We start from the raw sequence: 72,089 nt of genomic DNA on the forward strand, positions 1-72,089 counted from the left end.
CTTCTCCATCACAGCCTCTGTCTCATGGAGCAATGAATAGTTATCTGAACAGGACAGGGTGAAATAGATCACAGTACTAGACTTCTGATCTCTGTTTCTAAAATTCCAAATGATCCTAGACGACTTCCTTCGGTTCATCTTAGCCTTCTCTGAGCTCATTATTCCGTTATTTAGGGAAGAAAAAAAAAACATTATGTCTTCTTTTTCTTCTTACAGAATAGTCTTGGGATCTTAAGGTTAAGAGTGTGGAAGACTCATTTTCCAGGGTCTTCCCAGGGACTCATTTTCATTCTAAATGAATTTCTATGAGTTGGAAGGAAGATGCCTACTGGCTCATTATGACGTGGCAAGGGGTGGGGGCATTGTACTAACATCCTTCACATGACCATTTCTTTCCAGTCTGGGCCACGCCTAAGTTTTACTTATGAAGCCTGGGAGGGCCATTACTGTCGGTGGCATTTCTAAACCAGTTGAAGCATGTGTGTCTGGAATGAATTAGGTGTCCTAGATGGATGGAGTGAAATGCTCTTTAGTGACAAGTGGAGGATTAATGAGATGATCTGTGCTAACACTTTTAGCTCAAGAATTCTGTGGCATTCTAAGGGTTTCCTCTTGGAGAGCTGAGTGCATGGAGGATCATTCCAAACCCTATCATTTTTTATCCCATTTCTCCATAGGTATGTCCCTACACTTGAGATTTTCCTTGGAGACCAAAGTAAAATAAATGGCAAATAAGTGAATTCACCAATGGGTAAATGAATTAGATACCTAGCTTAATTTTTTTTATTGCGGTGAAATATGCATAAGATTTAACATTTTAGCCATTTTGAAGTGTACAATATGGTGGCATTAAGTACATTCACAATGTTACATATCTATGACCAGTATCTTATTTCCAGAACTTTTTCATCATCCCCACACCTTGATTTTTTAGACATATCTTCTAACTATTCAAAGGTGACTTTTTTTTTTCTTATTTCTAGATTCTAAATGTTTGATGTGGCCAAGCAACTGACCTTGAGAAAAATGTCTTAGTTTCAAAATCCTCCACGGATGAAATCTTTCAGAAACATGTTCATCAGAGTAGTAACATGGAGACGGACTTAGTGTTGTGGTCACGTCAGTGGTTTTAAATCCTCTGAGAAGAGTTAACATCTAAAAGCCTAGTGGCTGCAGTTGGTGAATCATTCAGATCATTTTGGGTCTGGGGGTGAGGATTGCTCTCTGCTCAGTGCCATTCTTCTGCTTTCCTCCTGCTAATAGACTCTGCTCCCCTGGCCACAGGGGCGATCATGTTGATTGTGTGGTCCATCCAGGGATATTCTTGGTACCTCACTTCCAGACCACAGTGACTGATCCAAGGGATGGGCATAAGATCCAAACTATGTTCAGAATTTTTATCTGGGGATTTTCCCAATTTCAGTTGGAGAAGAGGGCCTGTATTTACACCTCTGGTTTTGGAGCACTGGGACACAAATATGGAGTAGTGGCAGCCATATATCCCACCCTGTTCAGTAAGATAGTTTGAGAGAAAAAAATTAGCATTTGGAGAGAAACAGAGATAGACTTTTTAGAACATTTGATCCTTGGTTTAGTTGTCCCTAAGGCCATGTCCAACTTTTGCCCCTTTTCCTGTTGAATTATTACTAATCTCCCTGTTTTGCTTAAATTATTTCAAGTTGTGTTTCTGTCCTTTGCAACCACAACTTCTGATCAAAATAGTAGGTTTAGAATTGTGGACAAACTACCTATCTTTATCAATAATATAGATGCCAGCCAGTGTTGGTACCCTGGGGGATAAACATATGGTTAATGTTTCCTATGTCCATCCATCCACATGTCCAACCATCTTTCCATCCAGCTCCAGTCTCATGGATATCACATATATGTGAATAAAAAGCAACACTTTAAATTTCTTTTTTTTAAAGATTTTATTTATTTATTCATGACACACACACACACACACACACACACAGGCAGAGATACATGCAGAAGGAGAAGCAGGCTCCATGAAGGGAGCCCGATGTGGGACTCGATCCCAGGACTCCAGGATCACGCCCTGGGCCGAAGGCAGGCACTAAACCACTGAGCCACCCAGAGATCCCCCAACACTTTAAATTTCTATAATGTATTTCATCTTGTGAAATCCTCCTCATTGGCCAAAATTAGTAGCATCAATTGCAGGGAACAGAAGGCACTACATCCATTTAATCAGTAGGGGATCTAATACAAGGAATTAGGTACTTCCAGAATTGTTGGGTATGCTGGAGGAGCTCAAGCTCTAGGGTGGGCCTCTCGGAACAATACCGTGGAATTGGTTGGCCCAGGGAACTTCTGCTTCTGCCATGATCAAAGAAGAATCAGGAGGTTACCACTGGAACTACTGACTTTAAAACTGAAATCAGGAAGCCACTTCAGATGTCTTCACAACTGTCTTTATCTCTCATAAATCTGGTGATAGGAAACTTCATTTTACTGCAGAAAAGTCCCGAAGTCTCCACAGCTGTACTTTCCAGTGGCAAGAGCAGAATGTAGGGAAATGGACTTTACCTCACCTCTACCTTAGATACAACCTTGTGGTTGTATCTAAATGCATATCATGTTAATTGGGTAAAAGAAACCGTGTTTAGGACAGAGGTGGGGGTAAGCCTGCTCTCCTTGCTGGTTAAAGTCCACCTTTGCATTAATTTGGGGTAGCCCAAATGATGTATTTGGGGATCATAGACAGGACAATGAAAAAAACAAAAACTATTATGTCAGGAGTAACTGAAGGATCTGGGGATATGTTGCTGGGAGAGAGAAAACTCAAGAAGGCGCTGTTTTCTTTTGCTAGACATTTGATAGGCTAACTTCTTTATGGTCCTTCAAGGTAGGATGAAAGCTATAGGAGATACAAATTAATGGACATTACAAAGAAGTTCCCACTTGTCAGAGCTATGGAATAATTGGGCTGTTCTAGAGTTTTCTGACTTTAGTAGTACCCAGTCATTATTTACGTGGTGGAAAATTTTATGTTTAGATCCTGACACTTGAATATGAATTCGTTATGTAGTTGGTTAATTTTGGCAAAGCCTTTTTCTTTCCTCAATTTTCCAGGGTAAGTGTGTCTATATTACTGCTGGGTTTAGAGAGAAATGGGGTTGAACACACCTTCTCTTTCAGGATCCAAACTAAGATCTTATGGAGGCGGGTGGCTATGGGGAACTCAGGAGATGGTCAGAACACTGTTGAAATAACACCATCAGGGGTTAGAGAGGAATAAGAAACAGCAGTATCTCCCTACAAAATATTTCAGGAATATATCTGATGGGCCATTTGGGCAGAACTGGGGTTTGACTGAGGAGTGTAATGGGGTTTGGTATAAATAGTAATAGTTACTGGATATTGAGCATATTGTGTGTGTGTGTGTGTGTGTGTGTATGTGTGATATTTATCACTGAATACTCACAACACCTTTTTTTGAGAGCTCCTTGATTTACATGTGAGGCAAATGAAGCCTAGAAAGGCTAAGAGACTTGTCCAAGGCAACAGTCACAAAGGGGCAGAGCCAGAATTTGGCCCCTGGAGCTCATGCTTATGCCCTCCATGACATCATGTTCTATGTCCAAATTGGGAAAGAATAAAAATCCAGTTGATAAGCCATGGCTGAGCCTAGGCTGTTAACAATCTGATCTACACAGCCAAGCCAAGAGGGTAAGGAAAGACAAATCCAAGTATTACATGGGCAAAGAGCCATCCATTTTTCCTTCCATAATTGGGATAACATAGTCAAAGCTAGGGAATGCTATTTTTGAGACATCTTTAATAACTGATTTCAGCTCCATTTATTCTAGTTACAGTTTTCCATCCATAAAATAGAAATAAAAGTAATTGCCTCAAAAGGTTCATCTGAGGATTCATTAATGTATATAAAAGTGCTTGCCTGGAGTGGAGTTGCTAAATCAAAGGGAGTTGACTGAGTTTCCAAACCAGCAGTTGTTTTGCCTTTAAGGAGATGGTTTCTGTCTTAGACCATCCAGTTGGTTAGAGAAACAATGGGAAAAGAGATATTTTTGAATTCTGGGCAGGCCTTTATTAAAAAAAGAAAAAAAGGGAATTTCACCTGTGAATACTATTTGAATCAAGTCATAGTTATATTCCAATAGGCAGGGGAAATATGGAGTTCAGCTTGTGTTCAGGGAGTCCAATTTATGTTTGGGTTAAAACATAAAACTTGGTATAATGCCAAGTGATATATTTTTCTGTACGGTCACTGTTTTCATAAAAGAGCAGACAGCTGCTTATGTGATATGATCTGAAAGATACCGAAAGGCCATCTGTCCTTAAATCTTTCCTCTTCTCCTCAGACGTAGAATCTGAAATTCCATTTTAAGAAATCTGCCCTTGGGTTAAAGCAGTGATTCTCAAACTTTGCTATGTATCAGAATCACCTGAAGATCTTATTTAGAATTCTGACCCTGGGACCCTCGGGTTGGGGCTCAGGCAACTGTACATTTGACTAGAGAGTCTAATGCCCAGCAAAGTTTGAGAAACACCAGATAAAGGCATTGAATCTACAGAAATCTCCTATTAAATTCCAGGTTTTCACTCAGGGAGGTTGCCATGGTTCTCAAATTATAAGCTCTACCTCATTATTCTACTGAAACTGGTCTTGCCAATATCATCAGTAAGCTCTTTGTTGTCAACTGTAATGGATTCTTTTTGGTCTTCATAAATTATGGTATGTCTCCTCAGCATTTGATGGTGTTGACTATTTCTCCTGTCTCCATCTCTGAGAGATACCAACCTCTCCTGGCTTTATGCCTTACCTCCTTGACTCTGCGGTCTACACTGCTGGCTTCTTCTCAGTTCAACTCCGAATATGGAAGTTCTTTAGGGCTTATAGCCAAGATCTCTGCTCTTCTCTGTATACTCTTTTCCTGGACTTAAATGCATAATGGTCAACAATTTCTAAATTTTTACCTCTTACCTAGTCCTCTCTCCCCAGCTTCAGTTTTGTCCCACTGACCATCTACTTAATAGGTCCACTTGAAACGCTCATCATAATCTCAAACTCAACATGCTGAAAGCAATTCCTAGACCCCCTCCACCTCATCTGTCTCCAATCTACATTTATCAAGAAATGGTACCACTGGTACCAGTGTCCACCCAGTTCCTCAAATTGGAACCGAGAAGTCATGCTAATAACTCCTGCTTCTCTCCCATCTCCCACATCTGCTCCATCAGCAAGTCATGTCAATGTCCTCTCAAATGGTTCCTGAATCTTCCCATCTCCCTGTCGACCCTGATCACTATCCAGCAAGTCCTTTTCCCCCAGGATCCTGTCTGGATCTCTGCTTCGTCTCTTTTGCCCTTTACATCATTCTCAAGGAAGCAGAACATTCTTTTAGATAACTCCAAACATAAACCTGATACTTTTTCCCCTTAAACTATTCAGTGGTGTCCCACTGCATTAGAATAAAATGGATTCCTTACCTGGGTCTACAAGGCACCCATTGGTTTCTTCCTCATCTTGGTCTATAAGGCTGTTTATCTTCTGATTCACTACATTGCTGACAGTATTAAAGTCATACAGGCTTTCTTTAAGTTCCTCAAATTTTCCTCCTCAGGACCTTGGCATATACTGATCCTTTTGCCTGGAATGGTCTTCACCTCCATGACTGGCTACCTCTCACTTTTCAGAGCTCAGTGTAAATTTCACCTTCTGTAATTATTCTCTCTGTTATTCTCCATTTATTTGTCACAGTGCTTTGAATTTTGTAATTGCTTATTCATTCATTCGTTTGTTTGTCGTCAATCTCCCTCTCTAGAATATAATTCCATGAATTTAGGAACCGTGTGCACATATCTGGCCTCTAAAAGAATATCTGGCATATATTACTTGCTCAGTGAAATGAGGGGGTCTTTGGGTGGCCCAGTTGGTTGGGCATCTGACTCTTGGTTTCAGCTCAGGTCGTGATATCAGGTTTGTGGGACTGAACCCCATGTTGGGCTCTGCACTCAGCATGGAATCTGCTTGGGATTCTCTCTCTCTCTCCCTCTGCTCCTCTTTCTTGTGCTCTCTCCCCAAAATAAATAAATAAATCTTTCTAAAAAATCTGCTAAATAAAATAAGGAAACAATCACAAAAATGTTAAGAGGAAATATAGCAGAATAGTTTAATTTTCTGGAGGTTTGAAAAGTTTTTCTAAGCATGGCATGAAACCTATAAACCATAAAGATAAAGATTGACCAGTTTGACTACATTAAGCATTTCACATTTCTGTATACATAATCGAAAGATAGAAAATGAGCTGGGAAAAATCTTTGCAAAGTAGTCAAAGGAATTCTTCAAATAAGTAAGAAAAAAGAAGTAAATCAATAAACAAGCAGAAGGTACAACTTCTAGAAGAAAAATGGCAAGCTTTGCACAAGTGGCAGTATCATAGCCAACAAGGTTTATCTGAGGCGCGATTATTGCTAATTGAAAAATAGCAATTAGCTAGTAAAAATATTATTAGAAATATTCTCAAATTCACTTTTTAAAACATCATATTTTTATATTGTTGAATAAACAAGAATTAAAAAGATTTACAAATGCTCTCAGGTCAGGTATGAGTCGAAGGCAGTTGGGTTTCATACAGTAATGTCATGCACTAATGGTTAGCTTTCTTACGTGCATTGTAATTTGGTGTAACATTTTTATCGAACGATTTGGCCTTGTTTATTAAAACTTAAAATGTGCCTTATGGGACTCCTGGGTGGCTCAGTGGTTGAGCATCTGCCTTTGGTTCAGGTCATGATCCTGGGGTCCTGGGATCTAGTGCCTCATTGGGTTCACCTCAGGGAGCCAGCTTCTCCCTCTGCCTATGTCTCTGCCTCTCTCTCTCTGTGTCTCATGAATAAATAAATAAAATCTTTAAAATGTGTCTTACCTTTAATGCAATGCTGTTTAGAATTAGAAAATTTAGGTACTCATCTAAAATAATATTTTCACAATATACAGTGTATATTTGTGGATATTTATGGATATATGCTAATATATATTGATAGTCATATATGATGCAGATTCATATATGTCATATACGTTTAGTTTGGCTTTTTTAAGATAAAAACTGACAGTCATTTGACTACACAATCAAATAATAATACATTCGTACAAAGAAATACTATGCAGCTGTTAAAAAGAACAATGGTCTAGATTTATATATTCTATTTGGGAAAGATATATTCTTTGATGCGTTAAACTGAACAGATTTAACTGAATGGCATGTGTAGTAAGATCCCCCCTCTTTTTTTTTTTTTTAAGACACAAGTATTTATAAACTGCATAAATACGTTCAGGCACGCATGGAAAAATAAGAAAATGACTGTACATCTTAACCATGACTATATTTGGGAAATTGGATATGGAAAACTTTCCCTTTTTACATTGTACATTTATGTTTCATACGTTTCTGAATTGTTTGAATTTTTTTAACCACAAATGTGTATTGTTCTGTAATTAGAGAGAGAGAGAGAGAGAGAGAGAGAAGGAGGGGGGAGGAAGGGAGAGGGTAGGAGAAGGAGGGAGAGGAAGGAGACAAATGATCACTGTCTGCTGCGTTTTGCCATCATAGCTGGAGCGGCCGCACTGGCCGCCTGGAGGGTCAGAGCCCTGGGTCCAGGGTTCAGGGGCTCCGGCCTTTCCCCTCCCGCTCTCTACCCCAAGGAGGAGAGGCACTTTGGCATCCCGTCTCTTTGTAAGGATTCAGTGAGCCCGAGGTAGTGGGAGGCCTCTATCGGCCATAAAGCTCTTTGAAACACACGAGATGATGAGAATCCAAGCCCACTTCCAGCGCGGGCAGGGCGGGCGCTCCCACCCACCGCGCGCGCTCCGCGGGGACCCGCAGCCGCCTGCACCCCGCGCGGCCCTGCGCCCCCCCCCCCCGCCGGGGCCTGCCCCTCCCGCTCCATCCCTTCCCCCGGCCCCGGCCCAGCCGCTTCCCAGCAGAGCTTGGCTGTTCCTTGAACTTTGAGCGCTGGTTCGATTTCCTCCAGTGGTACCACATGGGGCTGTGCAAACAGAGCACGTGGTCGGACCAGACAAAGGAACGTGTGTGCTGCGAACCATCCCCCTATCACGGGAGCGCAGGCCCGGCCAGGAGCGGCCCGGCGGGCGCGCGGGGGCTCTTCCCTGCGGCCGCAGCGGCCGGGGCGGGGAGGGGCAGGGGGAGGGAGGGGGGAGCGGGGATGGGGGAGGCCCCCGCGCTCCCGCCCGCCCCGCCCCGCGCCCCGCAGCCAGCGCCGCCGGCCGCGCTCCCCTCCAGCTGCTCCGGTTGCATTTCACCTCCGAGGACGGGCTGCTGGGGGCGCGGGGGCGCGGGGGGTGGGTTCAAAGCTCGCTCTCCCGGGACGCGGGCGGGGGAGGGGGCCGGCCCTGCGTACAGCTGTCAAAACGTCTAGGGCGGGAGGCGCAGGCACATCTGCAGCGGCGCGTCTCCGGCTGGGGGGCACGCGGGGAGCGCCTCCAACCTATCAGGGTAATGGCGAGCGGTAATTGCATTAGGATTAGTTATCTCGTGCGCTCCGCTCATTAGCCCGCAGGATGGCTCGCATCCAGCGCGAGGGTGGCACGCGGGGAGCGGGAGGATGTGCGCAGAGCAGGTCGCGATAATGAAGGCCCCGCTCTCCCGGAGTTCGCTTCCCCCCGCCGCCGCCCCGCCCGGGCCCCCTCCTCGCCGCCGCCGCCTCCTCCTCCTCCTCCTCCTCCGTCTTCCTCTAAACCTCATTTCCTGACTTTTTCCTGAAGGTCTTATGAAATGCGCAATTTAGGAAGATTGCCGTGAAAACAAATCTAGTCTGGCTGGAGGTGGGGGGGGGGGTGCGGAGGGCGCGGGGCTGGGTCGCGGAGCCCACGGGAGGGGAGGGAGCCGTGGCCTTTCTCTGACGCCGAGGCCGCGGCTCCGGGTGCCTCGGTGCTTTTTCCTGGCGGGGATGCCCCCCCGACCCCCCACCCCCACCCCGACAAGGCGTCACTGCCCTCCCCGCGCGACGCCTGAGACCGAGGTCAAAAGGAGAGGTGACCATTCCCAGGGATCTGGGTCCCGGGGAGCCGGGGGGTGGGGGGGGCGCCTTGGCCTGATGGACGCGGGACACAGGACTCCCTTGTTTGAGGTCTGCCCTGGGAACAGGGACCCAGTCCTTACCCGCCTCGCCGCACCGAGCACACTGGCATACCTCCCGAGGGTGCTCAAAACTGCGTGATGGCTAATAATAGCCATTTTCTAAAAAGTCAAGGGAATCATCCTCAACCTCCCTCAGTGATGACACCACACTTGACTGACAGGGAGGCCCACTTCCTAGCAATGTGACCAACCGCACAGGTGACCTCACTTTTCCAAATGCGTTCTTCTCATCTGCAAAACAGGATTCATAATTTACCCACAGGCTGATTCACACAAGCGCACATCACCCCAAACAGAACTTCGCGCGTAGTAGGTGCTCAAGAGATGTTAATGTTAGTTCCTCCTTATGTCTTGCTTTATTCACCCCTAAGATGGGGATTTAAAAAAAAAAAAAAACACAAACCCTCTTTGATGTCTCAGGAGGAGGTAATTAATGTTCTCTTAACCCATCTGAAAGGGCCAATAGAGTACAAAGTTGTTTTATAATTAAGAAATGTATCAAACCCTGTGCAGGACTAATTGCTGTGCAAATTTGATTGAGGCCTGTGAGGACAAGATTGCCTTTAATGGGTTGTAGCGGAGGGGGACTATTTAATATTCTTCGGGGAAGTTCCAATGCGCAAGTCTGAGCACCGAGATTGCGTCACCAACCATTAGGAGCACTGCTCAATGGTTTAGAGTGAATACACCAGGGCTTTGCTTAAATAATTATTTTGAAACTGGAAGGTTTATTGAGAGTTCAGGGTTCAGATTTAGAAATGTCAGAAATAGAGTTTTATTTGTTTCCATTGCACATAATGAATTGCCCTTTAAATAATGAAGCAATGAAAATGCCAAGTACCACATACTCCAATGGATTGCCAAATGTTGAATTAGGCCCCTGTGAGACTAAGGCTTCAAAGCCACATACATTAGAGAATTGGGACATTTACAATTTCTACAGAAATCATTGATCCAGAGGGAACCCGGTGAGAGCACACCCCTCACCAAATCTGCGGTCTAAACTTTTCAACTTCTACTTTAGTATCGGGGGAATATGTGGCGATCTTTGTCGCTGGGCACCTGGAACAATATTTTGCAGAGGTGGCCAACCAAGAGAAGTTACTAGGACGGCCTGTGTGTGTGTTGCATTTATCTGCATGGAGCAAAAATATTCTCCCCTTGACAGTAAGACCATGTGTATGTATTCACGTTGGGGCCAGTGGAAATGAGGGGTGTGATGGGCTCCCTTCCTTGTGGCCTGAGGTCACTGGTTCTGCTTCTTACAGAGAATCCAAAGGCTTGGAATGGCTTAGCCTTGCAGACACATTCTTCTCTGACGCCCACAGGGCCTCAGAATACATCTTTTTCCTTATACCCCAATTCTCTGTCTCTTCTTCATCCTCTCCGGATAAGAGATTTCTCTTTTGGTCTCTCAGGCTACTTCATCTACATTTCTCCTGGACTTCATTGCTTTCTGCCTCCATCTGGGGTTTGGTCCCTTAATTATCATTTCTCTCCTAAGTATATGTTGTATTTCTTTTTTCACTGGAACTTACTTGGTTTACTTCTGCTGTTAATCACAATCCAGTCTTCTAGATGTTGCAAATACATACTCATTTGAATTCTTTTTTTTTAAAGGATTTTATTTATTTCTTTATTCATGATGCAATCACACAGAGAAAGGCAGAGACATAGGCAGAGCCCCGTGGGGAACCTGATATGGGACTCGATCCTGGGACCCCAGGATCACAACCTGAGCCAAAGTCTCAACCACTAAGCCACCCAGGCACCCCAAATTTGTTCTTTTTCTAATATCTTTTCCAGGTCTCCCTTTCCTTTTACTGCTTGTCTTATTTGTCTACATTTACTGTCTCCACTGGTTCCTTGACCCCCTGACATCTGACTTTGCCTTCCTTTAGTCTGCGGATTGCAACTGCCAGAGGTCCATTCTCACCCCACCCTCCTATGTTTATCAATCTCTCCTAAAGACCCTCCAGGTGTATGTCAGGTAGCACTTTTCAAAGTCTTTGTAAATTTCTCTGATTTTTTCCCCCTCATCCGTGTCCTCTCTGCCACCCGTCCTCTCCTTTCTCCCAAACTATACACATGCCTTAAAAACAAGAGCTGATGTTTATTGAGCACTTACTGTGCATTTGGATGCTCCAATCGACCCTGTAAACAAGGCACATCGATTATTTCATTTTCAGAGGAAGAACCAGGTAGTTGGTAGGTGTCAAATCCTGGTCTGCTCTGTCTGATTGAGTCCAAGCTCTTAGTCCAGTGGCTCTAACGCTCCAGGTTTCAGGTCTCCGCTATCAACCCCTGCAAACTTTGCTAAGTCTGCATATCTCGCCGGATGGCAAACACAAAGGTACTGCACTGATTAGCTGACCACCCTCTCCTCCTTCCAGACGGTGACAGAACCATTTTTCCCAGAACCAAGGCTTGACCCCTCCAACCCTTTTCTCCTTCCCTGGCTCACCTTGCTCAGCTCTTTATGCTATTAGACTCTAGGTTTGAGCATACTTCTTCTATAATGACTCTTGAATATTTGAAAAATTCTGTCCTCCCTATTGTTCCCTTAACAGGGACATTTAAAGTGTCTCGTGTTAGAACTGACACCGTATCCTAATATTCTCTTACTTGCTATCCTGGCTGTTGGTTCGCACCTAACTTGTCCTGTTCATCATGGCCAGAATAGTCTTCTTAGAACCTTTCTTTCATGTTCACTAAGTTTTCCTTTAAGAATTCTAATGACTAGAGATGCCTGGGTGGCTCAGTGGTTGAGCATCTGCCTTTGGCTCAGGTCGTGATCCCGGGGCCCCGGGATTGAGTCCCACATCGGGCTCCCTGCAGGGAGCCTGCTTCTCCCTCTGCCTATGTCTCTGCCTCTCTGTGTGTCTCTTATGAATAAATAAAGTCTTAAAAAAAAGAATTCTAATGACTTCTCTTTACTTGTAATAAATTGATACCCCTTAACTTGTTACTCAAATTCTCTATGACCAGGTCCCCCAACTTTTCATTCTATTATCACTTCCATATTTCTAAATAGCCCCTTAGCTCTGTTTTGATTAGTTAATTACTTGATTAGTCAGCATAAGACCTTTTGCTGAAAAGGCCTTAAGACCCCCGTTGCAACCTCGTCCTCATGAGCCCAGGGCAATGGCATTACCGTGTAGTTTGCAAGTCCAGGAGCCATGGACATGGATTCCAAGTCCAGCTCTGCATCTGTTAGGTGGGAGAGCTCGAGCAAGGTCCCTCAGTTCCTCCCTGACTTCCTTCCCATATCCGTAAACTGAGATGTCCTGAAGGTTAACCAGGGAAATAGATGCTCTTATATCCATTGGTGACACAACGAAGCTATTCAACAAGTAGTAGCTCTAATTCGTCCTTTTAATTTCCCCCACATTCCTGGTGAATTTCTGATTCTGTGCCTTTGGTGATGACTCCTTCCTTGTAGAATTTCTCTCTTCCTTGTCCACACGGATTAAAATACTCCCAGTTCTTCCATGTACATTCACCCCACTGCTTCGGTGACGCTTCCCCTCCCTCATCCCCACCCTGGCTCCCCTGGAAGGGGTTTTTCCTCTAATTTTGGCACTTAGAACAGGTACCATGCAAGTCCTCCCTCGACTGTATACTGTCTTGGGGCATCCTTTGCTTGCTCCAGGTCTTCATCCACACTGAGCCAACCACCTTAGGGTGTCGGTGAGAGCTCCAAGTGCCCCACATGGAGGAAATGTTAAATGGATAGAACAAGGGAGTCGAGGGGGAGGGAAGAAAACTATATTCAACAGGAAAAGTCAGGGAGGGTGTCGGACATCCCCCTTTCTTCCTTCCTTTCCTTTCTTGGACAAAATACGTCATGTGTTTTCACTGTTACCTCCAACAAGCAGAATCAAAGGATGTGATCAAAACGTAACTCAATTTTGTTTCACACTGCCAGTTCAAACTTTATCCAGTTCGATCGTTTTTCTGCCTCTGGTATGGGTGGGTCTGACTATTAAAAAACTTTTTAGGGCAGCCCGGGTGGCTCAGCGGCTTAGCACTGCCTTCAGTCGAGGACGTGATCCTGGAGTCCCGGGATCAAGTCCCACGTCGGGCTCCCTGCTGGGAGCCTGCTTCTCTCTCTGCCTATGTCTTTGCCTCTCTCTCTGTTGTCTCTCATGAATAAATATACAAAATCTTAAAAAAAACTATTTATCAAGATATAATTTATATACAATGTTATGCACATCTTTTCAGTTTGATTAGTTCAATAATTCTGTACACCTGTGAAACCATCTCATCCACACAAGGTATAGGACATTTCCATTTCCCCAGAAAGTATCTTTATTCTTCTTCCCAGATGTTTGCTTCCCACCACCTCTAACCCCATCCTGCTTCCAGACACATCCCTGGCAGTAATTTATCTCCTAATAGGTTAATTTTCTCTGTTCCAAACTTCCTGTGAATGGAAATATGCAGCATGTACTCTTCTGTGTCTGGCTTCTTTAGCTCCACAAAATGATTTTGAGATCCATCCAGGTGGTTGCCTATATCAGCATTTTATGTATTCCTTTCTATTTCGTATTGCATTGTATTATTGCATAGCTCTGTTTTAGTTCACAGAAATATTCCATCGTGTGAATATACACCAATCTGTTTATCCATTCACCTGGTAATTGATGCTTGGGTTGTTTCTAGATTTTCACTATTATGAGTAAGACTGCTATTAATAGTTTTGTGCAAGGCTATTTGTGGACAGGTGTTTTATTTATTTTGGGTGAATACCAGGAGTAGAACGGCTGGCTCATAGAGTAGATTAATGTATGATGAAAAATATTCCGTTGGGAGGTGGGTCCATAGAGCAAGAGAACTCTACGGCCAAAATAGATTCACTTCATCAGGTGCTCCATGTGGGTTTTAGTTTTCTGTGAGGTTTGTTTTTTTTTTCTTTTTGAACTCTGTTGCAAGCTGAATCCTCATGTTGCCAGCCATTTATCTACTTTTATTAAATATTTACAGAGAATCTCCTCAGGATCTGGGTGATTTATGAACTTGGAAATATTTCTTATAGAGTGGCCTTTGACTTATTTATGCAGGGTTTTTTTTTAAGGGGTTGAAATGCAGTAGAGGCATCACTACACTTCTTAAGACCTCTGTGGGCCAAAGACAGATCAAAGATGCCCACTTTATGGTTAGAGAAGTTGAGGTACACAGTGGCAGCAGGGAGAGCCATAATTCTTCTGCAGAACAGACACATCTAAAGTGTCCTGATATGAGTCTGCACCACCAGACTGAGATGTTCACTACAGGACAAGTGAGCACCTGGCATGACAGGCCATAGGTCCCATTGTGTGTGTGTGTGTGTGTGTGTGTGCATGCACACACCATAGTTTTCTTGCTGAATCATATCACTCCTCTCCTATATCATAAAACTAACACTCCATTCCCTCTGGGGTACTTTTACCCTGGTACTATCACTTAGTAACTCCCTTGAGATATATTCCAGATGCAGGATATTTGGGGGGAAAATACTACAGCCAAGTTCCACAGCATCCCTGCTATGATCTCACTGGTTTTTGTAAACAAAGCAGAATTTGATCTCTGTATTTAGATGAGAAATCTTTCAGGAAATCAGCCAAAGTGTTGGGAGAGGTGGGTTGGCGATTCACTGGTGGGGCAGAGAATGACATCAGGCCATGTGATGGCTCATTTTGTGTGTCAACTTGACCTGGCTACAGGATGCCCACATAGTTGGTCAAACATTATTCTGAGTGTCCGTGAAGTTTCTGGATGAGTTTAACATTGGGATCAGTAGACTGAGTAAACCAGATTGCCTAATGTGGGTGGGCCTCAGGCAATCAGGTGAAGGCCTGGATAGAACAAAAAAGGACGACCCTCTCATGAGTTAGAGGAAACTCCTGCCTGACTGCCTCGAACTGAGTTATAGGTCTTTTCCTCCTCTGGACTTGAACTTGAATTAACACTGGCTCTTCTTGGGTCTTGAGCCTGCTGGCTTTTGGACTGACACTACATTAACTCTCCTGGATCTCCATCTTATAACTGTGTATCTTGGGACATCTCAGCCTCCATTATGTGAGCCAATTCCTTATTATATTTATGTATATTTTAATATATAGTATATGTAAAAAATAACTATACATATTAATAATATATATTACATATAAAATATAAACAGAACCAGTAGGAGATATATCTCCACCTTATATATAGGAAGCCATTGTAGGATTAGGAGTTTCTGAAGTTGAATAATTTTCATGCTGAAAATTTGGGACATAGGATCTCTTCCACTGAATAAGGGTTATCTTTCTTTGAAATTATTCATGCTCAGAAAGATTTTCAAAACTTCCATTAACCATACCTGGCTATTAAAAAGTGGTTGTCTCTGAGTGGTGATGATACACATGATTGTTATTTTCTGTATATATATTTTCCAGATTTCCTAAAATTACTCTAGATTATTTTTTTAAATTAAACTTTTAATCTTGAGATAGGTACAGATTCAAATGCAGTTGTAAGAGATAGCACAGAGCGACCATGTACCCTTGGTCCATTTTTCTCCAATGGTAACATCTTACAAAGCTATAGCACAATATCACAACCAGGGTATTGATATTGATTCCATCAAGAGTCCATCGTCCCAAGAATCTCTCATGCTATCCTTTTAGAGCCCTACTCAATTCCCTGGAGCTTCAACCACCCCTTATCCTCTGACATCCACCAACCTCTTCTCCCTATCTGTAATTTTGTCATATTAGGCATGGAATCATACAGCATGCAATGCTCTGGGGATTCACCTATGTTGTATATTGACAATTCATTCCTTTTTCATTGCAGGGTAGTTTTCCATACTGTGGATGTACCACAGGCTATTTAACCATTCACCTGTAGAAGGATATCTGGGTTGTTCCCAGTTTTTTCACTATTACGAATACATAAAACTGCAATAAACATTTGTGCCCAGGTTTTTGTGTGAATGTAAGTTTTAATTTCTCTGGGATAAATGCCCAGTATTGCATTTTTTGGGCCCTATGGTAGTTGTGTGTTTGGTTGTAAAAGAAACTACCAAGCTCTTTCCCAGAGTGGCTGTACCACTTTACACCCCCACTGGCAATGTATGAGCGATCCAGTTTCTCTGTACCCTCATCAGCATTTGATGAGGTGTATAATGTTATCTCATCATGCTTTTAACCTGCATTTCCCTAATGACTAATATATTTTCATGTGCTTATTTGCCACCTATATGTTCTCTTTAGTGAAATGTCTCTCCGTGGTGTTTGCACATTTTCTAGTTGGAGTGTTTGGTGGTTCTTGCTGTCAAGAGTTGAGACATCTTTATATAGTCTAGGTACTAGTTATTTGTCAGATATGAAGTTTTCAAATCTTTCTTCCCACTATGTAACTTGTCTTTTTATCCTCTCATCAGGATCTTTCATTAAGAGAAGGTCTGTAATTTTGATATAGGTCAAGTTATTGATTTTTCCTTTTATGGATTGTGCTTCTGGTGTCCAGAGTAGAATCTTTTGCCTAGCCTAGATCCAAAGACTGTCCTATTTTTTAAAAAAAAGTTTTAGAGTTTTAAAAAAATCCTTAAGTCTATGATCCATTTTGATTTAATATTTTTAAAAGACTTATTTAGTTATTTGAGAAGGAGTGGGGAGATGGTAAGAAGGAAAGGGAAAGGGAGAGAATCTCAAGCAGATTCCCTGCAGAACATGCAGGGCTCAATCTCACAACCCTTAGAGTAGGATTGAGCTAAAATCAAGTCAGACACTTAAGCTGCTGAGCCACCCAGGTGCTCTGCCTTAATTTTTATCTAAAGAGGGAGACTTACTTCTAGGTTCTCCTCCTCCTCCACTCTTTTTCCCTCTCCCTTCCCCTCCCTCTTCTTCCTCTCCTTCCTGCATATAGATGTCTAACTGCTCCAGCACCATTTGTTGAAAGGTCGTCTTTTCTCCACTGAATTGCTTTTGCATCTGTCAGAAATCAGCAGGCTATATTCATATCAGTTTATTTTTGTGTTCTTTATTTTCTTCTGTTGATCTGTGTGTCTACCCTTTTGCCAGTACCAGTGTTGATTATGGTAGTAATATAAAAAGTCTTGAAATCAGGTAGACTGAGCCTTCCTATTTTGTTCCCAATTTCCAAAATCATCTTAGTTATTTAGATTGCCTCTCCATATAAATTTTTAGAATAATCTTGCCTGTGGTTACAAAAAAACCTTTCTCTGATTTTGATAGGAATTATATTAAACCTGTATATAAATTTGAGGAAGAAATGACATCTTTTACTATGTTAAGGTTTCCAATCCATGAATACAATGTGTCACTCATTTATTTAGCTTTTCTTCAATTTCTTTCATCATCGTTTTGCAGTTGTCAACGTATAAGACCTGTACATGTTTTGTTAGATTTGCACATAAGTATTTGATTTTTTTGAGTGATTGTAAATGATATTATAATTTTAGTGTCATATGTTTATTGGTAATGTATATAAATAGAAGAACATTTATATTTTATATGTAATATATAAATGCATAAAAATATTTATTTATGAATATAAAATTTATGTTCATCTTGTACCCTACAATCTTGCTGAATTTATTTATTAGTTTTAGGCATCTTTAAAGTAGAGCCTTGGGATTTTCTATACAGACAAGCATTCTGTCTGCAGATACAATTTTATTTCTTCATTTCCAATTTGTATGTCTTTTATTTCCTTTTCTTGCCTTCTGCATTACTTTATTTAGAACATCCAGCACAATGTTGAATAAGACTGGGGAGCAGCTATCCTTATTTTATTCCTGAACTTAGGAGGAAAACATTTGGTCTTTTACTACTTAATGTTAGCCATTGGCTTCTTGTAGATGGTCTTTATCAAGTTTAGGAAGTTCTCCTATTTCCATTTTTTTTTCTGAGAGTTTTCTAAAGAATCATGAATGGGTATTAAATCTTATCAAATGCTTTTTCTGCATTGATTGATATGATCATGTGATTTTACTCCTCTACCCCATTAATATGATGATTCACATTGATTGATAGCTGAATATTGAACCAGCCTTGCATCTTTGGAATAAACTCCACTTGGTTGTGATGACTAATTCTTTTTATAATTGCTGAATTCTATTTGATGACATTTTGTTAAGAATTTTTATGTTCATATTCTTGAAGGATATTGGACTATAGTTTTCTTTTTTTGCATTGTCTTTGACTGATTTTGTACTATCTTTGACTGCTAGCAGAGTAACATTAGCTTTATAAAATAAATTGTTAGGTGTACTTTCCTCTTCTGTTTTCTGGAAAAGGTTGTATAAAACTGGTGTCAATCTTCCTTTAAATGTTTGATAAAATTCTCCTTTGAAACTAACTGGATCCAGAGATTTATTTGGGGGGAATTTCTTAATGAACTCAATTTCCTTAATAATTTTTTAAAAAGAGTTTATTTATTTATTCATGAGAGACACAGAGAGATAGGGAGAGAGAGAGGCAAAGATGCAGGCAGAAGGAGAAGCGGGCTCCATGCCGGAGCCCAATGTGGGACTCAATCCTGGGACTCCAGGATCATGCCCTGAGCCGAAGGTGGACACTTAACCACTGAGCTACCTAGGCGTCCTGATTTCCTTAATAATTATAGGAATATTCAAATTATCTCTTTCATATATGGTGAGTTGTGATAGTTTCTGTTTCTCAAAGAATTTATCTATTTCATCTAAAAGTTATCAAATTTATGTGTAAGTTCTAAAATCAGGAAATGTGAGTCCTCCAAATTTGTTCTTCTTTTTCAAGATTGATCAGGCTATTTGGGATCTCTTAAGATTCTATATAAATTTTAGGATGGATTTTTATATTTCTGAAAAAATATTGTTGAGATTTTGATAGATTGAATTTGTAGAACACTTTGGGTAATAGTGACATCTTAACCATATAGAGTCAGTCCATGAACATGGGACATCTTTCCATTTATTTATTTCTAATTTATTTCTGCAATATTTTGTAGTTTTCATTGTATAAGTCTTTTAATTTCTTCTTTAATTCCTAAATATTTTTATGCTATTGTAATAAAATTGTCTTATTAATTTCTTTTTCATAGAAATGTAAGTTACTTTTGTGTATTGATTTTGTATCCTGCTACTTAGCTGAATTCATTTATTAGTTTTCACAGTTTTATTCTGATATAGAATCTTTAGGATTTCCTACCTATAAAATTATATCATCTGTGAATAGATAAATTTCCTTTTTTCTTTCCAATTTGGATGCCTTTTATTTTGTTTTCTTGCCTAATTGCTATGGCTAGAACTTCCAATACTATGTCAAATAGACGTGAGAGAGTGGAAATCTTTGCCTTGTTTCTGATCATAGAAGAAAAGCTTTCAGTCATTCATCATTGAGTATGATATTTGTTGTGGGTTTTTCATATAGCTTTATCATGTTGAAGTAGTTTCCTTCTGTTCCTTGTGTATTGAGTGTTTTTTATCATGAAAGGGTAATTGAATTTATTGAACTTTATCAAATGCTTTTTCTGAAGCAATAGCATTCTATTCTATAACAATTCTTCATTCTATTAACATGGTATATTACATAATTGGTTTTTGTATGTTGAACCATCCTTGTATTCCAGAAATAAATCCAATTTGGTCATTGTGTACAATCCTTTTAATACGTTGGTGAATTCAGTTTGTTAGTACTTTGTTGAGGATTTTTGCACCAGTATTCATAAAGGATATTGTTATCTAATTTTGTATTGTCTTTGGCTCTGGCATCAGGGCAATTCTAGCTTCATATAATGAGTGGGGAATGTTCCCTCATTAAAAAAAATTTTTTTTTGAAAAAAGTTGTTGTTCTCTAAATGTTTGGTAGAATTCACTAGTGAAGCCATCAGATCTGAGCTTTTTGTTGTTGTTGTTGTTGGGAGATTTTTCATTACATATTCAATTTCCCTACTAGTTATGGGTCTATTGAGGATTTTTATTCCATGATGCAGTCTTGGTAGATTTTGTATTTATAGTAATTTGTCCATTTCATCTATGTTATCCAATTTGTTGGCATATAAGTATCTTAAAATCCTTTATATTTCTGTAGCTTCAGTAGTATTGTCTCCACTTCCACTTTTCATTTTAGTAATTTACATCTTGTCTCTTTTTTAGTCAGGTTAGCTTAAAGGTTTGTTAAATTTTGTTGGTCTTTTCAAAGAACAAATTTTTGGTTTTGTCAATTTTCTCTGTCATTTTCTATTCTCTATTTCAATTACATCTCTAATTTTTATTATTTCCTTCCTTCTACTAGCTTTGGGTTTACATTGATCTTTTTCTAATTCCTTAAGTTTTAAAGTTAGGTTTTTGATTTGAAGTCTTTCTTCCTTTTTAATGTAAGCCTTTTTAGCTATAAAATTTCCCACTAACACTGCTTTCACTGCATCCCATAGGTTTTGGTATGTTGTGTTTTCATTTTCATTTATCTCAAGATATGTTCTAATTTCCATTTTTTATTTCTTTTTGACCCATTGATTGTTCAAAGTTGTAGTGCTTAATCTCAACAAATTTGTGGGTTTTCCAGTTTTTCTTCTTTTATTGATTTCTAACTTCATCCCATTGTGGTCAGAGAAGATCCATCGTATGACATTTACCTGTAAAAATCTATTGGCAATTAATTTGGGGGTTAACATGGCTTATCCTGGAACTGTCCCTATGGCCTTGAGAAGAATGTATATTCTATTGTTGTTGGGTAGAGTGTTCTATTTATGTCTTTAGATCTTGTTAGTTTACTGTGTTGTTTGAGTCTTCTATTTCTTTATCTTCCCTCTCTTTGTTTTATCCATTATTGACAGTATACCATTAAAGTCTCCAATTATTACTGTAGAACTATTTCTCATTTTGATTCTGTCAATTATTGCTTTATTTCTTTTTCTGGTCTGTTATTAGTGCTTATATGTTTATAATTGTTATATCTTCTTGCTGTATTGAATCTATTATTAATATACAATGTCCTTTGTCCTTGTAACCTTTTTTGGATTTGAAATCTGTTGGATTTAACATTAGGATAGCACCCCCTGCTTTCTTTTGGTTACTATTTGCATGAAATATCTTTTCTCACCCTTTCACTTTCAATCTATTTGAATTTCTGGACCTAAAGTGCATCTCTTGTAGACAGCATGTAGTTGGGTCGTATTTTTATTCATTCTTCCAATCTCTGTCTCACTTGAAGTTTAATCCATTTATATTTCATGAGTTTTTATTTTAATTATTTTACTTTTGGTTCTGAAGTTTCTATTTAGTTCTTTTTTTAATCATCTGTTTATTTGGAGATTTCTGTTTCTTTGCTGAGGCTTTCTTTCTTTTTCATTCTTTTTAAGCATGTTCATAATTGTTCACCGAAACATTTTTATCCTCTTTAGAGTTCTAACATCGCTGTTATTTTGGTGTTGGTTTTGACACCTATTGATGTCCTTTTCTTAATTCACTTTGCAATCTGTCTGGTTGCTATGATGAGTAATTTTCTATCACAACCTGGCCACTTTCGTTTATGTTATGATATTCTGGATCTTATTTAAACATTCCATTTTAACTGACTTCTTCTGACATTACTTCAAGAGGGGAGAAGAGGGCCCTCTTTTGATACTGCCAAGTGGAGGCAAATGTGCATGTTCTCCACTGAGTCATCATTGACATCCATTGGAGGGATCTTTGTCATAGCTAGATGGGAATGGAAGTTCTGGCTCCCCTCTAGGCCTCTACTGATATCTCCCAGATGGCTGGGAGGGGTAGATGTGTCTTTTTACTGCTCCCCATCTGGCTACACTGACACCATGGGGAGGGTGTCCTCATTATGGCTGGGCAGTGGTGAACATTCTGACTCCCCACTAGTCATCCTCTGATACTACCCTAGTAGGGATGAGGAGGGTGTCTCAACATTCTGGGTGGGAGTAGAGGTCCAGGCCCCCCATGTGGTCTCCTTTGATACCCTGGGGAGGTGGGGTTACTGTCTGGCAGGGATGAAAGGTACAGCTTCTTACCTGGTCTTTTCTGACAACACCTGTTGAGGGTGGTGGGTGCCTCATTACAGCCTGATTAGGACAGAAATCTAGGCTCCTCACTGGCCTTTGCTGGCACGGGTGAGGGTAAGGCTACAGTGTTCTCTGTGTTTTTGGCAGGAGTAGAGCAATTATTGTCTAAAAGCCTTCTCTCCTGCTAGACTGCCTTTCTTCTGGTCCTTCAGCTAGGGTGCACAGGCTGTGGTGGAGGTTATTTTTAATCTATGCCTATTGCCATTTCTGAGTTTTTAGTTTCTTCAGCTCCAAGCCTGGCATCTATGAAGCAAAGAGAAAGCCCAGGATATGCAACACTGCCCTGGGTCCTGAGGCTCCTAGCCAGTCTTTTGCCTTCTTTACACATTTCAGAGTCCTGTGTTTGTGATATATATAATGTCCAGGCTTTTGAGTTGTACTTTGTCAGAGGAATAGAGAAATGGGTGTCTACTCCATCTTCCTGGAGGTGGAAATACACCCAGGTATTATTTTTATGATGAGGAAAAAAGTAACATATTTTTAACAAAACAAAAAGACTTAAGCTGCAGCTGGAGGTTTGTGAATGCATCAAGGAGTGCTTGTTTGATTTAATCCAGAAAGAATAAAGTTGGTGACCATAATAGTGGGTGATGATAAACGACAGTAGCCAGACTTCAATGAGCACATTAGCACACTTTTTCTCATTTTTATGAATCCTCACAGCAAACCTGCGAGGCCAGCATTATTCCTGTTTTACAGTGACATAAACTAGATACAGATAGTTTAAGAAACTTTTTCCCTCCATGTCACATATCTAATGAATGAGATGGGGGAGGGATTCAAACTTTAGCCTGTCTTGTTGGAAAACCTGAAATCTCTGTGTCTCATTGCCCCCATGGACTTCCTTTTTACAAGGGGAGTTGTGGAGAACAGGAAACTGCAACGCGACTGAGCAGCCTCCCTTATCTTTGTTCTGTAGAAAGCACTTAGGCCCCTGTGCAGGGAGCTGTTTTTGCCCAGACTACCGATGGCATTTCTGCAGAACTTGTATTTCAGATTACTTCCTTAAACAACTTGGAGATGTAGGTGTAAGCCAGACTCACTGCCGAACAGATGGGGAATCTGTAGCTCAGAGGGGTCGAGTGACTTGTCTAAGACCATATGGCATTTGAAGCTGGAAGCCGACCTGGAAAAAAAAGGTCTTAGGGAGTCAGGAGCCAGTCAGCAGGCACTCCACCAGCCCCCAGTGAAGCTTCCAGCTTGGTCTCTGTGCTGTCCCTGTGTCCATACCAAGGTGTGGGCACAGCCCCTCTGCAGTTACTGCAGGGCCTCTGTTCCAGCAGCCTCCTGGCCTGCCCCAGTGCACGACTGTATCTGATGGAAACCTTATGTGGAACAGAAAACAAACCTGAAAACCAGACCCATCTCAGTATCTCCATCCACTGGATAAACATCTCTAAGACAGACGCGCAGGGAGGCCAAACTCCCTTTGCCAAGTTTTTAACCTAAAGTTTGGAAGCAGTTTGCATTTTCCGTAGAGCAGTAAACTATCTTCATTCCTTTTACGGGGAACGGCTCCTTCTGGGGTGATAATTTACTTTTAATCTCTCTTTCAGGAACTGATGATTTTGCCTTATTGCCCGATAGAAGTTGTGGGTTAAAAGAGAAGGCTCATTTGGGGGGGTGGTGTAGAGAAGTCTTCTGCTCTCTCATCTTCCTTCCCCCCCCTTCTGAAAGCCCGTTTTGGGAGTCTTTGGAGCCTTGCCTCTTTATTCGGAGAGAACTTGGCTCCTTCGCGGTGCCCCCATTCCTCTGCCGAATCTAATCTGACTGTTCTATTTATAATTCTTGAGCAAGATGAATCTCGTCTTTGTGTTTCTTTCTGAGCAACAGCGTCCCCTCCCTAGGACTACAGCCATTTAACCTCTACAAGAATCTCTTTAATTTCTCTGCAAATTGCCAGAAAGCAGGCAGCTGAAACCCTATCAGGTCCTGGATCGTATCAGACCTGCTTTAAACTGGCACCCTCCTCCATCCAACCCCCACCCCCCCACCCCCGAGTTCATTTAGGAACAGGGCTGTTGCAGAGAAATTCCCAGCAGCCCTCTGGCGACGCCAGCAAGGTCTGGGAAGGCTGCAGGGAGGGGGCACACTCTGGAGGGTGGCTGGAAACTCTGCCCACTTCTAACCATGCTTCGGTTCCTCCCAGATCCCCCAAGGCTTAGACATACACGACATGCTATTTACCTTAAATCTTAGATCCATCAAATTGTTCTGCCTGGAAACCATCTGGCCCGAAGCCCTCATTTTGCGGAGAAGGCAAGGAGGCCCAAGAGAAGGGAAGTGATAGACCCAAAGTCACCCAATCTAGTCCATCCCAAAGAGCCCAGACTGTAGAGTCGGTATCCCACCTGGACTTCCTTGAATTTATGTAGGTGTTGTTTTGATGAAATGTGTCCACTCCAATGAAATGTGTTTTAAAAAAAAATCATGTCTATTTGTATGTATTTCTGATGTTGATGCATCCTCGAAATTCCTCTTGTCATTCGCTGCCTCCCATTCCTCATTTGTACAGGTCTTTCTCTTCTCAGGGGGTCTTAATAGACGCCCTGGAATATGACTTCTACAACCAGGGTTTGAGAAAGAGGTGATGAGCCGCACAACCCAGAACCAGAGCAGACAGGTCCCTGGGTCTTTGGAGACCTGAAAGCTGTGAGGGACCTTCTCGGATGGCTTAGCCAGTCAGTGACCATTCCGGGCTTGGAGCCTGACACTCCCCCTCCTCATCCAGTGCTTTTGGCCCTACTGGGTTCCTACTGACTCTGGGGCTCCCATTCCTGACCTGGGTCTGGCATGTTCCCATAGACATTTTCCGTTAGTTAGGGCTCACTCAGACCAACCAGACTTCTAGCCTGACATTCATTTGTAATAGGAGAATGCACCATCACACTTGTGAATCCGACCACATTTTAACCTCATTTGCTGTGAGCTTCCTTGTAAAATTAACTAAGAAAGGGCCAACATATTTACGTCCACCTCCTTAACATAATTGGTCTTCTTTTCTATCAGGCAAATTAAGACCGTCTTAAAAGTTTTTAAGGCTCAGGAATCAGTGGGTCCCACTGAACATATATAAGGGCAGTTACCCTTTAAAGCTACCGAGACCCATTTGAATGAAACACAAATGCTAACTTTAAGCCAAGCATAATTATATTTAATTCATACTGAGATCCCGGTGGAGCAGAGGCTGCAATCAATGGCTTCCTAAGTTTGTGACTGTCGGAGGCTCCCTGCCTCCCTCTTCCCATGAAATACCATTGGCTTTTTTTTTTAATTCTTTGGGAGACATGGGATGATGCCTTCCAAGAAGGCACCAGAAGAGAGAGGAAATGGAGTTTAAACATTTTGAAAGAGTCCACTTGCTTCACCGTAGGGCTCCAGCCTTGCTTACCATGGAGGCATGGCCTCCAGTCAGGAAAGGATATGAACATTCATTTAGGACCCAGACAGGAGGGAAATTATGTTCTTTGAAGGTATAGTAAGTATCAGACACGGTGCCACATTCTTCATAAACATGTTTCTCTTTTAAATCCACACGGTATCTCTGGTGGGCAGGTACGGTTATCCCCCTTTTAATAATGGACAAATTAAAGCTGAGTGAGATTTAAGAATATTTTTTGCCTTAGGCTACTCAGAAGAAATGATTTCCACAAGATTTAAACCAGGTCTTTGACACCCAAACCAGCTACTATTATGAGCGTTCTTGTATCTTGTGGAATATGTGTGAGAATTTCATGGTGTGTGTGTGTGTGTGTGCGTGCGTGCGTGTGTGTGTGTGTGTGTGTGGCAATGCAATAGCTCAGTCATGAGGAGTATGCAGCTTCAACATTGAGAGACATTGCCAAATTGCTCTCCATAGTGATTGGGCTTATTTATAGTCTCCCCAACAGTGTTTAAGAATTCTTATTGCTCCATATCCTTGCCAACATTTGGTGTGATCAAGATTTTTAATTTTTTTTCTGGCACCACTTGGTACTTCATTGTGGTTTTAATTTACATTTTACTTGATTACAATGAGATGGATTGTCTTTTAGATGCTATTATTGCCCGTTCAGGTTTGCTTTGTGAGATGCTTGTTCATCACTTTTGCTACCTCCTCTTTTTCAGGATTGTGGATTTTATTCCTAGTTGATTTATAAGAGTTCATACACACACACACACATACACACACAGATATATATGTATTCCTGATTCTAATCCTTCTGTGATTATTTAAATTTTAAATCTCTTTTCCCAATCTATACCTTGACTTCTTACATTTTAACGATGGCGTATTTTTTAAACCAAGCATTATAGATCTATAATTTGTAGATCACAAAATTTACTCATTGTAATGGACAGATTGATGTGTTTTAATGAATTCGTGGTTGGACAACCATTGCTACAATTCTAGGGCATTTTCATTGCCCTCCTAAGTTTCCTCTTGGCCCTTTTCAGTGAATCTCACCTCCCAAGCCCCAGCCCCAGCCAACTACTGATCTGCTTGGAGCCTCTGGTTTTGCTTTTTCTAAAAATATCATACAATTGGTAGTATATAATATACAGTCTTTTGTGTCTGGCTTCTTTCATCTCATATAATGTTTTAGAAGTTCATCCATGGTGTTGCATATAACAGCTACTGTTGTTTGTTCCCCACCCTTTTTTATTACTGACTAGTATTCCACAGTATGGCTCTACTGCTGTGTCTATCCACTTCAATATTTGTATTGTTTCCAGCTCTGAACTATTATGAATAATTTGCTATGCACATTTGTGTACACATTTCTGGATAAATATATATTTTGTTGTCTTTCAGGTGGATCTTCAGAGTTCAGCTGCTGAGTTGTATGTTAATTCTCTGTTTAACCCTCTTTAAAAAACTGTTGAAATATTTTACAAAATGGTTGTACCATTCTCATCCCCAGTGTATTTTTTTTAAGTGGGCAAATGATTTGAGTAGACATTTCACTGAAGAAGATATGTGAATGGCTAATAAGAATATGGAAAGATGCCCAGCATTATTAGTCAATAAGGAAATGTAAATTAAAAGCACAATGAGATAACACTAAGTACCCACTAGAATGGCTATAATTATGACGATTAGCAATACCGAGAGTTGGTGGGAGTGTGGAGAAATGGTTTCCCCTAGGTGTGTTGTTACTAAGATATCAGCGGAAATTTTTAATTCTTATTTTAATTTTTATCTTGGCTTCCTAAAGGTCACCCAGGTGTCTGCATACCTAGTGGTCAGCCAATGATTTGGACAGAGATTGTGCTTGATTCTGTAGTGCTTTTACCCTGTGCTAAATGATCTAATGGGTGAACAGGGAAATCATTTAGACTTGCAACCAATTCTCAAGTCTCCCTTGAATGTGTCTCCAGAGCTTCTCGGGTCTCCCTTGCACATGTGTGTAGTTTTGCAGTCACTAAGGTATGTGTGGGAAGTTTATTTCAGCTCTTCTACAGCTTTCTTATTTCCTGGATCTCTCCATTAAGTGGACTGGTCTACCACTCACCACAACTAAGGCTGCAATCTTGGACTAGCAAGCTGCTATGGGTTTCCCTCATTTATTTCCTACAGAATTCGTGACTTTTAGCTGGAAAAGCTCAGGGTGCTTGCTCCAACTACCATTATGAATTAAGCCAGCTCTCTCTGGCAGTGAAGCTCCTGGTTTTGCAGCTGGCCCAGCACTGGCAAAAATACAATGCTTACCTACCAAACTGGGGCAAGGTATAGGAAGGTACCATGAACTTGGTACATCTTTCCATTTGTTTAGGTCCTTTAAATATTTTTTTCAATAATATTATATCACTTTATCCCCAAAGATTATGTACATTTTCTGTGAGATTAACTATTTGGTTACTTTATATTGAGTGTTGTAAATGGTATTTGTAAAATTATGCTAAAAATTTTTTGTTTAATTTATAAGGGAAGGCAATTAGTTTTTGTATATTTATACTATATACAACAATATTAAATCTACTGTTTTTTTTCTACAGATTATTTTGTTTTATTGTTTCATGTAGGAAACCTTGTCAGCTGAAAGTAATAACAATCTTGTTTTTCTTTTCAGTCCATGTACCTGCTGTTTCTTTGACTTTTTTTCTTTTTGCTTAGGGCTTCTATTATAAAGACAGATGTGCCGATAGTGGAGATTTCTGCAACTTTTCTTTAAAACTTTTAACATTTGATCACTAAAAATGATGTATGAGAGAAGTTTTTGGTAGATGTAAAAAATCCTTTGTATTCTTAGTTTGCTAAGTTTTTTTCTTTTAAATTACAAATGGGTGTTGAATTTTACCAATTTTTAATATTTTTTGCCTGTGTCTATGGACCTATGGGTATTAACATATGGTTTTTCTCCTTTAGTCTGTTAATGTAATGAATTATATTAGTCAAATTTCTAATGTTAATCCCTTTATGAATTCCTGGCATATCCCCAACTTGATCATAATGTCTTTTTTATTCATTGCTTGATTTGGTTGGCTAATAATTTCTTTCATATTGCCTTATCTATGTTTGTAAGTGAGTTAGGCCTATACTTTTCTTCAGACTGTTGCTTATTTCAACTTTTAGAGTAGTAACATGAGAATTGATTATTGAATGCGTCCTACTCTTCAAGACCTCTGTTAGGGTAGGATCAGTGGAAATGGAGTAGATGCAGAAGACAATGAAAAGGAAAACAGGTAAGGATTTAGTGACTATTTAGAGTTGGGAAGCGAGAACTTGAGCATGAGTGCCACTACAAACTAAGTGAAGATTGGGAACTGTGTAAATATGAATGATAAAAAAGTTAAGTTTATGTAAAGATATGAATTTGAGATGTTGAGATAGCCAGTGAAACTGTCCAGTACGCAGTTAGGAATTTGATACAGAAATTGCAATGTCATGGCTAGAGATACAGTCACAGGAGTCATTTGCAAGAACTGAACTATGTAGGTGGATAAGATCATCATCTGGGATGAGTACACAGGGAGGAGTACAGAGGATGAAACCTTGAAAGGTGCCCACAATGAGAGGATGGGGGAGGAAGGGAGAGAGAAGATGTGGAGGAAAGAGCGAGAGGAAAATGAAGGTGGTAATTTTCTGAGCTAGGGCTCAAAATAAAATGCGAGAGCAGATGGGGTCTGATACCTCCTCATTTAGTTCACACAATTGAGAAAGGGAGACCATTATGTCTCTCAAAGATTTTTGGAGAAACCACTTTTTTTAAAAAAAGATTTTTATTTATTTAAGAGAGAGAGAGAGAGAACACATGAGCAAGGGGAAGGGTAGAAGGAGAGGGAGATGCAGGCTCCATGCTCAGCAGGGATCCCAATGTGGAGCTCCACCCCAGGACCCCGGGATCATGACCCAGGCCAAATGCAAGTGCTTAATGGACTGAGCCACCTAGGTACTGCTGGAGGGACTATTCTTAAAAACACTGCCTCTAATAGCCTAGAAAAACAGATCCCACCCCAAAGATCAAAGATAGTCATATATATTCTATCATCCATTGGTTTCTTCCAGCTTATTTGCCTTCCCAGTTATTAATCCGATGTTATGAAAAATCAGTTTAAGTAAGATCTTGAATTCAGAACATAGATTATCTACTTTTCGCCACAAGTATCCTGTAGGTTATGAGATCTTTTAGCCTTGTCCTTGATACAGTTGGCAGTATAATCTATAGTTCTTTGACATCACTGATGTACACCAGTCAGCAAATACAGGCATGTAGCCTTTCAATGTTACAAGGGATGATAGAAGGCATCTTTCTTATTTCACAGATGAGAACACTCAGGACCAGAGAGGTGCAGTGACTTGACCCAGGTCACTTGGGGAGTTAGAGGCAAAGCTTGGATGAGAGCCCAGATCTCGTGACTTGTAGCCCTCATGACCCAGAACCTTACAAGGATCAACACATAAATCGCTCTTGCCTATGATAACACCCTGCACTAATAATCTGTTCATTTTATTGATAGCTGCCTCCTAAATTATGAGCTGTTAGTTTATCCAAGTGGGATTTGCTGGTGCCTACAAACACACTGTATTGCATCCAATTTTCTTTTTCTATGCATAAGTGTATTCTTTGGATATATAGAGGTCCCATAATGGAGACAGTTAAATGAGTATGCCATTAGTTTGCAAACAGAAATGTTAACCGAGGCAGAATCCATTAGTTTGCTGGTAAGTGATTCACTGGATGAGTCCTTCAGCCTATTTATTAACAACCTTCAATTCATCCCTCCTGAAGCACAAATTTGGTTCTTAAAAACATACAACCTAACATTTGTACACCTCATTGTATTGACTAGACTATAAGCTCTTAACATCTCATATTCTTCTATTCAACAATATTTAAGGAGTGCCAACTCTGTGCTAGGTCCCAGAGATAGAGCAGTGGGCAAGACACACGAAGTCCCTGCCTTCAGGGAGCATATATTATAACAGCAGGGAGGTAGACAATACATGCGCAGATAAATGGTGTTTTTTTCCTACAGTGACAAGAGCAAAGGGATGGAGAGGAACCAGAGGAGGAGTGGTTCTACATCATCTGGAGTGGCCAGGTGGGGCCCCTGGAGCAGGTTGGTTCCTTGGGAAGACAACTCTGAGCTGGAGATTACCATCTAGGGAGCTTATTGTGGAGCTCTTTTGGGGTCAACACCTATGGAGGAGTATAGGCAACAGGATTTGGAAGAGGGAGAAGTTTGGCTGTTACACAGTTGCAGCAAAGCCTCAACCTCCCAAACCATGGGGAACTTTGGAGCTGGGGTCACTCTGCTGAGTAGCAGCGACAAGCTAGCCTTTAGACCCTCTTAGTGGCCAGTATTGTACATGAGCTGCCTCGAGGAGCGGAGTGGGTGAGTGCAATCAGTGAAAGACCCCAGCTGTGGGTTGTCAGCTGCCAATACTCCCAGCAGCTACGAGAATGGGAATGATGCCTTAGTCCTGAACAGAGGAGAGGGTTCAAAGTGACACATCACGGCACCCGCTATTGCCCCTCTGAGCGGGGGACATTTGAGCTGAGACCAGATGATGCAATTCGATTTAACCCTCAGCTTGATATTGTAACTTATTCCCATTTGGCCTCTTAGAAGCTCAGAGAGGTAAAGTGACTTGCTCCAAGTCACATAGCTAATAGGAAGCAATCCTTTGGGTCTCCTAGCCCAGGACTTCTATGACCTGGCTGTGTGTTCTATTTATGCCTGTCCTTGTAAAAGGGCCGTCAGCGTGGGTTTCTGTAAACACGTTCATAAAAGTTTTGGGTACACTGACAGGAGAATATAGGGTAGGGCTCTGTGCATTTCACTGGAAAGCATAATGATAGGGCAGGCCCATAAAGCCACATTTACAAATTTGTTCAGATACACGATTAGATATCCTTCTACAAAATAGATCTTCAGAATTTAAAAAAGTTTTCAAATAATATGCTGACAACTTAGTTAAAAGAAAAACAAGTGGGACATATATCACTAGATGTTACTTGCTCCAAAAGTCAAAAAGCTAACCACAGCCATGCCAAACATCTGCAAGTATTTTTAGCCTTCAACTCCATAATCTTTTCTGGTTCCAAGTATGAGCAGAGAGCACCGAGTTTATGGCTTTTATTGTCAATATTGTCAATTGCTCAAAGTTCGTTCCTTGCCTGGCTTTCAACCTGTGGCCCGTTCAGCCCATCTCCTGTCTAGGCTGGGCTGCAGTCAGACAATGTCTTAAATGTCACGTCCCTTTGCAGGTTTTAAGGTGCTTTTGTGTAAATTATTTCATCCAATCCTTGTCAAAACATGGGGAGATGTGGCTCTTTCTTCCCCTTTCACTGATCAAGAGACTGAGGCCCCGAGAAGTTAAGTGACACAGATACATAACATGAACACAAGTCTTTGGGTTATAAGGCCACACGCTCTTCCTACTACCTCTCTGGCCACAGAGCTCAGAGTTGGGTTTCTGGGGTGGGGGGTGGAGGTGAGCATGGGGCTCTAAGAGAAAAAAAGGAAGACACAGAAATGAGGAGACAACAGATTAGTGTTGTTAGCTACCTGGGCAAGTCATGTAACATCATTAGGCCTCTGCTTTCTCACTGGAGAAGTGATAGAATGGAACTCGATTCTTTCTAGGACTTCTCTTGACTCTAAGCTTCTCTGGTATTAAGGAAAAGAAAAGGAAAAAAAATCAAAACAGTAAGCCAGCAACAGCAAAGAACAACCATGCTACCCCAGGTCTGCGGTCATAGTGACTCTTCCTCATGGATTTTTCACATTGGTTGAGCGCCTTCATTTTGAACACGGCTCAGGTAGCTGCTGACTTCCTGGTACTAGTGTCACTGTTTTACACATAATGGTGAACAGACTGAAGAGATCAAATTAAATCCATTTCCACTTTAAGCTAGGAAATTTGTTTGGAACCATCAAGAGGGTTTGGAGCAGTAAGCATGGGTTTTCAATTGCCATCAAATGGTAAATTGCTTAATGTCAATTGGCATTAAGTGGACTGATTTGTACCCAATTAATATACTGTGGTTGGAAAGGAAGAAAATAGTTTCATTTAGCTAGATTGTTCTTCCCTGGGTTCTTCCTGCGTGGAGTTCCAAGCAGTTTGCAGACATTCCTTTTTATTCCATAGATTCCCCTACCCAGGGGTAGGGGAATCCTCCCTTGTTGGGGAGGATGGGCTTGGAGAAGCTCACTTTAACTTTTTTTCATGCTCCAGAGTCCCATTTAGGGAATGACCACTGTAGGGCCCCTCACACAGGATAACAGTAATGGGATAAGACAGTTAATGCAGCTTTCAGAATTATTTCATTTCCAACCAGAGCCCCAGTTTTGGCCCTAGAGGAAGCTGGCCTACTGGCCATTAGACTGAATTATTGGGCCAAGCCACTCCCAGCATTTGCTTGGAAGACTTCCACTGGAGAATCCAAGGGATCAAAGTAGTGCTAGTGGTGACAAGTCAGATGCACAAAGACTCAGTGTCTCTCCAAGATCTGAAACCCACCTCTGGCTTCGACAAACAACCACAGAGGAAACACAGGTCACCCGATCACTGCCCGCTGAAATGTTGGCACACAGAAGCTCAGCTAAATCCTTGCTCTGGAGACTCCCCAAATGAGAGAAAACCATGTGAGCCCACACTGGCCAATGGAGCTGGACGAAGAAAGATAGTAGTCTCATTTTTACATCCATAGATTTTTATGCTCCCTTTGGTCAGTAATTTACATTTATATAGACTCTTTCAAATTCTGGATTCTAAAATGACTTTGCTGGTTTATATGTATAGGGCACCACTTTGTACCAGCAGTTGGCTCTGTATGTCTAAACAAAACCTGGCCATCTGTATTTAAACAAAAGCATGTGGCTCAGTTTTAACTTGGTCATTTTAAGCCATACCATACTTGAATGAATTCCTCTGAGTCTGTGTGTGTGTTTAAGGGCACATAAATGTGCTTGCTGTATGGTGCTACTGGATGAACCCTTTAGTCTGCCTCTATTTTGATGCAAGGTAGTTCTATAGCTGTCCTCCCTCCATGATTTATGTATGAACATAAAAAGATGCAATATGATTGAAAAAAATACAGGCGATGACTCTCTCCTTTAACCTAAACCCAAAAAGCATTTCCCACTCTTTTCTACGAGTTTGTCCAAAGAAACATCTGAGGAGAAAAAGAATGTACATGAAAATCACTTAGTGAACTGCCAAGCTCCCTCCATAAGGGTGCTCGTGCCTGCTGTTACTATGGAGAGAGAGACAGCTTCTCATAGAAAGAAGGGTTCTGCATCTAGTGTCAGAAGGCCTAGGTTTGAGCCAAATCACTGCAAGCTAACAGCAGAGAGATCTTAGTTTCCAAATTTAAGTGGTGATATATTGATTCTGTTTGTTCAAGACAGTTGTTGAGGAGTGACGGACACCCGCCTGCGGCATCAGTCATCAATGCCCGTCAAGGTTGATTGGGCTGTTTGGTTGGTTAGATGGAGGTCCCTACCTCTTTCTCGCTCAGGGAGAATGGCTTTTCCAAATAGAAGAAGACTGCTCTTAAGTCACAGGTATGTGAATAGGTGGAAGACCTCTAGCTAGGATTGTTTCAAGGACTGAAGATGATAGTGTACACAGAAGAGACTTCTCACCTCTGGGAGCCAGATGCATACAAATCCTCACGCAGGAATTGGGGCTCTGTTTCTCCTGGAGTGTAATTCCCAAGACTGCTGGTGGGTCTAGCTACTGAACCTAAGATGTCATCTCTCTACAAAGTTTGAAGGAATCCTGGGAGCATCAACTGTTGCTCATCATGGCCTCTCTTGTATTAGACTTACTGACACATGTGCCATCGTGTCCCTTCAACAAAGTTTCTCAGTCTTGGCACTGTTGACATTTTAGATCAGATAATTCGTTGTGATTAATGACAGTCCCGTGCATTGTAGGGTGCTTAGCACATCCCTGACCTCTACCCATTAGAACACAGCTGCATCTTCCCCTTGTGGGACAATCAGAAATGTCTCCAGATGTTGCCAAATGTCCCTTGCAGAGGAAAATCACCAAGGGCTGAGAACCACTGAGTTAGACTGTGTGGCAAGTTTTATTCTTTATTCTTTTAAAGATAAGATTGTATTTATTTATGAGACAGAGTGATGGGGGACAGAGAGAGAGGGGCAAGCAGACTCTGCGGCGAGCACTCTGTGGATCGAGCCCCATGACCCTGAGATCATGATCCGAGCTAAAATCAAGAGTCAGACACTTAACTGACTGAGCCACCCAGGTGCTCCTATTCTTTGTTTTTTTGTTTGTTGTTTTAAGTTGTATCCTTGCACCAAGTAGCACAGTATCCAGGCCTAGTAGGTGCTCAATGAAAAGTAGTTGAGTGAAATTTCAAACTGAACAAAATAGCAAAGTTTCACATTGGTACAAGAGCCACCTCCTGCCAACTTTTCAGCCTCAATTAAAGAGGCCACACAGAAAAGCAGATAAAGCATATGGTGGTGTTGGGTCCAGGTTCAATGGGGAAACACTTGTCAGCAAAGAATGTATGTTCACAGCATCACTTGAGATGGATTTAGAAGTAACTGAAATGATCCCAGATTGCAGTAGAGTACCCAAGCACTCTGAAATTTAGGGAGCTGGGGATCTATTTATACCTGCCTGTTCATTGTTATTACCCACCCCATCCCCTTTCCCTCTACCTTCTTTACCCAGAGATGTGCTCACAGTATAATCCTCTGGTTGGCTTTGCATTCTTGACTTTTTCATATCTTAGAATTTTTTGCAGGTTCTCTAACTAACCTATAGGGAATTGTCATTGTGCTGGTGACCAGACCAAATTGTGCCTGCAGAGCCAGGAAGGAAGAGCTAGGGAGGTGTTAGGTGGTTTTAGATTCTAGCCAATACAGGACTGCTGACTTGGGGTGTTCCAGGGAGGCTGTACCTTACGCCATTTTGCTGGGTAGATGGAGGAGCAGTTTCCAGAGGTTCTAGACCATGGGCACATTCTCTGTGAGTGCCAACTGGCCTTTAGAGCACTCTTCCCCTAGAAGAACCACCCCTTTCTCCAGGTGGTTCTTCAGCTACAGCAGAATGTGTCTGCTCTTCTCTCCCTCACAATGAGATGCCTTGAAATAGTAACTGATATGAGGTGCTCCGAATCCCTCTTTCTCGCTTTCTCTTGAACACACCACAGTCAGGATTTCACTTGACAGAAAATTGTTCTTGCCAAGGTCACTGTGACCTGCCAGTTGCTAAATGCATGATCAATTTGCATCCCAATCCCCACTTGATCTATCAGCAACATTTGACCCAGGTGACCATCTGTCTTCTTTGAAAGGCTTTCTTCTCTTGGCTCTGAGGACACCACAGTCTCCTCCTGGCTCTCTTCCTCCCTTCCTCTCCCAAGGCTGCTCCTCTCAGTGATTGTTCCTGGCCCTGCTTCATCTCCTCAGTACCACTCACTCCAGGGCTCCTCTCCCTGCTCCTCCCCTCCTCCCCACCCCCTTCTTTGCTCTTTTATACACCAGTCTAGTGGCATTAGATATGGCTGTGAACTGGCTTGAGCACCCCCCACCCCAATTCATATGTTGAACTTCTAATCCCTGAGAAGATGGTATTTGGAGATGAGGCTTTTGGAAGGTGACGATGTTACGATGAGGTCATGAGGGTGAGATTCTCTTGATGGAATTAGTGCCTTTTTAAAAACAGGAAACCAGGGAGCTGGTTCCTTCTCTCCCCCTCTGCCACGTGAGGACATAGAAGTAAGGTGACTGTCTACAAGCTGAGAAGAGAGCCCTCACCAGGGAACTGAGTTGGCTGGCAGTCTGATTGTGGGTTTCCCAGCCTCCAGAACTGGTTTAAGCCACCAGTCTATGGTATTTTATCATGAAAGCCAAACAGACTTGTAGAAATACTATTTGCTGGCAACTCATGCATTTATGTATCCAGCCTGCAGAACTTTTTAGAACGCCAATCTCAGATGCCTAATTGCCCAGTCAACATCTCTGCTTGTATGACTAAGCAGTATTCCAAATTAATATACCCCAAAGGAAATTCCCTCACTCCCAAACCTACTACTACAATCTACTCCATCTCAGTAAATGGCAACTCCATTCTTTTGATCCATCAGGCTAAGAACCTTGGAGATCTTTCAGACTTCACATCCAATCCTTCAGCAACACTTCTAACTCTGCCCTCAAATATATATCCCAGACCCAATGACTTCTTCCCACCCTCACCACTCACCCCCATAGTTGAAGCCACCAGCGTCCTGGATTATTGTGGTGCCTCCTAATGGAGTCCAGCGCCTGCAGACTTGCCCACCACTCCTGCCTTCTCCTGTGTGTTTTCAGCGTAGCAGTGAGCTCACATTACACTTCAGTTGCACATCCTCCAAAAGCCTCCATCTTAGAATAACATCCAAATCTCACTACTGCCTAAGTTCCTTCATCTGACCCACTGCTGTTGCTCTGAGCTCATCTCTTACCCCTTGTCCCAACCTTATCCCTGTTCCATCCTATCCTGTTACACTGTGTTCCTTGTTATTCTCTTCCTCAAACACAAGTATTCTCCTGATTCAGAGCCTTTGCACATTATATTCCTTTTGCCTGGAATATGTTTCTCTCACATATTTGTGTGGACCACACAAATATGCTCTAGGTTGCCTACGTTCTTTAAGCCAAATAGAAAATTTCCTCCCAATGATCTTCCCTGACCACCCATCCTATAGAAAGTACTATCCCCCCACCACTCATTTGTTTCCTCTGTATCACTGAATCATATTTGTTGTCTGTTTACTTTCTTATCCTGCTCCCTTTCTAGAATATAAACTCCCTGAGTTTAAGAAGCCTTGTTCCACTGCTGCAACCCTAACACTTTAATAGCTTCTCTCCCAGAGTTGGTGCTCAGTAATATTTGTGGAGAGAATGAATGAATCTATCCCTACAACTACTAGGAGCCGACATGATAAAGCAGTCTGTCAAAAATCTCCGGAAAGATTTTAGGTTACTGATGCTTCTTTATTAAAGTAAGCCATTTGAGCTTCAAAAAGAGACTGTGCATACCACTGTTCCTTTCCAATATAAAATATAATTTTTTTTAAAGTTGAAAATGGGAGATTTAAGTTTTGTGAACATTTTGGTCTCTAGCATTCTGCTAATGGGTCAATGGGTCAAGGTGTCCTTTTATTATGTTCAGTTTAATGCAACAAACATTGATTGCTCCCCACCACATTCCAGGCTCTCTGGGAAATGGAAATGCAGATTGCTTAGATGGGACCATGCCCTCAAGATGCTCACAGACATCTAGATATAAGTAATACAGACTACCTACTTTTTCAAAATTTAAAAATTTTGATAAATGGCACCAGGTTTCTGGGGGTGTCTGGGGGGCTCAGTCGGTTAAGCATCTGACTTCAGCTCTGGTCATGATCTCATGGTCCTGGGGTCAAGCTCTGAGTTGGCCCCCTGCTCAGCAGGGAGTCTGCTTCTCCCTCTGGCTCTCCTCCGCTCATGCTTTCTCTCTCTCAAATAAATAAATGAAATCTTAAAAAAAAACTTAAATAATACTAGGTTTCTATTTGCATCAGGAGGTTGAGGTCCAGTAAGAACATTAATGACCACAGGCAGATTACATGTCAAACTTCCTCTAAAGGGAAGTTGCTGAGATGAGATAGATTCATATGGTCCAAAGAGCACAGCATCAATAAATGCCATAAGGGAGATGAAAACAAAGTGCTGTGGGTGTTCTGAAAAGGGAACAGTCACATCTCTTGGGGGATATTATGGACGGCTTCATGAGAGAGACCACAGCAGAGCTTGACAGGTAGGGAAGCAGGGCAGTGACAGCCAGGAGCCCCTCCACACAGAGGGAGGAGGCACCTATCACAGATGTGCAATGGGAGACTCTGGGACATTTTCTAGAAATGGTTATGGCCAAACGTGGCTAAAGCATGGAGCAGAAACAGGGCAGTAATTGGCAGTTGGGATGGAGGACAGCCCAAATCATGGTTAGTAACATTATCTTTTTCAAAAGCAATAGGATTGGGAAACAGGAGCCCTGCTTTTTTGACAATAGCAAAAATGAGACTTCAAATCTGATCATTCTCACTTGCAATGTAACATTTGTGCAAAGAGTTTTGGAATCCTCAAAGAGGATTAATTTATTTATAGCAACTTTTTGGTGTATTTCCATGTCTCTTTCAATCTTTGAAAATTGATAATCCATGTAGCAACTACAAAGACTCTCCATTCACCACCTACCAGAACAACCTATTACTCCCCCTTGATGGATAACAGAATTTACTGTAAGTGCCTTTTCATGACCATGATAGAATTTCCCTCATTCTTTCACTTTTCCCATAAAGCCCACGTCTGCTGACCTCCAGGGTTTGATAAAAGGTCTCTCTCATTAGCTCATGCAGCTCAAGCTCTGTCTGAACAGGATTCCAGTAAGGATGGCTACAGATTGAATAATGGTCTGTCTTTCCAAATACCATGGATTCAAATGCTTAGAGCAGACCACATTTTAGTAGCTGGACGCAGAATATATACCAAGAATAATTATAAACTATTATAGTCCCAAATGCAGGCCGTTATGACAAGAATTCAGGGATCTGGTCTCCCGAATAAACCACAGCTGACATTTACCTGTATCCACAGTCCCTTTTAATACAGGTTTACCATGATGTGGATCCCAAAGAAAATCTCAGGGAAGGAGTCACAGATTCAAAGTATTTCAGAGCTGGGAAACATATGTGGTTATTTGGTTGAATTGTACCGGTTTATAAACAAGGAAGTTGAGGTCAGAAGAGGTCACAGCTTTAACAAAGGTCAGTTAAGGCAGGGCTTGAACTTGTACCTGGGACTGCAATTCTTTCCACAGGGAAGGTGATCATCTCTCAGTGACCATCTGTGGGAGGGTCTCCTCATGGGCTGGTCTTTGGATCTCATGCTCTTTAAGAGCCCCTGTAACTCATACCCTCTTTTTCTGCTAGACCTTCACCTTTACTGCCTTAGTAGGTTGTGCATCAGGTAGGTGCTTTAGCACCAGGTCATGTCCCCAGGCTACAGGTGAGAATTATGAGTTCAGGGAGCTTATCTGTCTATATTCTGTGTTTTTGCACTATGCCTGGAGCCTCACAGCTCAATGCATCTTAGTTACCTTCCTTTCTACCGTGGAATATACTCGTTCAATTGAATTGATGTGGTTGGGGAAGAGGATGGGAATGTGACGGAGGGAGGTTGGAAATGACTTTGTAATCCACCAAGTATGAGGGGGTTGGAGAAAAAAACGTAAGGAGAGGATGGGAGAGTAAAGGAAAAGAAAGACAAAGGATGGAGAAAAGTCGGAAAAGGATCACATTTCAAAGCACAAAACTGGTTCCTGTTTAAATGCAGACATGAGTCCAGAGTATGTCACGTGTATTCAGCCTGTATAAGTGATTATGAAAATTAATTAAAAAGAGGGAAAGAAAGAAAGGGGAATGGGAGATGAGTCCATATTGAAATGCTCCCAAAGATCCCTTAGAACTGCTTCCTTCCTCACATCAGTGTTTGGAGGAGGTTATGATCCCGTTTGTGCTGCTGCTGTAGGAAAAAGGAGGCATTAGCTCTGAGCAGTCACAGGGAGGCAGTTCTCACTGCAGAACCAGATGGGGTCTTATCACCTACAGTGCGGGGTGGGTGGTTTTTTCTTTTTTAACACCCATCTCCCATGATATTAGCTCAACAAGCATTCCGGGGACTCCACTGGCTGCTGTTCGCTCACTTTCCCGCGGACACCCCTCAAAGGTACTAATTCCACCATCAACGACACCTGAGCCGTGGATCAGCCCAGATGCTCCACCTGCCACCTGTGGGTTCAGGCCGCTCCAGAAAGCGGGGGCAGTTGGCAGTGGGATTTCTCTTCCTTGGCTGGTGCTTCAGAGGGAGTCAGAGAGCAGGACATCTTGGATACAAGCAGGTGAGGGTGCAGTGGCAGCTTCTGCTGAGGTTTTTCCCCTGCTTTCCAAGTAAGCTCCATGGAACCTGGACAAGTTGGGAGTGGGGCCCAGACACCAGGGATGCTTGGGGAGTGAACCCTCCCGAGTCCCTGACGTCATACCAGGCTAGATCGGCCTGCTGCGTGCAGGAAATATTGAACATTCTGAGTCTTAAAGAGGGAACCTGGAACGGTTCCAAGATTACACTTAATCCATCTGCTGGGAGCTACAGAGAAGGGAGATTGTGAGAATCTGTGAAAATAACCCTTGCAGAGCCAGGCAAGCACACAGCATCAGCATGGCACAGGTAATAAGTACAAATAAAAAGCATCCCTTACCTCAGGTAGCAGGTACAGTTTCCAAAGCTCATCCATACACGCAATCTCTTTGTTCCTCCTTATGGTTCTGGGAGGTAGGCAGAGAATGTGATTTTAGGTAAACTACTAGATTATGTATCTGTGTATTTCCCCGCAGCACTTAACTGAGCAGGTTGTCCAGTAAATGGCAAGTCAATAAATAGGTGGAGGAGTGTGGACAGACTTGCATTTTGCAGGTGAGAAACTCATTCCGAATAGTTAAGTTCATTGCAAAGCATTCAACATGCCAGGCCCCTGTGCTAGACCCTGGGAAGACGTGGACCTCTTGCTCAAGGAGCTTGCCGTCCAGAGTGAGGTGGCCAGAAGTGATTATGCCGTCTGATATGCATTCTATTTGAGGCAATCATAGAAGGATCTGGAAGACACAAACGAGAGACAGACTGACTCCAAGCCAAAGAATCCCAGGTGATTCGCCCGATGTCGTAACAAGTAGCAATGAAACTACTATCGAGGTGTTCAGACTCATCCTTCCTTTGTTTTACCTCTCCCCTGATCAGGGAAGTTTCTGTCCTGTTTCTCTTGTCCCCACATCCAGCCTTGACTTGTTCTATCATCTTCAGGACTTTATCTTTCTGCTTTCGGCTCTATTACTGTTTCAGTTAAAGGATTCCACGGGTAAGACAGTTATGGGGAGAAGGGATCAGAGACTAAGCTCATATGCAGGTGATGGGGAACACGGAGGGAGGGGTTGGAGGACTTCAAGCTGTCTAGGGGTTTGTGTGGGACAAGAAGGTGCTGCGGGAGAGGGAAATGAGAAGGGACTGGGATTATTTAAGGGAAGCACTGCCTTCGCGATTTTTCTTTCCTTCTGCTAGCACATCCCTGCATTAACATAAGCACACCATGCATATACATGCATATATATGTGTGTGTAAGCCTATGTATGCACACACACATGCACCAGCATCGTCTTTAAACCTGTCACCAAAATGGCATGCAAAGTTTCTCCCAGCCCTTCCTACATTAAACAATTCTGTGGTGACGTATGCCTGATATTTGCGAGCATGAGGCTTCTTGTTGCTTGACAGCTGTGGGTTTCGAATTTTATTAAACTTCTGCCTTGTTCAGTCTGATTTCTTTAAGGCTTTATCTAATTGCCTTGGGCCACAGGGCCTACCACCTTGGCCATGTGCAAAGATATAAATTTTACCATGTAATTGAGGGCAAGTAATAAACTCATGTATAATAAATAGCAAAGAATTTTGATGATCTGTGTCCTCATGGAAGAATGGCTCATAAAAATAATTATTACATGATACATGCTTACATTATTTACAAGGTACATGCATGCTCTCCTTTCTCCAAACGCTGTTGGGCATTTGGATATAATCACCAGGAATCCAGGCATTTCCAAATGCCCACATGTGTGTTAACATGTAGCCCAAACATCTGGTTGTTGACTGAGAAATGTGATTTTCAGCAGGCCACTGAGTTCCAGGGGCCCACAACCTGTTCTTAAGTCACCTCTTCTGGGAAGAGGCTGTGATTCTTCTGCATGATTCGGCTCCCCACCCACTTCATGTCTCCGGAGTATACTGCACATGTGAGTTCGCTTGTCTATCTCTCCGCACAAGAATGGGAGCACTTTGAGGAAAGTGATGGATCGGATTCATCTTTTTTACTCCCAGACTTTTGTGGAGTGAATGAATGAATGAATGCAATACCTACCGTGCACCTGTCCACCTATACATCCAACGCCGTGCCTTGCAGAGAGGAGGCAAATACTGAATGAACATCTATATTCACGAGTAGAGAGATTCTCATCAGCTGCGTTGCATTACATAGTTTCTTGTTTAAGCGTTTCTAAGCCTGCAAAGTCATTTTTACACTGCTTCCCCTAGCCCAAGGGAGAAAATAGATAAAAAAAATGAAGAACTTGCAGTGCCAGGAGGAACGTGAATTCCCCACGCTCGCTGGGGGAATGAGGCACAGAACCCACGGTTTGGATTTCGCTTCCCTCTGCTCTTTCCCTCCTGCAAGCGGGCCTCCCTTGGCCTTTCTCTTCATATTAGAACTTGGCCGAGTATTTATATATATTACAGGGCCTCTCTATGTAAATCCACATTCCATAAATCCCAAAGCTTTTCTTCTGTTTCAGAGCAAGGGGCCTAACAAGAAATTATATATATATATACATATATATATATGTATATATATATATATATACATATATATATATATTTGCAATCAGCAAATGGCTTTTTTATCGATTCACTTCTTCTAACAGCAGGTTTGCTTCATGCAGACTTGAGGACTCTGTGGTATCTCTCTCCCTGTCCCCTGTCTCTCTGTCTCTCCTCTGTCTCTCTCCCCACCTCCTGCTCCCTCTCTTTCTCTTGGCCTCAGCCCTTCCTTAAATTCAGAGACACTGATCATTTACTCTCCCCCTCCACCTCCACCTCCATCTCTCCCTTCCATCAGATTCATCTGACTTGGGCTGTGTTCATAAGCCCCTGGCTGCTCCACTTGTACTTGCCCCCTGCTGTGGCTAGAATTGTAGGGCCCTAATCAGGTTTTGCTGTGTTTCCCTCACACTGTGTCCTTTCCCCATCCATCCTGCCCTTTTGACTCTTCTCCCTCAACCCTCACCTTCATGGTGCATGGGCCTATTAAATGGTGTCCGGTCCAATTTCTGGCACCCCATAAATCTAAATTTTCAAGCTTGGGAAGCCAGGCTCACCCAGTGGCACCCAGATAAATGAGTCCTCCATGAGAAACCTACACTGGTCATTACTCAAGACTCTCCAGAAACCCCAACACAGGGGTTCCTGCCTGGCAAAGTCCGAGTCCCCCTTTCCTCCCTCACACCCTGAAAAAGGAAACGCCCCAGCAGCACGGATGCTGGTCTTCTTCCAGGCGCTCCCACCCTCGGTAAGGATGCTCAGACCCGTGCCCAGCCTCCCGCCCCAGCACCCAGCCGCTCCCGCGTCGCTCCGGCCCCGCAGCGGCTTTGAAATGAGACTTAATATCCCGCACACGCGCCTGCACTGCTCAGCTCGCTGGGGCTCCGAGTGTGGAGCTGAACAAAGAGCCTCCGTGCAGACGTTTCATTGTTTGCAACAAGGGCAACCGACGAGGGCTTCCCTCCCCAGCCTGCCCTGTGCTGCATCCCTTGCCTTTTTTGGGGAGGTGTTGGGGGTGCTGTTTCAACACCCTAAATCTCCACTCCACCCAATTGACAAGGGCCTCGATGTGGTCTCTTGGGGGCAGGAAGAGGGTTGTGGGGGCTGGAGGCCTTGGTAGCCAGCTCAGCATCCTGGAATACTGAGGGAAGGGGTTGCCCAGGGCCAGGGCTGCTGAGGGGGCACCAGGGCCTAGGGTCTGTGCTCCACTCCCGAGACCTGGAGACGGTGGGCTGCTCTCGGAAACTTGGGCACTATTTGTGTTTACTTATTTGCTATTTTGACTTGGGAAATTACCCCCTTTCACTCCGCCAGCCTTCTGCTTCGGCACAATAAAAATTAATTACAATGAATTAGAACCTTTATAAACCACCCTCAGCAGTACAATGGCTTGGAGACAGCCCCTCTTCTGGCCTCTCACTGGTCTACAGTTTGAAATCCCATTAGAAGAGCAATTCTAGAAGGCGAATGTCTCTAAAGTAAAGTACCTGCGTTTTGGCTTCTATGGAATAAATCTGGGAACTAATAGGATGCTGTGAAGGGTGGTTTTATGTGTCAGCTTGCCTAGGCAGTAGTTCCCAGTGGCTTAATCAAACACTAATTCAGGTGTTGGCCTGAGGATGTTTTGTAAATGTGGTTAAGGGCTACAGTTGGTTGACTAAGCAGACTGCCCCGAAAAATGTGGGTGGGCCGCATCCAATCAGTTGAAGGTCTTAAGAGCAGAAACTGAGGTTTCCCAGAGAAGAAAAAAAATCTGCCTGGAAACTGCAGCATCCACTTTTGTCTGGGTTTCCAGCCTGCTGGCCTGCCCTGCGCATTTCAGACTTGCCAGCTCCGACAATTCCTTGAAATGGATCTCTTCCTATAAAAATAAATCTCTCTGCATCGATAGCTCTATCTATGCAGTGTTGATTTTACCTCTCTGGAGAACCCTGCCTGATATGTTTAGAAAACTTATGCTGAATTTGAATTGTTCATTGTGTAAGTAACTCCTGGGAGGATGACCACTCTTATTTATATGTAATAAAATATATCATATATCTTTTATTCTCTGGCACAAAGCTCTGTGTTGTGCACATGAGAGGGGCTTAAAAAATACTCACTGAATTGACCAAAGGCCCATGCTTTTCTCAACTTCTGCCACTGAATTTTCAGCCCATGAAAGCATTTGCTCCTTCACAGCCATGCAGCACTAATCAGCCCTACTTGGGACTCCAAGTCTTCTCAGGACTTACCCATGACATTGTAAAATACTGATGCTCTCAACACTCTCTGCCTTTAAAATCTATTCAACAAGCCACATCTTCCCCAAAAGCCTCGCTGCAGAGAGTCCAGGCACTTAACTTACCCTGGCCTCCTCAACGCTTATACATGGTTTATGTTGGTTGTGCTTTGCTTTGCCTGCCATCTGACTATGTTGCTCTCCATTTCTCGTTACTGGTGGGCCCTCTGGGGCGATCCTAGGCTCTGATGTTGTGGAGCTTTGTGGTCCTTGGAATCAGCCAGACCTAGCTCGAGACCTGGGTCTCATATAAGCTGTGAAAACCTGATGAAATCATATAACTTTTATGAGCCTTCCTTATTAGTAAAATGGAGGTTAAATGACTCACAGGAAGCTGTGAAGGATAAATAAAGCAAATAGTTTGTAATCAATTATTTTTTTAACATTACAGTAAAACACTCATATTTCCCCTAGTGAAATTCTCTGTGGAGCTGCAAAATACAAGCCAGATAAGAACTACTGTGGTTGGCTCTAAGGAAACCCTCCTTCTTGTGTGCTAGAATTCCTGTCTTCCATCCTACTCAAGGACATTCCTTTAGCAGTTCTCCCTTTGTCTCCTACATCGATATGTAGCCCTGCTCTACTGGGTCATTCCAGCCAGTCAGAAAACATGCGGTATAGTCTGCATCTTTAAACCAAACAGCCAACATAAACCTTCTTCCTTCACGCCATATCCCCAGTGGTCACCACCCCATTCCTGTCTTTTTCTCTACTATAAAGCTCACTGACAGGTTGGCTACACATTTTGTCTCCATAATCTCTCCCCATGTTTTTTTTTTTTTTTTTTGAACTCACTCTAGTTGGGTCTTTGTTCACACTACTCCACCACAGCTATAGCCAAGGTTGCAAAAGACCTTCACATTTCCAGAAGTTACAGTTGGTTATCCATCACCATCTTGCTTGGTCTACCATTGTTGGGTACAGTTGGTCACACCTTCACCTAGAAGTACTTGCCTCACTAGACCCTGAGATACCACTCTCTCTGAGGTGTCCCCACTTCGCTGGCATATCCTCCTCAATCTTTTTTTGTGTGGTTCCTTCTCAACTTCTTAGCTTCTAAATTTTTGAGTGCCCCAAGACTCAGTTCTTAATTTCCATACACTTGGTGCAGGGAAGGAGGGTTTCATCTAATCCCATAGTTTAGAATACCATCTATATTCTGATAATTCCCCTATTTATATAATCCATCCAGGCCCTCTCTCCTGAAAGCCAGACTCAGAGCCAACTGCTTACTTAACATCTTTCCTTGGATGTCTTTTTTTTTTTAATTTTTATTTATTTATGATAGTCACAGAGAGAGAGAGAGAGGCAGAGACACAGGCAGAGGGAGAAGCAGGCTCCATGCACCGGAAGCCCGATGTGGGATTCGATCCCGGGTCTCCAGGATCGCGCCCTGGGCCAAAGGCAGGCGCCAAACCGCTGCGCCACCCAGGGATCCCCTTTCCTTGGATGTCTTAACAAACTTCTAAAATTCATCATGTCCAAAGCAAAATCCCGATTTCCCCCTGAAATCTGCTACTCTGAAGTTTTTCCTATTTCAATAAATGACAATTGCATTCTACAGTTTACACATCTCTAAAACCTGGGGATCATCTTTGGCATGTCATTTGTTAACATGCCCTGCAGCCAGCCAATCCAAGGGCAAATGTTATAGGCTCTGCTTTGGCAGTACATTCCGAATCTAACCACTTCTTACCACATCCACTGACACACTGAGTCTAGTCCAGTTCACTATCTTCTATCCTGTGGATTATTTTAACAGCCTCCTGATTGTCTCCTCATTTCCTCCTGCACTTGACTATAGGTTATTTTCAACACACTATCCAGAGTGATCCTCCTAAAATATTAGTCTAATCATGTCTCTCTCCTGTCCAAAATCTTCTGATAGCTTCCCATCTCACCCAAAGTAAAAGGTAAAGTGCCATTAAGGGCTCAAGGCCCTACACCATCTGTCTCCTGCAGATTAAGGCAGAAGGTTAGTTTCTATCACATTCTTTATCCACCCCTGGGTGTGATCATCTGACTTCAGCCACTAACTCCTTGCTATTCTTCAAACACAGTGAAATATACACGCACCTCAGGACCTTTGTGGTTGCTGTTCTCTCCACCTGGAACATTTTTCTCCTGTGTAAGCACGTGAATCCCTCCTAGATATCCACAGGGATCCCTCTCCTCAGAGAAGAGAACTTCTCAGAGATCTGAATCTGACCACCCTTTATAAAAAGGAGCACCCTTTCTCATCTCTTTGTAGCCTCCTTACCCTGCTTTATAACTTTATAGCACTTATTAGTACCTGACATATTATATACTCCTTTGTTTTTCTACTTATTGTCTATTCTAACAAAAAATGTAAGTTCGAGATATCAGGAGCTGTGTCTCTTGTACACTCTTGTATTCACTAGCACCAAAATACAATGTCTGGCACAGTGGATTCTCAATAATTATCTGTTGAAAAAGTGAATAAATGAAGTGAAATTGATAGGCCAAGGCCCCATTTACTCTAACCTCCACCCTTTAGGGGACCCCTGGGTGGCTCAGTGGTTGAGCATCTGCCTTTGGCTCAGGGCGTGATCCTGGGGTCCAGGATTGAGTTCCATATTGGGCTCCTTGCGGGGAGCCTTGTTCTCTCTCTGCCTATGTCTCTGCCTCTCTCTGTGTGTCTCTCATGAATAAATAAATAAATAAATCTTTTTTTTTTAAATAACCTCTACCCTTTAGCTCTGAATCCATCCCCTGGAGCACCAGAGATGGTCTCATCCCTAAAGAGCTAACCTATCCCTTCTCAAGTCTTTGCTACTTGACTGTAAACATCACTGGTTCTTTCTACAGTTCTGTAAAGAGGATGGTGGTTCTGATAGCACATCCCAGTTTCTTCACATTCCAAAGTGTAGTTTGTCTGGCTTTAGGGGTCTGGACACTTAAACTAAGTGAGTTGTTTTCTTGACTATGTTCTGGTCCCCTTTGGGCTTTATTTCCACTGTAGCCATAATGGCTCCACCTACCCATGTCTGAAGACAAGTTTGAAATTGCAACAAGAGAGATTTTGATATACAGCTGAAGTCACTCCAATGGTAAAAGTAACTCATGTAAAAGCATCAAGATAGAATATTACAGATTTGGAATGACTTGTTATTGTTCCTTAAGGTCGGGATGAATTAAGGGGGCGGATGTTTGTAAGTGCACTTTGATTAGAAGTAGGTCATCGGCAAACCCACTAGCAACAGTTTACTGCTCATGTAGCAGTTTATAGCCTATGCACATGATGGAAGCAAAAGTATTTCCTGTAAGATCTATTTAAAAACGTGGATGGTAATCAGGGGCAGAAGACAGCACATACAAGTGGAGTAATTGCGGAGAGTTTAATGATGGGGCTATTTACAAAGGTGTGGCAAGGCTTAAGGAAAACCCACCAGAAGTGTTGAAGCAACAATCAGGGGTAAGCCAAACTGGGATTTTTGACCCCTGACGCCTGAAAAGTCAAGGGGAGAGAGTCATTCCTGGCCCTGGAGAGAGCAGCTAGCTTTAGGAGAAGGCTGCCTCAAGTGTGGCTCTTTCAAAGCTACCCAACAGGGACAGAGCCAGTGGAGCAAACACTTCCACCTAACTCACTGCCGCCTCCCCTGTCTACAGCTGGTGCTCCTTTGACAGTTCCCAAGTAGACCCTAGGGACCTGGGGAGCCACTGAGGTAGCCTGGAAAGGTCAGCCTCCAGGGGCCCAGAGCAGAGTGCAGAGGGATGGAGGATGCGAAGGAGTCAATGGGGGAGATTCCAGCAAGGTGTGCTTAGGAATGAACAGCTTTTGAAGAAATGAGGGTTTCCCCCCAATAGTTTCCTATAATGCCTGAAATAGCTTATGCATGTATTTTATGAATTATTTTAATGTTGAGGATTTTTCTTTTCTTTTCTTTTTCTTTTTTTTTTTTTTTTTGGTGGTGGGATGATGGACTTTCCCATTTGATTTGCTTTTCTGGATTAAAATGACCTTATACTGTTCTTTAAAAATTGATGTGTGACTGTAGGATTCCATTTGCTTGGTTTTAGGCACTGGGTAACCCAGTGTATGGTGATAGGCGTTAGAAGGGTTGTTACCTCCAGGAAGGGACAGAAAGGAATCTTTCTAGAAAATGTGTGTCTTGAACTATTGTGATGGTTACAAGGGCATATGTATATATATATATATATATATATATATATATATATATATGTAAAAATTCAATGAGCTGTAAACTTAAGATTTATGTGTTATTTTTGTATGTAAATTATACCTCCATAAGAAAGAAGAAAAAGGAAAACAATATGGTTATGTCCTTGAAAGCACAATGTTTGTATGCAATGTTTTGTATGTGTTTATACAATCTATACAAGCATTTGTGTGCCAGTTCGGTATTCTCTTATCTGTTCTCTCTACCCTTATAACTGGCACTCAGTTTTTTGAGGGGCAGAGGTAGGGGAGGGGGTATAGACTATCTTGGGGAAAGCTACCGACAATTACCCTCAGTTGAAAATAAACATAATAAAACTATAGAAGTCTAATTTTTGCAACTTGAGAGGGTTTTTTCTGTAGCTATTCACTTCTAATCACTCTCACCTAATAAATGAATAGAATAGCTAATGTGATTAGACTAATTCACTATTCATCAAGAATATTAAATGAATAGAATATTTTGCATTTCGCCAGTCACACATCTTGAGTATTTACCTGATATTACAATCAGACATGTGTTAGATTCTCTCTCTGCTTCTGGGCCATAGCTCATGGATAATTATAGTGTTTAATTAGCCCCACACAGCACTTGGCTCTCCGGTGTGGATGGAAATTACAGGATGTAGAAAGAACAAATCAAAGACTGTAAGGGAAAGTAGCCCTTTGCTATATTCCCCTGGAAACATTAGCAGGGGCGATGGGCAGCACGGGGTGAATGGTGTTATTCCACTTGAATAGAAAAGAAGTTGCTTTTCATAAAGATTTTAAAAGTACTTTTTTTTTGAAATACAGCTAGTGAGCATAAAAATGGAAAATAGATAGAGAGTATAATGTACTTAAAAAGAGGATTTCCCCCCCCTAACCATTCTTGACTGGCTTTTCCATTTGATGAAATAATAGGATCCTCGGTTGATTGGGAGCTTCCTCCGAGCAAGCTGGACAGGTGACTGTAGTCTCAAGCTATTGAACTCACTGTCAGAGGTTAAGGTACTATTTCTCAGTCTCTAAGGCCTGAAAATGCAATGGAAAAGAGAAACACTAGTGAAATGTCTAATTTCCCAAATTCAGAATGCTAATTAGGATCAATCCAATCTCATTCTGCATACATGTAGCAAGCATCTTCTCTGATAGGACATGGTACTAAGTGCTGTGGAGGACAGAGAAGTAACACAATACATATTCTCGAAGGTGGGGAACTGTGAGAAAAGGGAGGGGTTGGAAGGCACACAGGGATGGCCATCTGAGATAGGGTGCTATAGGGTGCCTTCAGCATGTGATGCGGGGAATCAAGAAATATTTGATGATAAAGATGGTGATTCAGATAGATTTAAAAGGTTGGGTAGGATTTTGAGGAGTCGAGGTGAGGCCAGGCCAGGCAGACAGCCATAGAGCCAAGATGTGGAGGTGGCAATCTAGTGTGGCTTGTGGAAAAGGGTGTCGGGAGGCAAAACAGCTTTTGGTTTCCATTAAGGCTGACTACACTTGACCCAAACTTACTCTATAGCCCTTGATATGAAAGAAAATATATAGCTCATTTGAATACCTTTCTTCCATGAAGGTCTTCCTTTGTTCTCACTCTGCTGTTATATGGGTTGAATTTGCTCATTTTCTAAAGAGAGTTACAAGGTTATCCTAAGCCTTCTTTAATTCTACTAAAAAAAAAAAGCACCACGTAGAGAAAAATCTATGTTCTCTGATGTGTAAGCTATTGGACATTTTTCACTCATTCAGCAAATATTCATCGAATACTTACTATGTTCCTGACACTTTAATTGAGGCTCTGGGACACACAATTGAACTGACAAGTCCCCTCTGTCATGGAGCTTACATTTTAATATAGTGATGGGAAATAAAGACATACGCTGTATTACCTCATATATCAGGAGGTGATAGTCCCATGAAGAAAATAAAATAGGGTACAAGAGATAGGGAGTCCCAAGGATGGTGTTCTTGTATATAAGACCATCGGGGAAATTCTCTCTGATGCTATTATTTGAGCAGAGAAGGAAAGAGTGGTATCTGGTGGATATCTGGAAGAAGAGCAACAGGAAGAGCAAGTGCAAAGGCCCTGTGGGCAAAACACGCTTGGTGTGTAGGAGGGGCATTGGGGACAGCATTGTGGTGAAATGGAGGGAGGGGTGCACAGCAGCATGTCAGGAGATGGGAGGGGGCAGGGGTCAGATCATGGAGTGGAGACTTTGGCATGTTCTCTGAGCACATTTTCAGCAGAGGAGTGACACGATATATTTGGTGTTTTACAGGAAGCACTCTAGCTGCCATATAGGCATCAGATTGGAGTGGGGAAGGAAGAAATGGATATGGTAGCTAGGTGTCTACTGTAAAAACCCAGGCAAGGCAGCTTGCTAGTGATGGAGGTAAGTAGGTGCCACAATATTCCTATTGGACGGCGAGTGGAGAAACTGAGGAAGCAATTGAATATGTGAGTCAGAAATTCAGGTGAGAGAGTTGAGAAGGAGAAAAATTAGGGAGCCATGGTGTGTGGACGGTACTTTGGCCCTTGGATGGGATGAAAGCTCTGGGGATGTGCTGTGGATAAAGAGGCTAGAGTCCTGGGAAACTCCAGCATTAGGGGTGGAGGGATGAAGAGGAACCAACATAGTAGTTTGAACAGGTTAGAGAAACCGTGTGGCTTTCAGAGGACAAATCAAGAGTGTTTTGGGGCGCCTGGGTGGCACAGTTGGTTAAGCTCCTGACTCTTCTCTTGGTTTCGGCTCTGGTCGTGATCCCAGGGTTGTGAGATTGAGTCCCGTGTTGGGCTCCATGCTGGCCATGGAGTCTACTTGAGACTCTCTCTTTCTGCTCCTCCCAACCTCTCTCTCTCTCTGTCTCTCAAATAAATAAACAAATCTTCCAAAAAAAAAAAGTGTTTCAAGTAGGAGGGCAATTCTCTCTTAGAAAAGAAAAGCAGCTTTCTTTCTGTATACACATGCACCCGAATGGAGGATGTAGTCGCTAAGTGTGGCAGGCAGTGCTCTAACGCTTCCCCCCCCCATTCCTTAGCCCCACAAACGCATGCCCTGCGTCATCCCTGGGACCGTGAATATGTTGCATCTTACTGCAGTGATTTACTCTATGACAGTTGACGAGCCTGACCGGATCACGTCAGCCCCTGAAAAGCAGAGTCATCTCCAGCTGGTTGCAGAAGAGGCAGTCAGAGAGACAGGCGCCAGCTGCTCTGGAAGAAAGCAAATGCCACGTGGTGAATGGCCGAGGGGGACACATGGCAGGACCGTGGAGGAGCCTCCGGGGATGGAGAGCAGGCCTCGGCTGACAGCTAGCTGCAAGATGGGCAGCTCCATCCCCTTGCCTCAAGGACATGGCTTCTGCTGACACCCAGTCACCTTGGAAGAGGACCCACCTGAGAACTGCAGTCCCGCTGGCAACTCGATTATGGCCCAGTGAGACCCTGAGCACAAGATCAAATCACTCCCTGCCCAGACTCCCCACCCAGAGAAACTGCCAAATTATAAATTTGTGTTGCTTGAAGATGCTAATTTTGCAGTGATTTCTAATGCAGCAATAGAAAACTAATACCCCGAGCGAGACTGAGGGCTTGAAGGCTTATGAGAAAGACAGAGTGAGCAAAATAGGGGGAAGGAAGGAGGGGGGAGGGGGAGTGATAATGAAGAAGTGCACCTGTATGAATATTTTCAGGGCACTATTAATCATAGAGTAAATAACTCTCCTCATTGCAGAAAAGGAATTTAAGAAGAGAAACAGTGATTTATTGCTGAGCCTGCAAGGGTTTCAGACTAAATGCTTGGCCAGACCAGAAATCAGATTGCTCTGGAAGGCTCATTTGGGGACTCCCTCCACTCAGTATGTGATTCGGGCTTTCTCCCCTGTAGACACTGGCCTGGGCTGGGTTTCTGGGGACACACTTTCCACTCTGGCTCCCATCATGAATTACCTCCACAAAGCCTTCCTTATTTGAATAGGGTCCACACTGTGACTTATTATTGACTTGGAGGTCCAGAAACTTGAGAGCTGCAGTCCATGGCACAGGTTTTCAGTTTTTCTGGGCTATTTAGAGCAAGTAGAGGAGGTCACAGGAGCCAACAGGCATGGGCTTTAATTTTGTCTGTATTTACTTATTTTGTCTCCGGCTGTGTGACCATAAGACACTGTTGACCTGCTTGGAATCTCACCCGTAATTTGGGGGAAATTCCAATTCGGACTTATTTCTGACACAGAAGGTGCGGATGAGACAGCGAGAGGTGAAGGCAGTCGTACAAAGCCTTATTACCATTTCAGCTTTGAGTGTGCGCTCAGCAGCGTGTGGTTTCTTTTAATCCCGAAGGTTCTGCATTACAGTCTGTTAACATCCCAGTCACAGAGGACCTACCCTTAAATATCACAATGTTAGGATGTTACTCCAAGTAATTAGAGACACAGAGAACGGAGCAATGAGATTGGTTGCCACCGTAGATAATATTATCATAAAGGTAAAATTCCATTGCAATGACTGTTATTATGGTATTATGCTTCCGTGCTATCTTGAAACGAGTACTTTCTCTAATTATCTAAAACAAACCAAAACAAAAGCCTGCATAAGATAGTGCATTTCCTTTCTAATGACGGTATTTGATTGTGAGCTGTCTGCAGGACACAGAGAAAACCTGAATGGAGCTTTTGTCTTACTATGAAGTAAACAGCAGACTGCAGTTTCTTCTTTTCCGTCTTCAACATCACAGGGGCTGAAACAATATTTCACTGAGCTTCCAAACCACCACCAGTGGTCAAGGGGAGGAAAGTAGAGGGACAGGAGTCCAAACGCCTTCCTCTAAGCAGGTGGAAAGCCTCCTTTTGCCCTTTCAATTCACAGGGGGAGAGAATGGACACAGCAGGTCTTATCTCCAACACCTGGGGACAGGAAAAGTGGCAACCTATCCTAACAGAACCCCGTTGTGCATAAAAACGTGGAAGGGAAGGAGGAGAAAATGCAATTGCAGAGCTCTCTTCACAGAGAGATTATACTTTGGGAACACAGCGCTGCTTGCAGGGTTGATACAATTATTTGCTTTTTCAGGTAAGACAAGAGAAAAGGTCAGAAGGAATTGGATTTCTGTGACTACCTTCCAGCACATGATAAGGGAGCACCCACGACATGGGAATGCAGCAGTAAGCAATGCAAGAAAGGGTCCTACTCACATGGAATACATGTTCTAGTGGGTGGCGGGCGGGGGACAGGACAAGTAGAGTAATACATATGGAATATGTCAGGGGGTGGCAAGTGCTGGGAAAAAGAATGGAGCAGGATAAGGGTAGAGAGGTGGCTGCTGGAGGGGTCGTTGCTATTTACATAGGGTGGCCAGTGAAGGTCACGCCAATAAGGTGATATGTGAGCTGAAAATGGAAAAAAGTGTTGAGGGAATAAACCATCTAACAGTTTTGGGAAAAACCACTGCAGACTGAAGGAACAGCAAATGCCAACGAACACCCTGAGATAAGAGCACATCCAGCTTTCAGTCACACATTCATTTATTTCTTTGGCCATTCATTCATTCATTGACGCTCTTTCTTACAAATAACTTTAATGTCAACAACGTACATCTAGGGAACACTTTTTGTTAAACTTGTACTTCATTGTGGTCATGAAATGCATATTTGTTGGGGCACCTGGGTGGCTCAGTCGGTTAAGCATCTGACTTCAGCTCAGATCATGATCCCAGGGTCCTGGGATCCAGCCCTGGATCAGGCTTCCTGCTCAGTGGGGAATCAGCTTCTCTCTCTCTCTCTCTCTCTCTCTCTCTCTCTCTCTCTGCCCCCGCTAATAAATAAATAAAATCTTAAAAAAAAGAAATGCATATTTGTTGACCAGCTAATATATATTTGACGTAAGAGGAAAATAGAGAGGAGTCAGGCAAGATGCTCATCCTCAGAAAGAATACAACCCAACCTAGAAACAGACATAAGCAAATCGATGTACACCAGGGGGATTCCTGGGATTGGGAAAATAGCGTGGGCTTTGGAGAAAGAGACTCTTATCTAGCCCTTTGTAACTAACTTGGGCAAGTCCTTTTCTTCTTTGAGCCATGGAGTCCTGGGCAAGCGAGATCTGTTTTGTAGAACTCTTGTGAGGAGTCGATGAAATAATCTATCTGAAGTAAATAACAAATAGAATGTCTAATTAATGTACCATCTCTTTTCCCTCTCCTATAATATTAGCACGATATGGCTAACTAGCTATTCTTAGTATGCATTTGCCTAATATTTGGCACATTGTATTGTGGCTAACCGATTATGGGCCTATCTCCCATCTTAAACCCAGGTTTTCTTGAAGATAAGCAACCTTGTTAAAAACCACTGGGGCTAATGGGCCCAGTCCAACACCTGGCACATGGTAGGGTATTCAGTAAATATATACCGAATGTATGGAATTAGCAAATGCTTAGAATAGGCACGGTCAGCACTGTTTTCTGCCATAGATAATTACGTAGAAGAACAGAAAGGTAAACTGTTTCTTCTTGATTATACAACAGAGGTCAAGAGTCAGATTTTTCTATACGGTCTGTACGGAGTCTGGCGCATCTAAAAACATAATTTAAAATCTTTCTAAACACGGTATATTTGGGAGGCCAGTCTGAAACAGGGCCCTTCCATGCATATCTTTTACAGTTGGTTTAAATAATTAGGATATAGTAAACTCTTTATTCTCAACAGTAATGGAAACATAATTGAATCCCCCGGATTATGCAGAAGATCATATTGTCCATTGGTTTCAACTCCTCTTAAGTGGACTCAGTTAATTTCATTTTATCTTCCCTTCTTGTTTATTCTCAGGCAGAGAAACTGAGCAGCTTCGACTTCCGCTGGCACCCAGTCAGTACTCCATAAGTATTTGTTGAATGAATAAATGATGAAAGGACTCTTTTAGCCACGACCACTCCCTAAGAGGCTGATTGTTTCTTTCATCAAGATGCCAACACCCTCAGCCTCTCCTTCACCCCTTTTACTGCATCTGGGCCATCTTCATCCCTGCATCTCTCATTAACACCCTCATCCCCTCACTCCTCCCACATGCTGCAGTGCCCACTACAGCTGAGTCAGGCCCCCCCGACTCCTCGATCGCGCAGCATCGTGTGAGAGGGTCTCTAAACGCCAGCGACATGACCAACACACATCCTAGCCATCCGACTTCAGCAGGTGCTTACTGATAACCTTATTATTCATATCTTGGGTTTTTCCTAGTATTGTGCCACAGTTTTCTCAAGTTTCTGTGTTTCCCCAGCCCCAGTCTTATTTCCTCCCAGCCCTTAACATCAGTAGACGATGTCACCTCACTTGGAGTTGGGAAGCCAGCAGCGTCCATCTTGGCACAAGTCAGATCTGTCACACGTGTTTGCTAATCCCCTCAACCAGCTTGCTTATTTATAAATCTCTGTCCATCTCTGGTCCTCCCTCGGCTGTTTCTGCGTTGTCTCTCCAGTCTTGTGTTGGCTGCTTCTAGAACTTCCATGTCCTTGACTCTGCTTTTGACTACTCTTCCAGTTATCTGTTGTATCTCCCCAAATTAGAAGTTTTAAACAACTCCATTTTATAACATCACACAATTTTGTCAGATGTTCAGGCAGGGCTTGGCTGATTGGCATCAACTGAGTCACTTGGCAGCATTCAGCGGAGGGTTGGTCATAAGAGTGTGAACCAACTTCATTTACATGCATGGCACCTTGGTGAGGATGGCTGGAAGGGGGGTCTCAGCTGGCTTCCTCTCCATCTCCAAGGCGTCTCTGTGTGATCTCTCCAGCAGGGTCATTGGACTTCTTATTTGACACATCGGGGTTCCCAGAGACAACGTTATCTTAAAGACAAGGCTTAGAAATAACATAGTGTCTCTTCTGACACAGTCTGAAGATCAAAGCGGGCCAGCCCTGATTCAGGGGAAGAGGAAACAGACTCTACTTCTCCGTGAGAAGTGTTTGAAAGAATGTGCTGCATTTAATTTTTTTTTTACTGGCATAGTAAAGGACCACACTGCTCTGTGACCTGGGTTATGACATTTGACATAACTTTTTAAAATTATTTTAAAAATTATTAGGGGGGCCTGGGTGGCTCAGTTGGTTAACCGGCCCACTTTTCTTTTCTTTTTTTTTAAATTTTAATTTCATTTTTAGAAGAGATTTTATTTATTTATTCATGAGAGACACAGAGAGGCAGAGACGCAGGCAGAGGGAGAAGCAGGCTCCATGAATGGACCCCGATGTGGGACTTGATCCCCGGTCTCCAGTATCACGCCCTGGGCTGAAGGCAGTTCTAAACCACTGAGCCACCCAGACGTCCCTGCCCCACTCTTAATTCCAGCTCAGATCATGTTCTCAGGGTCCTGGGATCGAGCCCTTCTTTGGGCTCCTTGCTCAGTGGGAAGTCTGCTTGTCTCTTGTGCCCTCTCCCTCTGCCCCTCCCCCTCCCACTGCTTATTCTCTCTCTCTTAAATAATCGAACTCCAATAAAAATATACAATAAATAAATACATCTTTTAAAAATTATGAAATAATAAAAATTATTAATAGACTTTGTTTTTTACAGCTTTTGATCCCAGCAAGAATGAAAGGAAAATTATAGATTTCCCACAGACTACCTGCCCCCACGTATGCATAGCCTCGGCCACCAGAGTGGCCATTTATTAGAGTCAGTGAGGCCATAGTGACACCTCCTGATCACCTGAAGTCTGTAGTTGCCATCAGGGTTCACTCTCGCTGGTGTCCATTTTACGGGTTTGGACACATGTGTGATGACAAGCATCCACCATTGTGGCACCACACAGGGTGATGTCACTCTTGTGCAGTAGCCGTGGAGACGATGCGTCATCCAGAGTTCCTCTTTAAGGAAGGACTTGCTGCCCGTTGGTGGGGAATGCAGAGAGCCTCTCGCAAGTCTGCCTCAGTTGCATGGGGCATGGTTTTTCCGGAGCTCATGCCTTTCCCAGGGCAGCTCACATGTGTGCCTGAGCCATGTGGGTGTATAGAGGCCCAGGCACTTTGGTCTGGCCACTTCTAACTGACACAAGACCATTCTGACGGGCGGCACTTACTCCAGAGCTGTCCTCTGGGTTGATGGAGGTCCACATTGTGCCTTTACTTCTCCCTTTGCCAAATGCAGCTCCTCCCTTCCCTTCACAAGTGTTGATCTTGCTAAGGAAACTGTCTCAGCACCTGGTTTCAGAGAACCTGCCTGTTACACATGTGCAATATGCAACTACATGTGCCTGCACATAAACATACACATATTATATATGTGCATATAGAACATATGATTCATACATGTATATGTCCACATATAAAGGTTATATATGCACACACAGCCTCTCACACACATGTACATCCACACCCTTCCTGGTGTCTGAAGAGCTGCTTCTGTTCCCATCCAAGGCTAACCACATCTACTGGATATTGATTGCTCTCCTCTGCCCTGTAACTCATTCCTTCCTGGCCTGGTGGTCACAGCCCCATAATTGTTGTGAGAGAATGAAGAAGAGCTGCCTCTTCATCCAGGTACATTTTCTAAAAGTGACTACCAGCCCTAATTCTCTGTCTTCTCCTTCTTTCTCTGACTGCAGGGCTGGGCACAAAGTTCAGCCTGGGCCAATCAGAGTCTTGATGGTATTTAACAGGAGCTGAGGAGAAAGGCTTTCTTTTCTGATGGCAAAGTTGGGAAGATACATGCCTGGGGCAGCCCATGGGCTATGCTTGTCTTCAGGGGAGTGTGAAAGATTCCTAGAGGGCCGCAGGGGCAGGGGTAAGGCAGTGGTTCTGGGAGCGTACAATCTCTGGGGACTGCCATCTCCAGCTGCATGCCTCTGCCTGTTGCTGGTCATGTAAGCCTGTGCATTTCTGTTTGTGCCTAAGTTTGTTGATGAAGATACACAATCACTTGCAACTCAGAGTCCTGATGAATAAGGAGATCCCTCCAGTGTTGCTCTCTAGTCTCTTTCTGTCCCTTACAGGACCCTTCTCCAATTATCCCACCTTCCAAAGTCTTTCCTCTGTCCCTCTCTACTGGCTGCTTTCCCTTTGCATGAATTAAACACAGGCCTCCCCAGTGGATGGTGGAGAGAAGACTGCCCATTGAGCCCTGGGTCTCTTTAGCTAAATTCTTTTCACAGTGGGCCCCCCACACCCTCACATCCTTACTTCACTCTCTTAAACTCCCACCACCTGTCTTTTGTCCTCACCTCTCTGCCGAAGCAGCAATTTTGAAACTAGTTATCTAGCACTGGCCACAACAAAATCACCTTTCCTCAGTTTTATTATCTTAGATCTATTTTTGGCACATGACACTATTAAGCACTGACAACCTCCTCGACCCTCCAAACAACATGGTGTCAAACTTCCCTTCCTGTCATTCCTGAGCAGTGACGTTCTGGTGGAGTCATGAGGGAGAAGATTCAGAGTGTCAGAGAGGAGGATGTTCTCCTCTACTTTGGAGTCAAGAGGAGCAGCAGCTATCCAGATGGTTTGGAGATCAGTGGGGAAAAAAGTGGAGGGAACTTAGTTGGCTGCCTTTGTTCTTAGTAAAGAGTCAAAGCTATTGACCAAGAGTGTGGAAGGCTGGATGGAAATATTAGTATTGAAGAAAACGGGTGTTAGAAATATTGTAAAGAACAAATTAGCACATCCAAAAGAAATTGAATAATATGGTTATAAATCAGCAGCGAGGGCCTAGATAAGGTAGCCAGTTGGAATGAAATCAGCATAATTTCATCATTTTTGCCAAAAGTCCAAATTTAAGGGAAACCAATTATAGGACAATTGCAAGCTTTGAGGCATTATGGGAGTGGCTCACCAGGGTCCAGACTAGATGAAGTTGAGGCCAGAAGAGGCTCTAGACCTTCAGACTAGGACAAATATTAGTTTAGCAAACTTGAGAGAAGGAAAAAAGAATGATGACAAATCATTGGTAAAGCAGGGATCTTGGAATAGAAAAGCTCCAGCTGATGACATGACCCCTGGTGTGGCCATCCTTGGCACTAGCAGTTCTCAAATTGTGCATCAGAATCACATGGAAGCCTTGTTAAAGCATATTGCTGGCCCCACCCACAGAGATTCTGATCCAGCATGTCTGGAGTGGGTATGAGATGTGCATTTCTAACAAGTTTTTGGTGATGCTGATGCTACTGGTCCAAGGACCATGCTTTGAGGGCTGCTGCTTTGCTGTGAGAAATAGAAAGGAGATGAAGATTATTGGTGGTGACGAAGTTGGGATCTGACAGGCCAAGTTCATCAATCATCAACAAAAACTTAGCGTACTGAAAGGTGCTCAAGGCTTTGAGCGTCAGAAGACTACATCAAGGAGGGTAGGGGGTTGCAGAGAAGAAGGGCTCACATGCAGTGGCTGCAGGATCATGCTCTGCAAGGGGGTTGAAAACAAGTATGACCTTCTACAAATTGGGGCCAGGGAAGAGGAAACAGTTTATTGGGGAAACGGTTTTGAGACATATTTATAATTAAGGGAAAGCCACATTCCCATTTGGACAGTGAGGTACAAAGAATGCTGGTATCAGGATTTGCAGCTATGTGGGAGTGTGCTCACTAATCAGAACACGATTCCACAGAATACCAAGTCACTGGGTGATTGGTGGAGCAGGTGCCATGGAGTATGAGGAGTGGATGGGAACCTGGTTTGGATGAAAATGGGGCTGACCATGGGAAATAGGGAAGAAGACAAGGTGGGCGGGCTCTGGCTATGGACTCTACCTTCCCTATGGGGATCGAACCACCCCACTGGTGGTTGGTGAATATCTATGTGTGTGCTTTTGCTTTAAGAATGTCTTCTTAGCTTCTGATGATAGTAGTGTGACTGAGTAGAAGGTAGGCAAAAGGTGCTGTGAGCGGGGGCAGGAGGGCAGGCCGACACTATGCTTGTATGGATTTTTCTTTCTTTCCTTCTTTCTTTTGCCTTAAATGCTTTGCAGTATAGTGGCCACAAGTAAATATTTGTTGAAACAGTTGATCCATATCACTGATCCCCTTCACTGTCCTCATTGTTGCATAGTGTGGCTTGTGTCTCATCACACATGGCACTGCATTAACAATTGTAACAGGAGGATGCTAATGGGGCAAACGAACATTTTGCAGCAAACAGCATTGGTCACTCTGCTGTAATAAGACAGAGCTAAGAATCAAAGTCCTTGTTTTCACTCTGTTTGTGACCTTGGCAGTGTTTGGGTCTATGATTTTTAAAGACTCTTGCAATTGAAAGCTGTATTGTGTAATGAAAAAAAGAAAAGAGTAGATTTAGAATTACATAGGTTGTGATCCTACTTCTAGATCAGCCCCTTAGACTCTGGAGAAGTTACCCACACCATCTTGTCCCAGTGTCTCTATCTTTTTGTCGTTAAAAGAAAGAAAGAAAGAAAGAAAGAAAGAAAGAAAGAAAGAAAGAAAGAAAAGAAAAGAAAAGAAAAGAAAGAAAAAGAAAAAGAAGTAAGTGGTCTTACAGGGTAGTTGCAAAGATTTAATAAAACAGCATTTCCAACATTCTTAAACACATTTCTGGGACATACCAAGTGTTCAATAATATGATTTATTTGTTTTTCTTTCCTTCCTCAGTCTCCACTTTTACCTTGATCATTCTGTACACTTTTGGGGGTCAGAGAACTATTTTTGCAGTAGGGAGTGCAGGATGCAGATGAGCAAAATACGTTTTGAAGCACTCACCTACACTACACTACTCCTCGCTGTGAAGGGTGTAACAGTCCTTGTTAGGCAGGAAACTTTCCTCCATGTTATTAAGCTCCCTTTTCATGAGTTACGTGCTTGTAAAGCAGGGCTTGGATGTTCTAGAAAGGGAAAGCTTTTCAGAAAAAAACAGGGATTACATTTCCCTGTACATACTCGCAAGTATGAAATTAAGAGGAAAAAGCTTTGCCAAGTCTGCATCGTGCCTGGACACTTGTTCTGAACCTGAAAGTTCTTGGCAGCTCTTAAAGCACGCACCTCCCTTAATCTGTCCCTGGATGGGACCTATCCGGGAAATTTATAGTTTATTTCCCCAATGCTTCATCTTTGTGCATTTCCCTGATGGTGTCAATTAGTAAAAGAAAGAAAGGGAGAAAGAAAGAAAAGAAGAAAAGAAAAGAAAAGAAAAGAAAAGAAAAGAAAAGAAAGAAAAAGGGTCTCTATTTCCAGTGTCCCTCATTTCGAACAAGCTGACACTGTGAATACGTTCAAACTGCTTCAAAACAGTTTGAAGAAAACCCTCCTTGAAACGAACTCTGTATACTTGCAGTGTCCCAGAGAAACTCACTGAAAAGTCACCAAAGTGAGGGGGTAGGGGTGGGGGACCGCCATGCTTTCTACATAATTTTTTTCCTGTTTCAAGACTCTGGGGAGAGGAGGAGAACTATATCCTGTGAAGTCAAAGGTAGGGGATATTAAGGTTTTTTTTGGCACTGCGAATTGCTACGATAAAGTTCAGACTCCAGAAAAAAAAAGTCTTCTGTGCACTTCAGTTGAAAATAAAATCAGAATTGAGGGAGCCAACGTCCTCTTTCACTTAATATGTAAATGGCAGTGCTGCCAGCGTGTGATTTACTCAGGCCTGTCTTGGTTTGTTTCTGTCACAGAACGCTTCTCTTTACGTTCCTTGAGTTAGATGCAGCAAGTCAGGAATATAAATTTATAGAGTATGATCATGAGAGAGCCGCCTTGATGGTTTTCTTTCTTACAGTGGTGTTATGTGTGTGTACGTGTGTGTTTTCCAAAGGATATGACCCTGACTCTGCTGATTTTTTTTTTTTTAGATGTTTTGAGAGAAGGCGAGGCATTGTTAGAAGAAGTGGGAATGCGGAAAAAAATGAACAGAGTGACCTTGATGGTTTGGGGTGGCATGTTGTCTCCATCTCTTCTGGGAAGTGGTCTTTTTCTGTGGTGCATTATCCCAACGGGCAGGTAGGTTTGGGCCTGTTTGCAATACCCAATGTGATGCTCCACGTCCTTCTCTGGAGGGAGATATTAGAAGAACAACGATGACAGCACCCCTAAGGGCATGGAGGGGGGAAAGCCTAAGGAATCTGAGATATGAGGAGGTTCCAAGTAAAATAGGAACAAAAGCTGGGCTTAGCAGCCTCATCTCCCCCTTATCAAAGCACTGCCCTTGACCTTACTATTTGGCTTCCCAGTTAGTTTGTGGGACCACTGCACACCCTGTTCCCCACAGATGGAGGCAAAGTCTGCATTCACACGATGAGACTTGTCTTCTCTCTGTAGGCTCTGTTCCCAGAACAGGCCGGCCTCGTTCGGATTCTTCCATTCAGGAGCACCAAAGCAGTCTGTATTTTGCCTGTAAGATCTCAGGGAAGCCTCCGGCCTGGAGGGTCATCCTGGTTGTTCTAGATGAGTCTTCCCGAGAGAGAGCAGTGTTCCATGGGAGCTGACCCCTTGGCAGTCTGCCCTTGTCCTAGGATTCATCACTTCACGTAGGACAGCAGAATACTCCTTCCTCCATTACTACTTTGAAGGGTGGGGAGGAAGGAGTGGGTCATGAATATTTAATCAGGGAAAAGTAGGAGCGCCTTATTTGGAGAAACTACTTAATAGCAGTGCTGGTCCCTCCCCAGATGCAGGTGGATGCCACGTTGCCAGCCTAGCTCCAGACATTTGCAGGCTTTCATCTTTAATCATCTCTTCTGGGTTTGCTTTGAGTGGGGATCTACGAAGGCTCCTGTCTCTCCATCAAAACGCATCTCTAATTTAAACAGCTGTTAATAAGGGTTAAATCTGCAGGCTGAGCTGGCCCTTCACTTGTTACTTGCAAAGGGGGAAAAATCAATGGAGCAGGAAGCCAGAGGGGCGTCCATTTTGAAAAGCCGTAATGAATTACGTTTCCTTAGCGAAGCTGGCAACCTCCAGTCCTGCTCTCACAGCCTCCCTTTCACATATCCAAGCCCTCTGCGACACATCAAATTTAATGAGACTGCACAGATCTCAAATAAGGAAGGGGAGCGCTGCTGCTGGGGCACTTTATTAAGGAGGATCAGAGAAAACTCGCTGGCTTTTAAAAGGAGCCCTTAAAGGCAAAGGATCTTTTTGGGGGGCTGTGGAAGGAGGTCCCTGATTTCAATGTTTCATGTCCCCTCTGGTCTGGAGCACTTGACGACCTAATTCATCGTGAGCTCTTGGGGCTCAGCCTTGGCAAACAGGTCCCCGAACCTCAGGACCACTGAAGACCAAGAGGACTGGGAACCTTTTGATTTAGCGCCACCCCCACCCGCCTCAGGTCCATTAGAAGCAAATGGAGAGAGTAGCTTTCTGCAACTGCCTTCCATGTGATGAATCATTGTCATAACTGTATTTTCCAAATCAATAATTAAATCACTTATTTGCCCGATAGAACTGCACTTATGCAGATAGTGGGCAAGAGATTTTGAAATCTAGAAAAGCCGGTAGATGTGTTGGCCGCACATTTAAGAGTCAGAACATTATCTGGGCATCAAGAGAACTTTTCGTTCATGTATCAGCTTTGTTGCTAATTTACAAAGCCTCTGTGATAAAATGCTATAACTCGACCTTCAATTTACTCGTTTATGAAATGAGAGGGTGAGGATAATCTACAATTCTCCACTGAGACTTCAGGCTCTGGATCAGTCTTGGAAAACAGAAGACACGATGGTGCTGAACCAGGGACACTGTATGAGCTAGACACAGCTCTAGAGAAAAGCAACACACTTCTTTGGTGAGTCTTTCCTAGAGCCTCCCAGAAAAACTATTCTGGGATGCAGATCTCCAGGTACTGCATTCCAGAACTGTTTTCCTCTCCTAATCTCTGGTGACGACCAGATTTTTCTTATGCCCTGTGTAAGAAAAACAATAATAAAATGATAGCTGACATGTACAACACTGTGATCATGTGCCAGGCAGGGGGCTGAGGGGTGTATGAGCATTCTCCTGAGGGGCATGGGAGAGAAGAACCTGTGCTGGACCCAGCCCTCCTGGATTCAAATCACCTCTTTGCTATTTCCTGGCTGTGTGACCTTGGGCAAGTTACTTAATTAACAGTGCCTGGCACATAATAGGTGCTACAGAACTGCTAATGTTGTGATCTCATCTCAACCTCAACTTATTCCCACGAGGTAGGTATGATGATCTCCGTCTTCCATACAGGAGCCTACAATGGAACACCAGGGTGGCTCAGCAGTTGAGCATCTACCTTTGGCTCAGATCGTGATCCCAGAGTCCTGGGATCGAGTCTCACATCGGGCTTCCTGCATGGAGACTGCTTCTGCCTGTGTCTCTGTCTCTGCCTGTGTCTCTGCCTCTCTCTCTCTCTGTGTCTCCCTCTCATGAATGAATGAATGAATGAATGAATGAATAAATAAATAAATAAATAAATAAATAAATAAATAAATAAACAAATAAATAAAATTATACAGGAGCCTACAGCTCAACACCTGCCCTGAGATCACCGGGTTGGTGAGCGGTAGAGCTAAGAATCAAAACCTGAACTCCCAATCAGTTTGGGTCTTTTCAAGTCTTCTTTGTGCTTTAGTGGAAGTAAAATCAACCCATGTTGTTGAAGCAAGAATGTTTATTCTCCCCTCTACTCTCTATCTCAGAGCTCTTGGATTTCTCTTGGTCAACTTTCCCAACCTTCCCTTTTATCCCTTTTTCTGTAGGTTTGCATCACAGTTCCTGTTTCTATTTCTTTCTTTCTTTGTGTGGCCTTCTCTTCAAGGCCATTGCAGCTTTTCTTGGGGATTCCATTATGAGACTGGCGTACGTCTTGCTCTGCACCACTGATTGGGCGAGGGGGATGCCAGCCAGCAGGAGAGAGGAGGGCAGTGCCCAGACTTCTACTGGGACTAAAAGGAAACCAACCGATCAGGTAGGCCTGGATGACTTTGTATCCCAGATGGCAGCTTTCTGGAACATAAAGGCCCAGAAGAGATAGCAGTTGAAAGGAAGGATGGTGAGATTAAATGTGAATATGGGAAAAAAGCCCTGGAGTATGGGTAGATGAGGTCAGAGAACGCAGCATGTACTGTTGAGACCTTGTTGGGAGAATGCACTGGAAGAGAGCAGTGACATTCATTGTAACTCTTTGAGGGTAACATTTTGCTTAGTTTCTTCCCTATTGGGAAATAATATGGGGTGTTCAAACTGAAGAGTCTTGGAAAGGATGGCAAGGTGATGGAATCAGTTGCTTGGCCCATCTACATCTCTGGACTCATACCTTAGTTTGTGGTCTGATTTTATCTCTGGGTAGACAGAAGAGAGACAACTTATGCACGTATGCATGTAGTTTGCAATGTTATTTGTTTAAAGTCAAGTTTTCTTTGTGTCCTCTGTCTTTGTTTTATGGCGGTACATCCTCTTTCTCTGCTCATGCCACCATCTTAGTCTAAAACTTCTTGCTAGAACCACGTTGTTTCTTCTCTCTTTGTCTCCTGGCACTTCCTGCTGTAAAGGCTACTGTCTGTGTTGACTACTTCCTTAGAAAAGTCTTTCTTGGTGTAACTGAGTGTTTCCAGAGGGGCCTTCCCTTTTTCTTCTGCCCTTTCTGGCTCTCAGCATTTAACCCTGGTGGTAGTCAACAGACTTTAACAATACATGGAATCAGAGTTATTCAGCTTGTGGTGAGCAATCTCTACATCTAGGGAAAATACAAAATTAATTAGTTATCATAGGTGGTAGCAAGTGCCTTCGCTTGCTCTAGAGAACTAGGTGTAGGGCTTCTTTTGAGACTGAGCTAGAAATGGAGCCAATGGCAGAAATCTGAGACATATCTCAGGAATACACTAATAATCTCTAACAAACTGCTATAATGTGAGACCACAATAGCAGGATCTTCACTCTACTTTGAAGCATTGACAACTGGCTTACCCCTGCATTTTCTCTGACCTCACTTCTGACCAATGAGGTAGGAGATGGAAAGGAAACTTCAAGAATACAGATAGACTTAATGTCAGTAGAATCCAGGTTTCTAAGCATAAGAAGTTATCTAACATGGAATTGGTGTGCTGGACCCTTGAATAAAGTGAACACCCAAGGTCTGCTTGACTTCATGGCTCCTGCAGATACACCACAGCCATCCAGGTATCTTTTTTTTCTCACAGAGCCAAGAGGTTCATAATCTGAGCCACAAGAAAGCCATTTTTAACTGATAGAGGGTAGTGGATATCTGTATTTATACTTCCACAGCCATGGGTTCACAGTCTCCACCTGGGGCACTGATATCTGAAGTGAGATACCATAAAGTTCACTGCTAACATGTTAAGTGTTCACTGCTACCATTCTCTAGTCTGATAGTGGTTTACAGGGCTCTAAAGACAGTAGATTGGAAGGAATCATAATACAACTTGCCTTGATTATCTCTTGGTTTTCCTTGGTTTTAAAATTAAATTTAAAAAAATTTAAATTTTTCCTCTTGATAAGTGAATATTTACTGATATTAATCCAAGATATGCTGTGTGCAGGGCTGATTATGTGTCATGTGATGGACAGAATAAGGAACAGAATGTTCTACTTCTAACCAGGTACTTGAAGACACAGGCAAATAGGCATAGCTATTAGGCAAGTGAATATAACGTATCTGGGCCTCAGTTTCCATATTTGTAAAATATAATACCCACTTCATAGGTTTGTTTGGGAGATTAAATAAGATATTGTGTATAAAGCCCTTGGCACATGACATGATACATAAAAAGTACTCAAGCACAATAAGAAACCCTATCAATAATATGCATAATGAATGCAGTGTAACAAACTGGTTGCAGACAAAGTGCATGAAAGAACTTGCTGAAGAAACACAGAGATCCATAAAGATCATCTTAAAGTTTAAGATTAAACTAGGGCTTTACAATGACAAAATTAAAAAAAAAAAAAAAAGAAAGAAAAATCCCTCAAACTATCCGATCAATTCTGTGATTTCACAAGTGGTCAGTTTTGTGAAAAATACTTGTATGTATAAAATCATACTTGCTGCTTCGCTTACAACTATTGATCTACCAGATTCGGCAAGACACAGCCTGTGTATGCACACAAGTGTGGTACAAGGGCAAGTGTTCCCTGCTGCTCTGCTCTTGTCGGAGATTGTGAACTTTGGCAGGTCTACTGGACTTTCTACAGGAAAATAATCTAGTATGGTTAAAAAAATGGAGACAAAGGTATGAAAAGCATCTAAGTTTTTAAAAACTAACACCAGCCCTTGCTGGCAGTAAACTAAGGGACTTGGCCATTGTAGATGCAGGCCAGGAGAGGAAGAAAGTCTCCAGAAGGGCATTTATAAGGGCGCAAGGGGACAACTTGACAATAAGCCCATTTTGCTACTCAAGGGCAACACTTGAAGACTGTTCAGTGCCAAAGCCTGGGAGAAGCCTGGGGACAAGGTTTAGATTGTAGCTTTCTGAAGCCACTTTGACAAATATAGCAAGAAGGAATTGGGAAGCGGTGGGTAAAGAGAATTCTGTTCTCTGAGCAGAGTGTCTCCTCCATCACCTGTGCCGCCTCTGCACATCCCACCACGCCATGCTGGAAACATCCCTAGGATGCTCTGTCCCTGGGCAGAGTTTCCAAGGCCTCCCCCCACAACCCAGAGAAGGTGAAATAAAGAAAGGAAACAAAAATGATGGGAGAGAGGAGAAAGGAAGGAAGGAAGGAGGGAGGGAGGCAAGGAAGGACCTCTCTCCAGGAAGTAAGGCATTTACATGACTTAGGAAGCTTGAGTCAGAAAGTTGAGAGTTAAAAATCTAAAAAAAAAAGAGAATGCAAAACATCAAGACTCATGGTGCCAAGAGGTTAGAGCTAGTGAAAAGCCAAGGACATTTGGCTGAGTGTGTGGTGAGGGAAGTGGTATTAAATTCAGGCATTTCAACTGGGCGACTTTGGGCAAACATCAAAATGAACAGGCTAAAGCCCTCGCTGTGGTGCGAGAGGTATGGTATGTGGGACAGTCCCCAGGTCTGCCCTGTCCCCCCTCCCCCAGCTCCCCCGCCCCCCACGTGATTCCCCCTCCCCACCAGGGCAGTGGAGGAATGTAGGTGGAGTCGCCTGGGCTGGGGCTCTACCGGGGATAACCGAATTCACAGGCTCTGCCGCCAGCTCCTGGGGGCTCCCAGAGACAAAGGGTTTGCAAGGCAGGGGGAGTATTAACCACTTTGTTTCTGGGTTCTGTCCCTAACTCCAACGTTTCAAAATGTTCCCTCGTTTTCCCTTAACATTTCCAACTCCTTTCTTACATTGTGTTTCCTTCCTGCAATTGACTTTGCTCCCAGGTTTCTGTGCTCCATGAGGACGACAGGTGGGGGGGGGGGGGGCTTGATGAGGACAGGTGGGGGGGTGTGAAGGGGAAAGGGTCAGAGGAAGCCGGAAGGAAGAAGGACCCCACAACCCAACCTTCTTCAGCTGCGTGAAAATAATTCCAGATTTGCAAAGGGCTTTGTTGAGATTGATTGTTGCTGGTGGGAAGGGGGAGGTGATGCTGTGACATTGCCGAACAAGAGCTTTCCTCTCTCTCTTCCCTGGTGCCTGGGCCTTCCAGTCCCCCTGAGCCCGGCTACTTTTGAAGAGTTAAATCTAAGGGAAAACACAGTTTGGAGAAGGTGCTTCACAGAGGGCCAGAGAACAGGCTGCCTGATATTTACGTAATCTGGCAAAAGGGAGGCTGTGTCATGAGACAGAAGCCAGGGCTCAGGAAATAGAGAAAAAGAGGAGAGAAAGGCAGGAAGGTGGAAGAGAAGAAAGGGAGTGAAGGAGGGAGGAAGAGAGAGAGAGCGAGAGAAAGAGGAAGCACATGAACCATAGTTGGAGGTCCCAGGAGGATAAGCAAACAGGGGAAAGAAGTAGAAAGAACCAACATAAATGCAGAGTGCAGAATTTCTTAGCACAGTCTGCTGGAATTATGAATTAAACAGCCTAGCATGGATGTGAACTTAACCTTCAAACCACGGGCAAGTTGAAGGTTTAGAGCATTTAAAACATTTTCAACAACGGACCCTGATTTATGCCGTGAGACCACCCTGACCATATGAGCTTTGCAATCAAAGCAACAAGAAGTCAGTAGTTGAAATGTCATGTCAATAAGAACCCAAGAAAAGCAGGTTTCTGATCTAAGTGAAAGTGGACTACAGCGCACGCTATGGTTTGCACCATGACTTATTTCTCATTGGGTTCTTATTTTGAACCCGACCCAATCTACCTCATAAAAGCTTGCAACTCAACTCTCAGGCTGTTTTCATGAGGAAAAGTCCCTTAAACCCTTTCTTCTCCCCCAGGGTCTTGAACTTCGAATTTAGAATACATCCAACCGATAGTCGGGAAAAGCTCTGAGGCCTGCTTTGTGTGTGCACACACACATAGGTGCATGGTGCATGCATTTGTGCTCCAAGGTGGTTTCCTCTGCGAACTCACACACCCACAGGTGTATACACCTCACAAAGCACAAATGAGCATGTGTGATGAGAAGTCTCGAGCTCCCTTCCCCCTTGGAAAATGCTTTCACGGTGTTTCCAAGTGTGGTGCATCTCAGCAAGAATAAAAAAATAGAAGGGATGAGGAAATGAAGGGAAAATCTGCCACTCACTGAGTACCTACTGTGTGTGATGAATTGGGCCGAGCACACTTTATATGGAACGTTGCAATTCATTTGGTTTAATAGCTGCTTTTAGAATCATATTTTAACACATTGCACATCTGAAACAATCTCTTCTGGTAAACTGTCTGAGAGAGAGAGAGGCCATTTCTATTTGAAAAGCCAGCTGTGAGGAGCTGGAAGGCACACAGCTGCAGACAGCTGGAGGGCTGGTACTGTAACTGGATCCTTGGAGAAGTGAACTCTGGCTCACAGGCCCTGAGGCCGCATGTGGGAAGGCTTGTCAGCATGGAGGAGTTGCTTCTGTGTTCACTCGTCCAGGGCTTCGACTGCCTTTCTCATTTCTCTGATCCATCAGAACCGATCTGGAACATATAGAACCAAGTTACCTGAGAAACAGAGCATGTTGCCCCGAGCCCTTCTCCTAACTTCTTAGCAGATTAGAGTACTGTGACTTTACCCTCTTAAGACGACTTCACCCCTCGCTCCCTCAGATTTGTGGATTGTCCCTCAAGATCTAGAAGGTGCTTTTGGTGTGCTCCAGCAGAAACGGGCCAGACCCTTGAAGCAAACGGGGGCTCTGAAAGAACGTGGGGTTGGGGTGAAGAGAAGCCTCTCCCACTTGCCAGGGACATATTTGTCCTGTAGATGAGAAAGGAATCTATGCTTATTTCTCTCCATTCAGTTTTTCTACACAAAAAGAGTGGCTTGAGTTCTGGAAACACTGCCCAGTGATTTGACCTCACAAGAATTTTCTTACTGTAAATATAAGAAATAATATAGCTAGAGAAAGCTAATAACCCTTCCCAGCAAGAATCAACTTCGGACTTTGTCATTGAGACTTATCATTGGGTAAGAGAAATGCTTTTAAAGACAGGTTCTGAGCAAGGAGAATAGAAAGGCAGGGGTCAAAGGAAGAGATCCTCATTTGACTCTGTGGCTGGACCTATGGCTT

General features: G+C 43.0%; 1 protein-coding gene and 1 non-coding gene across 5 annotated transcripts; both read left to right on the plus strand.

Annotated features, from left to right (window-relative positions):
* The first annotated feature begins 6,401 nt into the window (after window positions 1-6,401).
* LOC129498014 (U4 spliceosomal RNA) lies at window positions 6,402-6,536 on the plus strand. The gene has a single exon (XR_008662049.1). It is a non-coding gene; the product is annotated as a U4 spliceosomal RNA (small nuclear RNA).
* Window positions 6,537-8,476: 1,940 nt separating this feature from the next.
* LOC129497440 (uncharacterized) lies at window positions 8,477-53,086 on the plus strand. Of its 4 annotated transcripts, none has more exons than XM_055306325.1 (3): window positions 8,477-8,501; window positions 40,346-40,584; window positions 52,610-53,086. In XM_055306325.1, exons 2-3 carry the CDS (start codon window positions 40,459-40,461, stop codon window positions 52,937-52,939), a joined length of 456 nt encoding a protein of 151 aa, XP_055162300.1. In that variant the 5' UTR covers window positions 8,477-8,501; window positions 40,346-40,458; the 3' UTR covers window positions 52,940-53,086. The 4 variants fall into 4 exon arrangements, with proteins under 4 accessions (XP_055162300.1, XP_055162301.1, XP_055162298.1 ...); XM_055306326.1 differs by lacking the exon at window positions 8,477-8,501 and adding an exon at window positions 34,062-34,190; XM_055306323.1 differs by lacking the exon at window positions 8,477-8,501 and adding an exon at window positions 34,062-34,190 and having other exon boundaries at window positions 52,689-53,086.
* Window positions 53,087-72,089: the final 19,003 nt, after the last annotated feature.

Source organism: Nyctereutes procyonoides, unplaced genomic scaffold (genome assembly GCF_905146905.1).
Source record: "Nyctereutes procyonoides isolate TBG_1078 unplaced genomic scaffold, NYPRO_anot_genome, whole genome shotgun sequence".
Classification (NCBI taxonomy): Eukaryota; Metazoa; Chordata; class Mammalia; order Carnivora; family Canidae; genus Nyctereutes; species Nyctereutes procyonoides.

Coding starts and splice junctions, on each gene's coding strand:
- LOC129497440 (XM_055306323.1), top strand. CDS start 34,078: ATGCCCGTCAAGGTTGATTGGGCTGTTTGGTTGGTTAGATGGAGGTCC. Junction 34,191..40,345: donor AGACTGCTCTTAAGTCACAG/GTATGTGAATAG, acceptor CCATGATATTAG/CTCAACAAGCATTCCGGGGA. Junction 40,585..52,688: donor GACATCTTGGATACAAGCAG/GTGAGGGTGCAG, acceptor ACTCTATGACAG/TTGACGAGCCTGACCGGATC.